Source organism: Nuphar pumila, chromosome 6 (genome assembly GCF_984573655.1).
Source record: "Nuphar pumila chromosome 6, dmNupPumi1.hap1.1, whole genome shotgun sequence".
Classification (NCBI taxonomy): Eukaryota; Viridiplantae; Streptophyta; class Magnoliopsida; order Nymphaeales; family Nymphaeaceae; genus Nuphar; species Nuphar pumila.
In genome coordinates this window covers 75635837-75707925 of record NC_143254.1, presented here as the reverse complement: position 1 = coordinate 75707925, position 72089 = coordinate 75635837, and the positions used below count along the sequence as shown (strand labels likewise).

The 72089-nt window shown below is 38.9% G+C and overlaps 2 protein-coding genes across 2 annotated transcripts; both read left to right on the top strand.

Moving 5' to 3' along the window:
* The first annotated feature begins 18200 nt into the window (after positions 1–18200).
* Positions 18201–49154, top strand: LOC149834934 (putative protein phosphatase 2C 80). The gene is made up of 4 exons (XM_090011613.1): positions 18201–19032; positions 20316–20640; positions 20816–20962; positions 48507–49154. The coding sequence occupies exons 1-4, from the start codon at positions 18347–18349 to the stop codon at positions 48798–48800; spliced, it is 1452 nt and encodes a 483-aa protein (XP_089867739.1). The 5' UTR covers positions 18201–18346; the 3' UTR covers positions 48801–49154.
* A 1704-nt stretch (positions 49155–50858) lies between these two features.
* On the top strand, positions 50859–53001 carry LOC149834933 (ferritin-3, chloroplastic-like). Its single transcript, XM_090011612.1, has 8 exons — positions 50859–51229; positions 51343–51426; positions 51514–51574; positions 51688–51775; positions 51884–51945; positions 52287–52352; positions 52441–52504; positions 52604–53001. Exons 1-8 carry the CDS (start codon positions 50925–50927, stop codon positions 52645–52647), a joined length of 774 nt encoding a protein of 257 aa, XP_089867738.1. The 5' UTR covers positions 50859–50924; the 3' UTR covers positions 52648–53001.
* Positions 53002–72089: the final 19088 nt, after the last annotated feature.

Below are 72089 nucleotides of genomic sequence, written 5' to 3'. Positions count from 1 at the left end.
CAGATAGAAGTAGCAGTAAAATGTAGAGTCCTGATTCAACTGGGACTCTGAAAAAGAGTCCTTATCCGACTAGGACTCTGAGATTTTAACCAAAATGAAAGATTTTGATAAATTTTGTTAAAAACAAATAAAAATAGATATGAGAGACATAGTCCTAGTCAGACTGAAACTCTGTGATAGAGTCCTAGTTTGACTGAAATTCTAAGATTTTGGCTCTTTTGAAAGTCAGATGAGAAGGTTTTGAAAATAAGTGAAAACATGAATAAAGGATGAAATTAGGATAGAGTCCTGATTCGATTAGGACTCTGGGAAAGAATCCTAATTCGATTGGGACTTTAAGATTTTAGCCAAAATGAAAAGAATGGGCAAGGAATATGACTACATCTGGTTTAGAATTAAAATAGAATTTTGAAAAAGGTTTAAAGAGTAAAAAGATAGAGTCCTGACCCAACTAGGACTCTGAAAAGTTGAGAAATTAGAGGAATGAAGGAATCCAGAAGCGACATCATCTAGATGGGTCTCATCTAAGAACTTAGATCAATTAAAATTTGATTTTAAAATGAATCCAGATCGTTTTGTAAAGAAAATATTTTGAAATAAAAGAATATAAGATCTTGGGGGTTAACAAATGGCAAAATGTTGATTTTAAAACCCAGGTATTTGGAATTGCATTTGAAAGAAAGGTTTTAAAATCGAATCTGGATTAGATGTTTAGAAAAAACAGAGTGTTGGATCTCGAAAATAAGATAAAATGCAATGAAATGATATGAAATGATATGAAATGATGAGAAATGATAAGAAATGACATGAAATGTCATGTGAATTACAAACCCTGGATAAATAATTTCAGGTATTGGACCCCGACCGATAGTTGTACCAGTTAAAAAAGTGATAAAATTGAATAAAATGATTCAAGAAAAGGTTTTTGTCCCTACAGGGCTAAGAGTGACACTGAAAACTGGGGTTTTAACTGATTTGAACTAGAATAAACTAAGTTTTAGGGTTTTAGAACTCAAAGGAACTGACAAGACACTGGCTCAACTAAACTCATAGACTGAACGATCGAGTAATGATATCATTTCTTAGAGAAATGGTGAGAAATGATCACTATAGTGAAGTGGGTTACGAATAAGAACTGGGTTTAAGATGGAACAAAGATCAGTAATACTGAGATGCACTAAAACTGAAGCTCAAACACTCAATTGTCTGGATTTAGCTCATTTTTAGCTGGAATGGGCTAAAATAGACTCTTAGACTATGGAAAATGGATTTGAACTGGAACCACGCTACTTGAACTCCTGGTGAGCTCGGATTAGACTCAAAGGAATAGAGTCGACTAGGTTTAAGTAACCCAGGAATAATTAACTGAGATTCAGGTTAGAAATGAGCTCATTTCTCAGGAAATGAACCCATTTTGGCAGAAATGGTCAGAAATGAACATGATCTGCTCATCATGAGCTCAGGTGAGCTAGAAATGACTGACATTTTAATTGTTCTGAGCTTAAAAATGAGCTTGGTCGACTCTGACTGATAAGGATCTAAGGTGAGCTAGGGGCAAAATGGGAATTTTACTAACAGAATGAGGGTGAAATGACACCTAAAAGGGAATCGACCTAGGGTTAGACTCGTACACTGACCTACAAGTTTGACATCTATGGCAGGGGGTGTCTGGAAGTGAATGAGAAAAATTTGGGGTGTTTACACCTTTCCAATAGGGGCTTCATTCGTCAAGCAAAATATTGATCGAAGAGCGACAATGGAATTGCATTGGCAATTTAGAGTTGATCTCCATTTGAACGCTCATTTATACACACTATATGTAATATAAGCAGGAGCCTGTGCTTTATAATGTGGCAGCGTAAATGAGTGCATATTTAATGTTCAGCGGAGGAAACCAAACTAAATAACTTGCAGAAAGCAAATACATATATATTTGTAGAAAGCAGGAGCCTTGGCATCGTTCGACGCGATAATAATCTTAAATGCGTAATTTAAATTATAAAAAGTAGGAGACTTGGCATCGTTCGACATGATGGCAATCTTAAAAGCATAATTTAAATTGCAGAAAGCAGGAGCCTTGGCATCGTTCGACGCGACAACAATCTTGAAAGCATAAGCAAATATATATACGTAATATACAGAAAGCAGAAGCCTTGACATCGTTCGACAAGATGACAATCTCAAAATCATATATATTGCCTTAAGCAGGAGCTTTTATCATAAAATATCCAACAATAATCGTAAGGAGACGTGCATGAACATTGAAGTGTCTTAGAGGGCATAAACCAAGGACTAGGGTCAAATACTACTTCAAAATATATACACTATATATCACAATATAATTCAACAAATACTTGAGAGATAGTGATCAACGAATCAAACTTACCCTTCGATCGGTGAAGAACGGCTCTGAAACGCTCTATTTGCTTTGAACCTTTCTTTGAGAGGTCAAACTAGGTCAAATGAGTTCGGCCTATTTGAGAAAGAGGAAGAGCATGTCAAGCTACTAAACCCAAGTGGTTTGAATAAAACTAGGTTCGGTCTAAGTCAATTGGGTCAGGCTGGTTTAGACTTATCCTAAGTAGGCTAGGTCTAGGTCAAGTGAATCAAACCTAGGTTCAGGACCAAAGAGGACTTTGACTTTGATTTGACCTAGCTAGGCTCAAGCCAAGTCAAGTAGGTTTGGACCAGGTTAGGTAGGTTCAGACCAGGTCAGGCAGGCTCAGACCAGGTTTGTAGGCGAAGACCAAGTAGGCTAGGTAGGAGAGGTTTTAGAGAGAGAAGAAGAGCAAGAGAGGGGGGGGGTCAAAAATATGAGAAGAGAGAGAGAGGAGGAAGTTATTTATAGTCAAGGAAACTTGCAAGGCAAGTTTTCTTTTTTCCATTCTGCCTCTGGCTTTCCAGATGAGGACTGGAGGTTCCTTTTGTGTGGTCCCACATGAAATATTTCATGGGATATTTTATGGGTCCCATAAGATATTTTCTAAGGAATATTTTTGTGGGTCTTACCAACATTTTTGTGGGTCCCATAAAAATTTTGGGTTTTCAGTGGTTTTTTCCAAAAAAAAAAAATCTAAGTACGTCATTCTCTTTATATCTATGTAACTAAGAAGGTTAGCTTGTACAAATCTTCTAATTTTACTCAGTGAGGAAGTTATGACTCTCTAACTGTTTGAGCATAAATTCACAAAGATACAAATATCCTAAGTATAATTGGTTCGTAGAAATCTATTCAATTAGCATTTTGGGTCCATATGCTATTTTTACTTAAAAATGCCTCATGAATTTATTCAGAACTTTTGCTGAAAAATTATGGGTATTGTATACAAAACTCAGCTCAAATCGCACTTGCAGATACTCACAATTTGGCTCGCTCAGGCGTGTGGCCACTGTAGTGCTCGCGAAGATAGAATTGTTGTTGTGCTCACATGCACATTACATGATAGCACATTTAGATGCTAAAGCATACAGCGCACACAGGCATACGCGTGTGATTACAAAGAGATGTTGTTCTGCTGGCGTACTCTGTTGATGTACTTGAATACGCTCACAGTTGACAGCTGCTGGAGTTGATCCGTTATACATGCACAGTCGCAACTTGAGGTGTGATGTTGAATGCGAGATCTGTGCTCAATTTAACACAATTGGAAGATCTATAAATTCTGAATAAGAGATCAAATATTAAATGTGTTTGATGCACTTAGCTTGAGCTGATTAAGTGATGATTAAGCAAGTTGCTTGAATCGCCAAAAATGATGAGGATCTAGACTGTGTAGTCGGCTTGCTAAGAGCTTCTTGTGTGTTCCGAGTATTGTTTGGATCTTCCACAGTTAAACAAAACATTATCAATTGCTATCCTACAAAAGAAATGGAATTTGTTTGATATTGCACTCATCTGTCAATTGATCTTAGGCGTTAATGAGCAGTGAGCTCATCACCACGCCTGCAACTCAATTCAAATCATGCTGAAGAGATTGTTTGCTAAGTAATCCTCTAGCTGACTAAATTATGTGCATCCATGATCTATGAATCTCAAAACTAGATGTAGATCTCTAATGTAATGAAGTGGAATGGAAAAGTGATTGGATGATCCTATACTAGTAAGTGGATGACTAGCAAGGCCTAATTCCTCTTGATGAGGCCATCTCTATAGCTGGAGCCCAAATAGAAACTTTATTGAACTAAAGACTCAAAGTTACAAACTGACTCAATTACAAAAATGTTAAATTCTTATTGATCACAAAAGACCATTATTTATAACTTGTTCGGCAATGGCACCAAAACTAGTTTGGGCAGCCCATGCTTCAATTCCTCCTAGCGTTGATCTTTAAATCTCTGTTGAAACCATCATGGTGGAACGAGGATGTCAAATTAGCTATTAATGTTAAAAGAGAATGTTATAGAAATCTAAGTAAAAATCGTGATAATGAGAATTTGGAGAAGTATATGATAGCAAAGAAGGAAGCTAAAAAAGTAGTTTGGAACGCGAGGGATAAGGTATATAAGGAGGTTTGTGACGAGTTGGATACCAAAGAGGGCGAGAAGGATATTTATAGGCTTGCAAAGATGAGAGATAGGAAATCGAGGGATCTGGGTATGGTTAGATGTATCAAAGATGAAACACAAAGGGTTTTAGTCAAAGATGAGGAGATTAAGGAGAGATGGAAAGATTATTTTGATAAGCTATTTAATGCAAGTTATGCTCAGGATCTTGGGGACTTTTCCATTCCTTTTCATGAGATGAATCGTGACTTCATGCGCAAGATTCAAAAGAAAAAAATTGCAGAGGCTTTGAAGAAAATGAAATCAAGAAGGGCAGTTGGCCCAGATGGTATACCTATCGAGGCTTGGAAATGCTTGGGAGAGAAAGGTTTAGAATGGTTGACAAATCTTTTTAACAAGATTTGGCGGACAAATAAGATGCCTAATGAGTGGAGGAAGAGTACTTTGGTGTCTCTATATAAGAATAAGGGTGATATACAAGATTGCACAAACTATCGTGGTATAAAACCCATGAGTTATACTATGAAACTTTGAGAGAGGGTGATTGAGTATAGGTTGAGGAAGGTTGTCATGATATAGGATAATCAATTTGGTTTTATGCCCAGAAGATCAACTATGGAAGTTATACATCTTCTTAGACAACTTATTGAGAGATATAGAGAGATGAACAAAGATTTGCGTATGGTTTTTATTGATTTGGAGAAGGCATACGATAGAGTACCTAGGGATGTTCTCTGGTGGACAATGATGAAGAAAGATGTTTCTCTCAAGTACATTAGTATAATTAAAGATATGTACGAAAGAGTAGTAACCAATGTCCGTATTTGTGGAGGGGTGACAACCATTTTTTCTATAACGGTTGGGTTACATCAAGGATTTGCATTAAGCCATTTCCTATTTGCTATAGTGATGGATGAGCTTACGAGATCAATTCAAGAAAATGTGTCGTGGTGTATGTTGTTTGCTGATGATATTGTTTTGATTGATGAGTCTAGAGCTGGGGTTAATGCTAAGTTAGTATTATGGAGACAGACATTGGAAGCAAGAGGTTTTAAGTTGAGTAAGAGTAAGACAGAATACATGGAATGTCGATTTAGTAAGCAACGAAGTAGTGATGGGAGTGTAGTGAAGCTTGGTGAGCAAGAAATATCGGTGGATGATTCTTTCAAATATTTGAGATCTATTATTCAAAAGTATGGAGAAATTGATGGAGATGTAAATCATAGGATAAAGGTTGGGTGGATGAAATGGAAGAGTGCAACTGGAGTGTTGTGCGATCGTAGAATGCCATTGCGGTTGAAGGGAAAGCTTTATAGGACGACTATTAGGCCCGCTTTACTATATATTACGGAATGTTGGGCTGCCAAGAGACATTATATTAAAAAAATGAGTGTAGTTGAGATGTGTATGCTGAGATGGATGTGTAGAAATACAATAAAAAGATAAGATTCGGAACGAGGAGATACATAAGAAGGTCGACGTTGCACCCATTGAAAATAAGATAAGAGAGAATCGTTTACGGTGGTTTGGACATATTCGATGAAGGCCTAATGATGCTCCAGTTAGAAGGATGGAGAAATGGGAAAATATATTAGTTAAAAGAGGTCGGGGTAGGCCTAGGAAGACATGAATGGAGGTGATAAGAAAGGATATGAATGCTTTGAACCTCACCGAGGACATGGCATTGGATAGAAATGAATGGAGGAGAAGGATTCATGTGGAAGACCCAGAATGATTTTCTTTGTTGGTTCGTATCACCGACCTCAATTGTTTTGGGATGAAGGCGTAGTTGTTGTTGTTGTTGTTATTGTATTAATCGCATGCTTAACTCTTTCCTCTAACCCGGCTGAACCAAATTGTCTTGAACTGACTAACTAAACCTGTCCAACCGTTCTTAACCCATTCAACTTGATTTGGCTTGTTCTTTATTTGCATTTCCATTGAAGCTCATATCACATGTGGCCGAAACTTGAACTTAGATACTAAGTTCTCTCTCACAAAGTTGTGGGTAGACCGTGTCTATCAAAACATCCACTTTCTTGCTGGATAAAGTGTCAAAGACTCTCATAGAATTAGGGGTTGATTTGCTTCCTAAAACATAGTATTGGCCAATCGGTTCTTGAATGTCTTCAATTTTCTAATGGTCTAATTCTTCCATAGTCTCTCCTTCTTCTGACTCATATTCATCTTCATTATTGGTCACTATCAAGCACTTTAGAGATTTGCATTTGTGATTCGACATCCAATTGCTCTTGCAATTGAAATATAAGCCTTTGTTTCACAATTCTTCCATCTCCTCCCTAGAGATGTGTTCCACTTTAGGGTTATTAGAACCCCGAAACTTAACGCCTTTATTTGGTGTAGGTCTTGGTATGAACTTAGAATTTTGATTGACATTCATGGAGCTTTTGCGAAACCCATGCATTCTTTTGTGTTTTTCTTCAATGATGTGCACTTGAAGATAGCAATCCTCAAGTGTTTGTGGATTTTGAGCCAATAGCTCATGATGGATGTCATTTTTTAATCCACCAATGAATGTGTTCAAAAGAGCATCATCATTCCATTCTCTACAAAGAGAGCATAAATCCTCAAATTATGCTTGGTACTCTTGTGCAGATCCAATTTGGTGAAGTTATTTCATATCTACTCCATGATTGATGTATAGAGTTGGACCAAATCTTTTGAGAAGCTCATTCTCAAGTATGTCCCAAGTAGGATAGCCATGTCGTTGGTCAAACCAATGAAACCAACGAAGAGCTTCACCTTCAAAGCTCATAATGGTGCATCAAACCATGTGTTTGAATCTCACATTGTGGCTTTTGACGAATTATTGTGCCTTATACAACCATTCTATTGGATTTTTCTCGAAAAAAGTTGAAAATGTTAGCTTGACTAATCTCGGAAAATTTGTCTCATAGTGATTTTCAAAATGACTATAGGCTCGGCCACTGTGCTCAAAATCGAGTGTGTGCTCAAGTCCTTATGTATCATCATAGTAGGCGAACTCATCTTCAAATTGATCATCTTTTGGAGAGAGTGCATCAACTCTTCACCCATGTGTAAAGACATTCGGCCCGAATGCACTGTGGTTAGGTGGTGCCCTATCGCGTGTGAGGTGTGCTTGATCTACCCAACGAAATCCACTGCACACATCGCGTGTTGTTGTGCCATGCGTGGTGTTCATCTATTCACCCACAAAAGTGGTGCCGCATGTGTTGCGCATCAACGTGCCCCGCACGTCACTTGCATAGTCTTGCTAAGAACAATACCCACGCTCCATCTCGCCTTACACATCACAGGATGTCGTGCGCACACATTATTGCCTAACGCGTTGGCACGCGTCAGCATGGCGCATATGTGCGTTGCCGCCTAGCGCATCACGCGCAGGTGGACAACACTACATTGCGTTAGCACTGGGTGTGTCACACACTAAGGCGTCTGTCTAGTTGTCATTATCATTTGCGCATAGTGACACAAGCCTTGCACATCACATGCTTGACTTCCGGAAGGCCCCGTTGCAGGATCACATTCACCAACAGGTTATGCATCAAATATGCGCATATCCGAGAGGATCTTCTGTTGTTGCAGTTGCTTTCCAACTACACAGAAATGCAGCCTCATTTTTACCATTATCTCAGAGAAATTCTGTTGTAACACGGTGTTTTTGCTATCAAACTGCTCCAATTTGCTTTCAATGGACACGGTTCAGGCATCGTTCTCATCTAGACGTTCTTTCATTCATTATTGAAACTGCTCCAACACAACCTCCTTGAGCGGTGTCGCTTTCGGTGGCATGGATCTAATACCAATTATTGTGTGGGTCCTAGAAGGATCTCACCGTGGAAGTTGTACCGCTGAAGTTTTACAAGCTTTAGTGCTCAGTTGCATTAGAGCACTAGCGCACACAGGCGCACAACGTAAGGTATGATTGGTGCACATAGGAGCAGAGGTGCACATAGGTGTAGGGAGGTTCTCTGCGCTCGTAGATGCGTGAAGTTCATGGCACACGCAAGTGCGTGTAGTGCTTGTTTACACTGGAGAGACATTGTTCGCTCAACTAGATGCGAAAGATGTGCATGCTCCACCAGGCTTGCGCGCAGTTGTAGAATCCACTGCGGTCCGAGTCTGTAGCTTGATCGATTCCTGTAATCAGGTTACGATCTACAGTAATGAAGACACTGATCTAATATTACTCAAGGAGAAATTATGTGTTTATGCACTTAGCTCTTATCAAATTATCAGTATAATGAGTGATTGCTCAATGATACTGGATGTGTTTGCATTAGCATCAGCCACATGTTTGAAAGCATTCAGTAGTATCTTTGCTTGAGCATTTTGAGTTCAATCGAAGGATCTATGATTCACTCTTGCAGGAATGGATGCATGAATCCGAAGATCGAAGTTCTAAGCTGAAACTGAAAATGAAAGTAAATGCACTCGGTTGAGATCAAGAATCAAGAATCAACAATCAAGAGCTCGATCTTTGCTCTTGAATGTGTCGCTTGCTATTTAAAGTTCAATAGGGATTCTGAAATTTCTGAAGTCCCTTGACGTCCGTGTTTTGCCGGTAGACGAGTGAAAAGAGAAAAGGCGATGAGTGAAATCTCCACAAGTATCCAAAGATTGCTTGTAAAGCCCAATCCTCATTCACGAGGCCGATCTCCTTCAATTGGAGCCAAAAGAAAATTCAACTTTATTTCTTAAGAAATCTCAGACTACAACCAGATTACATAATGAGCAATTTTACAAAACATGCCCTATTTATAGGGTTGACTGGTGCCAATGCTCTGGGTGGCCCACAATTCAAAACACGTTGTCATCGTGCTTATCCTTGCTGCTGAAACCGCTTTGCCCCGCTGCTGCACCCTGCCTGCTCAACTGATAACCGAACCCTATATACCTGGTGTCTTGCTTGCCGTGCCTTGTGAACTGATCACTGACCCTGCTTGACCTCTAATGTCCCAACTGTTGTGCCTTTGTGCTTACACGACTCGGCTAGCCCCTCTGTGCTGCGTGCTCTTCTAGTCTCTCCTACCTCAAAGTTTGAGGTTTCACTTGGGTTCGCACCACTAGAGCTTGTGGTTTTGATACCAGTTAGTGGGTTCATGCCCAGGTCACTGCAGAGCTCCATATCAATATTGACTTGATCCCTAAGGGCTCGTGCGACAAAAGGATATTCCAAGAGTAGGCTGGTACTATTCAAAGTGGTATGTGCAACACTACGGTGGCAGGGATTCCTACACTCGCAACGATAAGGATTCAACTTACCAAGCTAGGATCACCGACCAAACCACACGCAAGCCATAGGTTGTCACAGAAGTGGGTCTGACGTGCACGAGCCTACAAGCACAAATACACAGCCATGCAAGGCTGGAGTACAAGCCACAAATGACCAAGCAGGGGTGCATAAACCCTATAGTACAACACAATTAAAAATGGCCGCTAAAAATATCAAAGAAACACACACAAGGGATCTGAATTGATCGAGGAAAATGGGTCCACTAAATCGATCCTAGGTCTGTGTCGGTCGTGCATAGGTGCACCCTGTTGCGAATGGGCATTGCTTTGGCTGCTCTTGAACGGTGCCCTGTGTGTGCCCTCTATGCATGTGCGCGTTGTTGCACGCGAACGGCTGCAGCACACCTCCTATGCGTTGACCTTGCGCACCGCCTATGCACAAGGGAAGTTCACAGCCTCCTACTGTAGGTGGCCTACGGTCCCTGTGCATACGTAGTGGCTTGTGCACCTACTGTATAAAACAAAGCTAATGTGACTCGGTAGCTCGTTTCATCGATATCCACCAAAAAAATCTACCGGTAGCTAAAAGATACGCTCCATTGATCTGAAGAGACAATACGGAGACGAAGCTGGAGGTGCCTGTACTTTGCTGGAAAACATCGAAGGTTGCTGGAGAATTTATAGAGAAATGAGGGTAACAAAAATTCGCACGGAAGTAATATAGGAGCTAACAAAGGCATACTCAAATCACAACACAAGGGTTTACATAGTTCGGTCAACACGACCTACATCCATGGGGTACAAAGAGAATAATCCACTATAATAAGAGTAGAGAGTACAATGTAGAGAGTACAATGTCCAATAGCTTGCCCAAAGCTAAAGAGAATAACAACAAAGGAATCACAAGAATAGATGAATACAAGATTACCTCCCGGGTGCACAACCCGAGTCAAAACCCACACCACAACCAACACCTCTCTCTGAGGATCAATGTATGGTGACGAACCTTCTTCCTTCCTTTTCTTCTCTCTACTCTCTCTCTCTTACTTCTTCTCTCTCTGCACACTGCACACAGCCACTCTGCTCTTCTCCCCTATTTATAGATGACATAGAGTCTTCTAGATGTGAGCCTTCAAGACTCATTCTAGAAACCGAAGGGGTTTTGACCCTTCAACTTTTTGCATTAATGAAAAGTGGGTGACTGTTCCACTTCCCCACACCATTAATGAGGGATAGGACTGAACCCAACAATCTCTCCCTCCAGCCTAAGGGGATACTCCAATTCAACTAATCAACTGGAGTCCATGTCGGCTAGCTGCTGACATGTATTTTGTTTCTCCATCGATAAAACCTTTATCAGCATATCTGCACCATTATCATTTGTGGAGATCTTTGCAAGATAAACTAAATTTTTCTCAAACACATCTCGGATCCAATGGTATCTGATATCTATATGCTTTGACTTTGAGTGAAAACTCAGATTCATGGCGAGATGAATGGCACTCTGATTGTCGCAGTACACCAAGTACTTATCTTATTCTAAACCCAACTCCTTAAAGAATTGTTTCATCCATAGCATCTCTTTGCAAGCTTATGTAAGAGCAATGTACTTTGCCTCAGTAGTAGACAAAGCAATACACCTTTGCAATTTTGACTGACATGATACAGCTCCCCCTACAAAAGTGAGTACAAAACCTGATGTGGACTTTCTTATATCAATATTTTCAGTTATATATGCATCTGTGTAACCTATCAAGACAGGTGGTCCACCTCCAAAGCTTAAACAAACTTTGAAGCTCCCTCTAAGATATCTAAAGATCCACTTTACTACTGCCCAATGCTCTTTTTCTGGATTTGCAAGAAATCTGCTAGCAACACCTACTGCATATGCGATGTCTGGTCTCGTACATACCATCGCGTACATCAAGCTTTCGACTGCTGAAGCATAAGGAACTTTCTTCATTTTCTCCTTCTCCTCGTCACTTGATGGACTCTGCTCTGAGTTCAACTTAAAGTGACCTGCAAAAGAAGAACCAACTGGCTTTGCAGTGTTCATACTGAACCTGTCCAACACCTTTTCAATGTACTTTTCCTGTGATAACCATATCTTCTTGGTTTTTCTATCACAAGAGATCTCCATGCCCAATATTTCCTTTGCTGGCCCTATGTCCTTCATTGCAAAGGTCGTACTTAGTTCCTTCTTGAGCCTGTCAATTATAGACATATCTTTTACAAGGATAAGCATATCATCAACATATAACAAGAGATTAACAAAATTCTCATCGAACTATTTTATGTAGACACAATGATCTGAAACCGATCTTTTGTATCCATTTTCAGTCATAAATGAATCAAAATTTTTGTACCATTGTCTTGGAGCTTGCTTCAGCCCATGCAAGCTCCTTTTCAACCTGCAGACAAGATTTTCTTTACCTTTGACTTTAAAGCCTTCTGGTTGCTCCATGTATATCTCCTCTTCCAAATCACTATGAAGGAAAGCAATCTTCACATCTAGCTGCTCAATCTCCAAGTCCAGGCTAGCAGCAATACTTACAGCAACACGAATAGAAGACATTTTAACAACATGAGAGAAAATCTCTTTAAAGTCAATACCTTGCTTTTGACCAAAGCCTTTCACAACCAATCTGACTTTGTACTTTGGTTGAGAACCTTGTTCTTGAGTCTTCAACCTGAAAACTCACTTGTTCTTCAAGGCCTTTCTGCCTTCTAGTAGTTCCACCAAGTCATAAGTGTGGTTCTTATGCAATGCATCTATCTCATCATGCATAGCTATTAGCCACTGCTCTTTCTGCTCACACTCTTGTGCTTTCTGGTAACTCTCTGGTTCACCTGCATCAATAAGCATCACATACTCATGTGGAGAATACCTTCTGGAAGATTGTGACTCTCTGAAAGATCTTCTCAGTTGGGGTTCTAGAGGAAGTTGTTCTCCAACTTCTTCCTGCTTAACATGGACTGCAGGTAAATCAACATCAGTCTCTGCATCATCTTCCTGCACTGCACTTCCTTCAACTTGTGTCATTGGAGGAATAACTGGATCCAAGTGGATAGATTCATCTGCAGAAGTCTGAATTGACACCTCTTTCTTGATATCTTCAAGTGTCTGGTCTTTAAAGATAACCACGTCCTTGGATCTGAATACCTTCTGCTTCTCTGGATCCCATAGCCTGTAGCCGAATTTAGCATCACCATATCCCAGAAAAATGCATTGTCTTGTCTTATCATCAAGCTTGGACCTCTCTTCCTTGGGGATATGTGTAAATGTCCTGCATCCAAATACCCTCAGGTGCTTGTAGGACACATTCTTTCCAGACCGCACCCTATCTGCAACATCATTTGCTAAGGCATGAGCAGGAGACAAGTTGATCACATCAACTGTTGTCCTTAAAGCCTCGCCCCAAAATTTCTTTGGCAGCTTGGACTGTGCAAGCATACACCTGATTCTCTCTGCAATTATACGGTTCATCCTTTCTGCAATTGCATTGTGCTGAGGGGTACCTGGAACTGTCAACTCATGGCGAATTTCATGAATTTTACAATATTCATGGAATGGACCTGTGTACTCGCCACCATTATCTGACCTAATGCATTTCAGCTGTTTTCCTATTTTCCTTTCAACTATAGCATAAAATTGCTTGAATATATTAAGAACCTGATCATTGGTTTTTAGAGGATATGCCCAAACCTTCCTGGAGAAGTCATCTATAAAAGTAACAAAATAAAGTGCACCACTGAAAGTTTTCACATCAGTAAAACCATTAACAGTTTTTGTTCTCAGAAGACCACAAACATCAGTATAAACTCGCTCTAGAATGTAAGATTTTCTATGGAAGGCATTTCTAACAAAAGATACTCTAAGTTGCTTACCAACTAAGCAATAAACACACGGGTTTAGATGTGTACCTTTTAACTCTAGAAGTTGCTCTCTCTTAGCAAGAATCTCTCACTCATGTGGCCTAATCGACCGTGCCACAAATCGATAGAAGAGTCTTCAATTGTATTCAATTGTTCCTTGCATATCTTTCCTTGCATCTTGTAAAGAGTATAACATCTCTTTCCTCTGACCTGAACCAATGACCCGCTACTGAGTTTCCACTGTCCTTGGCTAAAAATACTACTTCTGCACTCTTCATCAAGCTTTCCTAGTGAAAGCAAATTCAACCTCAAGTCTGAAACATGTCTGATATCTTTAAGCACCAACATGTACCCAAGATCGGTCTGAAGATGAATATCTCTAATTCTTATAATTTTTGATGTTTCTGTGTTTTCTATTCGAATAACACCAAAATTACTGGTCTTGTATGTACTAAAATACTCTCTCCGTGGTGTGGCATGGTATGAGGCTCATATGTCTATGACCCAATCTGTATCCTGGTACACACAGGTACATGGATCATTAGTAGTAGACAAAATCACAATCTCACCTTCAACTGTGGCTGTGATATCTTCTTTAGTTTCTGATGATTTTGTCTCTTTCTCCTTTTTATGATTTTTCTTTGGCTCTTTGCACTGATTCTGGAAGTGTCATTTCTTTTCACAATTTTAGCAAGTGATGTCCTTCTTCGACCTAGACTTGCTCATATATCTGCGGTCATTTTTCCTGTCCTTTGACCGACCCCTACCTTTGGATGAACTCACCATCAATCCTTCACTAGAATCCTCATTCAGGGATGGTCTTCTCCTAATTTTATTTGAAATGAGCGTACTTGTGACCTCTTCCATATCCAATATTTTTTTTCCATAAATTATTGTTGTCACAAGATGCTCATAAGATGGTGACAATGAGATTAATAACAATAAAGTTTTATCCTCATCTTCAAGTTTAACATCCAGACTAAACAGACCAACAATAATCTTATTAAACATACTATGATGGTCAAGAATGGGAGTACCTTTCTTCATATGAAGACTATAAAGTTATTTCTTGAGGTATAACTTGTTGGACAAATTCTTGGTCATATAGAGGTTCTCTCGCCGCAACCATAACCCGCCGCTGTCTTCTATCACGTTATACATGACTTCATATGATAGACACAACTCAATCGTACCAGCGACCCTCAAGTCAAGATCATCCCATTGATCATCGGTCATGATCTTTGGCTTATTCACCTTCCCAACAAGAGCCTTGTGCAACCCTTGCTGTGCAAGTAGAGCCTTCACCCTTCTTTGCCATAAAGAAAAGTTTCATTTGCCATCAAACATCTCCACTTCAAACTTGAAGCTAACTGACTTGGAAGACATGACTTTTCACGAACCTGGCTCTGATACCACTTATAGATAAATGAGGATAACAAAAATTTGCGCGGAAGTAATATAAGAGCTAACAAAGGCACAATTAAATCACAACACAAGGGTTTACATGGTTCGGTCAACACGACTTATATCCACGGGGCACAGAGAGAATAATTCACTATAATAAGAGTAGAGAGTACAATGTAGAGAGTATAACGTCCAATAGCTTGCCCAAAGCTAAAGAGAATAATAACAAAGAAATCACAGGAAGAGATGAATACAAGATTACCTCCTGGGTGCACAACCCGAGTTAAAACCCACACCACAACCAACACCTCTATCTGAGGATCAATGCGTGGTGACAAACCTTCTTTCTTCCTCTTCTTCTCTCTATTTCTTTTATTTTTTCTCTCTCTCTACACACTGCACACAACCACTCTGCTTTTCTCTCCAATTTATAGATGACATAGAGTCATCTAGATGTGAGCCTTCTAGAATCATTCCAGAAACCGAATGTGTTTTGACCCTCCAACTTCCTGCATTAATGGGAAGTGGGTGGCTATTCCACTTCTCCACACCATTAATGAGGGATAAGGTTGAACCCAACAGAATTGACCAAAAAACGAAGCATGAACCACTGCTACCGCGGGTGATGTTTCTGCTGTAACAAGAATGCCTCTGTGACAGAGTGGGTACTTTCGCTCCTTGTTGTTGGAAAACTAGACGGTCGTCAATAGGTCTTAGGTGATATTAACTCTCGGCATGGCTACAAAGATCTCACATTCCCAGCGGAGGTATATTTTCACTCATAAAGTCGGCCAGAATTCACAGCGGAGGTATATTTTCACATTCTCATAATTGATAAAATGGACCGATCTTCCAAGGAGCTTAACTTCCTGAATACAACAACAACAACAACTACGCCTTCATCCCAAAACAATTGGAGTCAGCGATATAAACCAAAAAAGAAATTCATTTTGGGTCTTCCACATGAATCCTTTTCCTCCAATCATTTCTATCCAATGCCATGTCCTCGGTGAGGTTCAAAGCATTCATATCCTTTCCTATCATCTCCATCCAAGTCTTCCTAGGCCTACCCCGACCTCTTTTAACTAATATATTTTTCCATTTCTCCAACCTTCTAACTGGAGCATCATTAGGCCTTCGTCGAATATGTCCAAACCACCGTAAACGATTCTCTCACATCTTATTTTCAATGGGTGCAAGACCTACCTTCTTACGTATCTCCTCGTTCCGAATCTTATCTTTTATTGTATTTCCACAGATCCATCTAAGCATCCGCATTTCAGCTACACTCATTTTTTGAATATGATGTCTCTTGGCAGCCCAACATTCCTTATCATATAGTAAAGCGGGTCTAATAGTCGTCCTATAAAACTTTCCCTTCAACCGTAATAGCATTCTACGATCGCACAACACTCCAGTCGCACTTTTCCATTTCATCCACCCAACCTTTATCCTATGATTTACATCTCTTAGTAAATTTGGTAGTACTGAGAATGTGGATCGCCCAGAAAGTGTCTGATTTTATCGTATGCACTCAGATCGATAAAAAAAATCCGTCGAAATAGTAAAATAGCTAACACAACCTGATTTTTTTTACAGAAACTGTCAGGAGCATTCATCCACTCAAATCGCGTAATTAGAACCGTGCAAACCATGAGAATTCACTACAGATCAATTTTAATATATTGAACTACTCAACTCATTCAACAACGCATCTCAATCTATACGATTCATACATCTAGAACTCAGATTATGTGTTTAGGAGAATTCTCACCAGATCCATTGTAGAAAACATTGAATGATGAGCTTCTCAGTGAGAGATTGTTGATCAGCCTGCTTCCTTAAGCAATTGGACGCTGTAGACACCGGAGCACAATCAAAATCACCAGGCGTGCGCCTATTCTACCGATAAACGTCGATCACACGTTTACGCCGACCCATGCTATGCCGGATTCCAGTGTCACTGTAGCCAAATTTGGAGAAGAATTCTCCTAGTTTTAGAGACCATACAAAAGAAGAAGAAGAGAGCAGAAATACGGGAATTCAAATTCTGATTTTCAAAGATGTTCAACAAAACAAAATCGAAAACTATTTATGTAAGGTGAGAAGAGGTTTTCCAATCTCGAATACCGCAAAAACTGGAAACCCCTAGTGGTTTCCGACAGTCTACTCCCGTGAGGGTGCAAGGCTGACTCAGCCAAGGGTGGCTGTCGGCCCAGGTAGCGGCGCACATGGCTGCTCCAGCTGTGCGGGTGCCGCTGTGTCATCATCTGCTGTGGCGTGTGGTGTGGAGCTGACTGCGCGCATGCTGGTCTGAGTGTGCGCACAGTCAGCTCGAGCTCGTCTGACCGAGCTGGGCTGGACTGTGCTGACTGCATGAGCTCGATGGCAGGTGCCGCGTGATGGGCATATAATGCAAAGGCGTAGCTAGGGGTGGGGGGGCAGGACTGGGATCCTGCCTCCCGAAACAGTTAAAAAAAATTTATTTTTTTTAAAAGCCCAGTCCTGATTCCATATGAAATAGATTTTTATCTATTTTTGTAGCCCAACCCCGTCATTTTTATTAATAATTATAGCCATTTTTTTATTTTATCTCAACTTTTTTTCATGGGCGATGCCCCAACTATCACACAATTTTTTTTTTGCTACACCCCTGTTCCCCCCCCACCCCACACACATACACACATGAATCCTAGCTACGCCACTGATGTAATGTGCACTTTATGTTTTTGAGTCGTAGAGATCATGGGCCCCCCTTTTCATCTCTCTCTCTCTTTCTCTCTCTGAGGAACAAAAATTATAAGGGCATAGGTAGGGCAGCTACCTACGTCACTTATTTCCAACAATCTCCTTTTGTCTTTTTTTTATCAGAAGACGACGAAAAAACGAGAATTTTCTACCGACGGAGAATTAGGGTTTAGGGTTTGGCAGAAAAGGAGAAAAAACTTATTCCCTTCAGCCATACTCACCTTGTCATCCCTGTTTTCTTCTCGATTTCTTTCGTCCGCTCTTATCTTCTTGGTACATTCTCTCTCCAGTCTGATTCATCGTCGCGGATTTTCTGGGTTTGTGAATTTTTTATTAGGTTTTGTTTCTTCGAGGTAGTAACTTTCTTTCCTTTTTTCTATCCTGCCGTTGTTGGGTTCACGTTTAAATCTAGTGCTGTTCGTCTCGAGTGCTGGGGTGGGAGAGGTGTTTGTTGCGTGTGTGTGGAAGAGGAGAGATCGAGCTATGATAGATTGCCCATTGTTGAAGGCTGGAGGTTCCCTCTGTTTATGTACAAGGTCTGCGAGGATTTTCCTTGTTTCAGGGTTAATTTTGCTACATGGAGAAGAGTAAGATGCCATTTTCTGGTTGTCCGTTGAGGCTGAAGGTTTCTCTCCAATCGGCGGTTAGGGTCCGGGGAACTCAGAATCCCGTTGGGTTGTTTGGCCGGAGAGGGTGTTCGTGGTCTCTCAACTCGGGGTTGTTTCGGTATCCCCTGTCTACGGGGGTTTCGATTCCCCTGTTGTGTGGTCCTTCTTGTCACAATTACTCTTTTCATACCGACTACCTCTCCCCAGAGTCTGTTAGTCGTAGGTTAGCTGCTGCAAGCACAAACCAGAGGAAGCTCATGGCTTCGATCGGTTCTGCTTTGACGAGGCTTGAATCGCCTCCGATGTCTATATACACATTGAGTTCAGGAAAACCCCGTAGACTATCAACATGCCCATCGGGTACAGGCTATTCACCTGCGATTTCTTATGGAGGCCTTAAGTTGTTTAATTATCATGGGAAAGTTACCGGAAGCCTGAAAAACCAAGAACCGCCCGGAAGGAATCTATTGTGCCATTTTAGCTTGTTCGATATCTCTGGGTCTGAAAGTGTTTTGAATCCATTCTCAAGTCCAGAAGAGCGGAGTTTCAATTCTTCTTGTTCTGCGGCACGTTCAGCTGGGGCAGCACCTGATGTGTCCTTCGATGGAGTTGGGCGCGAGGATCGGATAGATAGCTCTACAGTTGCTCCGGACCAGTATGTTATTTTTTCCCCTTTCGCCCCTCTCAAGAGAGATCCCTTTTCATTCTTATAAAATATTTTTGGTGCTTGGGATGATGATTGGTAACCCTCTTAAGTTACCCGGCTTTTGGATCGGGTGGGTCATGACTTGTGTGAATTGGCTGATTCTTTCTGGATTTTTTTTTAACCTATATGCATCACTGTGTACGATATCTGTTATTTGATGCTAATCGGAACCAAACATAGGTTGACTTGTTTATCTTATAGTGCACACGAGGATCCGACAAGTTTGAGAATATAGCCAAGAAGATAAATTTTTTAGTCATCATGCAACAACGCAATCATAGTTCTTGCTGGAAGTCCAGGGAAATTGGAGGAAATTATGTTAAGCCATGGGATTGGTATTTGCTCCCACGCAATGTTTCTTTTAAATTGTTGCCTGTTGTTGAGCATGTTTTTCCCTAGTGAAATTAGTTCTGGTGGGAATGAGAGTTTGAAAAACTAATTAGCTTCCTGTGGTCATTGGCTATGTTGAACTGGTCAAGATTGGATGTGCATATAAGGCTTTTCTGGAAAGACATGCTTAATTTACCTCTAGACCATGAAGATTAATGCTTGTTATCTGGGTTGTTCTGTATATATGTAAAGATGAAGACACACATCTAATATTTATTATGGACTTTCTTATGGCATGTATCATGAGCTGAGACCAACCAAACCAGGCAAGGAGTGGACAAGCTCGGCTTGTTTGTATGTCCGAGCTAAAAACAGGCTTGAAGTTTGTTTTTCAGAGCCTTCTTTATAGGGTCTAACAAGCTTCTCACAAGCAGACAGACTTCATTTCCCTAGCGTTATCTGGACATGTATTTATCAACTTTTCTATAGCATATATCATGAGCTGGGCAAGCTGAGGGGTACAGGGGGTTAGCTGATCTAGCTCATTTGCATATCCTTACTTGGAATTTGGAAACGGGCTAGAGCTTGCAAGGACCATCTTCCTGACTTCTACCAAGCTTTTCACAAATGAACTTTTGTTGCTCACTAGCTGCTTGGCTCGTCTACCATCTCCACTGGAATACTATTAGTTTATCCATTTCAATGCTATAGGAATGTCCCTGTAGTTTCAACTGCAGGGGGCAAGTCTAGTGATTGTTCGGTGAAGGGTCCTTTTCCATTATTATCCATGTTTGAGGCTGAAAGTGGGTGTGCCTGCAATTCTTAGTAAATAATGTCAATCAATCTTCTGCTTTCAGATGCTTTTTCATTTCAACATTTTCCTTATCTACATTTTATTTCAGTAAGATTTTAGGTGATAGAACTCTGAAGCTTCTGTCAGGATCATGTTACCTTCCACACCCAGCCAAGGAAGAAACAGGTGGAGAGGATGCCCATTTCATATGCATTGGTGAGCAAGCTATTGGTGTTGCAGATGGTGTTGGTGGTTGGGCTAGGTTAGGGATCAATGCTGGCCATTATGCTAGGGAATTGATGTCCCATTCTGTGACAGCAATCCAGGAGGAACCCAAGGGTTCGATTGATCCAGCAAGGGTGCTAGAGAAGGCTTACTCAAGCACCAAAGCTAGAGGGTCCTCCACAGCTTGCATAATAGCTCTCACAGATCAGGTTTGTTTTCATATTTAAGTGGCCACTGCCTATTTCACACGAAGATGATAGCTCAAGCCTTGTTCTTATTAGCTTTGTACTGGCCCATGAAGCCTACATGTCTCCCTTGTAATGCCACCTGTTTATCAGTTTCTTTCGCTTGATCTGAAATTCTGAACCAAAATCTTGCTTGCAGGGTATACATGCTGTGAATCTTGGTGATAGTGGATTTATAGTTGTCAGAGATGGGTGCACCATCTTCCGTTCACCTGTTCAACAACATGATTTCAATTTCACATATCAGCTGGAGAGTGGGAATGGGGACCTCCCAAGTTCTGCTCAGGTATGTCAATTGCTGTCATGTTTATTTTCTTATCGACCTGGTTTTGCTAACTGTTCAGGATGTAAAACCTCTCATTAGCAAGATATTTTAACAACCTGGCAGAATGAAATTTTTGGTATCTCAACCGTTAGGTAGTTTAGTAGAGAAGTTAACGTCGAGCAGAGGAGTCGGGTCAAAAGTGGGTCATTGTTTGACATATTAAAGGAAAATAAATTGTGGAGTTCATTTCATCTAGGGGTTCTTGGTGGTCCCAGGATTGCTGGACCATCAACATCAACATCCATGATAGGTGTTTTTTCTGTTCAGTTAACTTATTCAGTTAACTTTAAGAATAACAACCTGAATCTTGGTGGAGGGCATACACATTGAGGATTCCTTGCGTCACAAAAAGCTAGTAGATAAGGAAGGAGAATGAAGTAGAGGCTATGTCACATGGGTGCGGGGATTCGGCACTTCCAAAAAACCCGGGTGCGGGGGATGCGGCAGGGGCAAAAATGTGTATATATATATATATATATATATATATATATATATATATATATATATATATATATATATATATATATATATAAGGGGGGTCCGGGGGTTCCCCCCGACGTGGGTGTGGGGGTGCTGACTCACATAATGAGCCCACCTGGCTGTGAGGTAAAACTCCGGGTTGAGGACATGACCATCCAGCCTCACGAGCCTCAAAGCAATGGCAGCCTCAGTGGGATTTGATCCGGATTCTTCAACTTGAGAAAACAAACACATTTTTGTATTGCGTGAATGCGCTACTTATGTGGCCTCCCACCTTTTCACAAAGGTGTCCACATTGGCCTCTGAGCCTTTCGAAAGTCTTGATGCCCCTGCGGGAAGAGGCACCTATTTTCTTCACAAGGTTAAGGATGCCCTTGGAGACCCCTTGAAGTTCCGAACCCCTTGCTTTGAGGCTTGATCGAGATGTTGAAACAGTTCCGAAAACCTGGATTCATGGGGCTCTGATTCGAGCTTGAGTCCACGACCCAGGTCCGTTTGGGGTGTATAAAATCCAACGAAATGGGTAAAAACCAAGGGGGCATCCGATTCATATTCAACCGAACAACCTGGCCTGATCTCACATTTTTCAAGAACGAGGAGCCCCGGCCAACTGTTTGTCACGAGAGGAGGGAAGGAGAAGGGCGGTGGAGGCAGGCTAGGTGTCAGCACCTGCTCTGCTGATATGTGCCCTGCACCTGGGGATCCACATTCCATCGTACGAGTATCCTGTAGATGATATGACCCATCATTGCAGCTTTCCATAGGGTTGGGTTTTCGGGTGTCCATAGTTTCATGACCCTCGTCGATCACCATGTTCGTTCCTGATTGCACGGTGAGCTCTTGGCGACGATTATCAGGCGTATAGCAGTGGTTTTTGGAAGGGATGGTCGGGCTTGCCATGGCGGGAAATTTGGGACAGAATCCTCTCTGAAGTAGGGTCTGGCCTCAATTTCGGCAGGTGCCGACTATAGTACTCTGCTGCGACAGGGATGCTGATCTGCGGGCCTGTGGTTGGGCTTGGACGAGACGGAAGAGAAGGAGGCTATTAGCGATGGTGGTTCCGGTATCACTGTGAGATCTTGACCAACGTCCACCCATTAGGCTCCAGTTCTGTCATTCTTTCAAGGATCTTCGGTCTCGACCCACACCAGTTGCCGGTATGGGATATAGATCCACACATGATACATAAATGAATGATATTCTCATACGCCACCACCTATGTCTAGGGTCGGCTTGATTCGATCGTGATTTTGACCTCCGACGAGGGAATAAAATCCAGTGGAACTTTCATTCACACCCTAGCGAACTGTCGTTGTTCCTTCATTTTGGTGAAGGAGTCCGCTCCTAGGTAAGAGTAGGTTGTAGCTCATCAGTGATTGACTGAGTTTCTAACGTTTTTGGATTTTGTTTACTAAGAATCCTTGCTTGGATATGAACTTAATATCTATTTTTTTATAAATATCCAGGAGGTTTTCTGTTTAATCAATGGTCACTTTGTGTTTCAAAGGGATGGAATTTATGCTTTTGTCTTTTGTATGCATTATGTTCCAATGCTGGACTTCCTTTTTTTGAAAGCATCACATTTTCTTGTTGATTAAATTAGGATAATTATTTTCATGGGTTTTAGATCAGTTGTACCACGTTAAGGTTTTTCCTTTTGATGGAAGTTATATTCCCCCCAAGATTTTTTTTTAAAATTCTGCAGCCCATTTTATAGGGCAATTTTTTAAAAAAAAATCCAAAAAAAAGGACCAAAATGACCCTGGGTGCGATCAATGCACCCAGGGTCGGGTTGACCGCACCCGGTGCCGCACTCGCACCCTGCTAGCCAAATCCCTGTGACATAGAGTAGAGATGGTTGAAACATGACTTAGTTTATTTTCAATGAAGTTTATTTAGAGATTTCTCTAAGCTTCGTTCTTGATTTGTGTTTTTGTTCTCTGAGAGAACGTGTTTCTCCCTCTCCTCCACATTTTCATCAGCAACAATCCACTCAGAGGAGTCAATATTCTCCCTCTACCCTTCTGCTGGCTTTATCTGACCCAAAGCCTAGCTAGATCGAGAACAAATTTATCTCTTTTCCATCTTTTCCTTACGCCAAAGCCTTCTCTATGCTGAATTTGTAGAAACTGTCCCTCCCTGGGGTCAAATTTCTATTAGAGGCATTAGGGCATCGCTTTTGACCAGCCATTGCTTTGGGACGACATAGCAAAGCCCCAAGCACTTCACAACTCAGCTTGACATGCATCAACTGCGACAATCTGCACCCTAGGATTTCTCTTCTAATCATTCTAAGTAGATCACATCGGTATTAAGTTCTTTGATTCATATACTTCTAAATTATTTTTTGAATCATTAGAATCTGACCCTCAATGATCCCGATCTGACTTTCAGAAGATAGACCTCGTTCTACCTGTTATTAGGAAGGATCGACACAAGCCAACATCCGAGTCCGATTTTCCCAAATTCATCCTGGTCCTATGTCAGTCCTAAAAAATCCCCCAAAATCACCGTCAATAGAGCCTGTCCTAAATTGAAGCCAATTTACAGATCGGATAAATCAGATCTCGATCTGTAAATATCGCTGTTTTACCGAAACCTGTCAGATCAAGCAAATCTTGACGATCTAACTCCTTTTACGCTTCAAAAAATTTCCTAGGCATGACCTTAGATATATAAATCCTGAAAATTTTATTCTAGGAACGTACATCTATTAGCTTTCAAACCCAATTTACAAATCTCAAAAATTTATTCGGATCGCTGAGATATGGTTGGATCTTTGAAACTTGTTAGAACCCAGAAAGCCAAACTGAACCTATAACCAAGGTTGTAAGTACCGTATCAGTCGAGCCCAAAGTAACACCGTATCGTATCTTAAGCGTATCATAATTTTTTAATAAAAAATTCTAAAAAACATCTAGAAAAATCAGAAAAAATTAGCAAAAACTCTAAAAAAGATCACAACACATGAAACAAACCATGCAACTAATGACTGACAATATAAATAAAAGGTAACTACATAATTTAAACAAAATTAAAGCCTTAATAATATTAAATTCACATCCAAGTCATACTAAAATGTCACAAGTCATAATTAAACTATAGAGAGTTCATGATAACTAGAGACATGAACTGCTAATCTTCATTTTTTATATTCTAAACTATAGATCCTATTTTTTTATAGGTCAAGAACTGGGGCAAGTGCCTTTTCATATTCATGCATTTTGTTGGCAAGCGAGTCTTCTTCATCATCTTTAGAATCTTGAACAATGATTAGAAGTCCTTTGCATTTTTGCAAAATTCTTCTTCTTTGAATTTCTCCTAGTTCAAGAATAACATTAGCAGGAAAAATGTCTGGAATAGATGGATAATCACATGGACATACATCTTAACGAAGACCTGTGATATGTTGCTTAAATCTATGCAGCCTATCTCTAATAATAGCACCACAAAGCAAACATTTCAAATTCAATGGTGACCCTAGTCGTGGTACATCGTCAATACTTCTGCAGTATTGCCATGCAGGATCATCTCTATGAAATGAATGTGAAGACGATATCAAATGATCTAAAATAAAACATAACCAATTAAAAAACTCAATAAGAAGCAAAGAATAGAGATTACTTGCGAAAGCAAAGAATATAGATTTTTTACCTTAACTCACTTTCTTGAGTGAAAAAATATGTGAAAATACGCTCTTGAGAAAATCGCAAAAGCCCTCGTGTGCACGAATTAGCCCCCAAATCGATCTCACTTAACCTAGGGTGAGTGGGTTCCCTTCCAACATCCTCTAGACATATGGAGAACTCGGCCCTTAAGAGGTTTTTTAAACCCAAAACAAAAAAAATTGACTTTCTGCAGGCAATACAATATGATACAAGGGTGTATAGTATGATACACCTGATACGGATACGAGTGTGTATCGTATCGTAAAATCCAAAAGTAACGATATATGGTACGATACAGACAACCTTGCCTATAACACCCTGGCCTATCCTAGAACTAAATTAGTTCCGACCTTTTAAAGACCCTGAAAAAATTCAAAAGAAATATTTTTGCGTGCCTAATACCCCAAACTAGACGACCAAGTCATGACTGAAGATTGTCAGAAAATGGATCTAGTTCTTCGTAATGTGAATCTTGCATCATTCTTTGAAAAAGTCATGACTGAAGCACAACTCCCAATGCTCGATGCGGGTGCCCTGAAATGCAATAAGAGCTTGATTCAATTGTGGGCAGAATGAGTGCTGAACTGACCTTGCCAATTTTTGCTTCTAACGATCATCCAAATCCGTTAGTGAAGGGCATCATCCATTCATCATCTGACTCGCAAAGCCCATCTCCGTTATTGTTCGTGAGTAACCCCGCTTGTAAGCAGGTTGTGACGGCCGCGTCTTAGCGTTTTCATAGAGCGACCACACATCTTGTTTTCACGCACTCTTGCATTGTCATAATGCTCTGCGGCATGTGTGTCCTTGCATTGTCGCTATGCCCTATGCTCATGTGTCCCTTGTCGCTATGCCCAATTCTCATAGTTGCCAAACTGGTGACTCTGGCTTGGATCACCCAACCCTTGACTCGAGAGTCACTGGGTTGACTCAGTGACTCAGACCAGTTAGGACTCTATATTTTATAGTGTAAGCGCATGAATAAAACATGAAAATAACTAAACTTCAAGGTGTAATATGTCAAGAGTTAACTACAAAAACATATTACTATACATGATCATTATCATTTTTCATTGAACAGTACTAGATTCTTCAAAACAAGTGCCTTTGTATAAGAATTGTGCATTAAAATCAGAAAATTTATGGTAAAAGTTTATAATAAGCATTAGGATCGCTAACCTGAATCAGTGACCTATTTGGGGTCTGATACGAGTTGTCTCGGGCGATTCCCTAGTTGACTTGCCGGGTTTGCCAACTATGTCGGCAGCTTAGGGCAGTGCATTATTAGCCAGCATATGAGGTAGGCCCATGAAAGCAAATAGTTCCAGCTGGCAAGAACAAAAAGGGTTTCAAATAGTTCGGCATTCTTTTCATTAATTATAAGTCAGGTTGGTCACAAATCACAGGTGGAGATTATCTCATTTTAGATCCATGCTTGTAATGGCAAGTGGTGAACCCCTTTTGCCCGAATTGTCTAGATCTAGATCATTTGATCAGGGGAAGACTGTACACCTTTGCTGCTCCTTCTCTCTAACAGGGCTCATATTTTCCATACCTAAAAGAGTGGAAAAAGACGTCTTGGTTTGTGAGAGAGCAAGAGATCTCCATGTTTCGGAAGATCGACCTATTTGGCATGAATTTGAAGAGAGCCTTTGATGTTGTTGACCTTGATTTGGATTTAGGCTTCTTGATTCTGATAATTGGACTAGGATTTATCCTCTTTCAGTGCCATAGAAAATGGGCTTACCCTTGGATGTTAGGAGGCTGCTTCTCCTCGAAGTGAGGCAAACCCCTCTTCTTCCTACCATCTCTCTTCTTTCTCTCCCTTCTTGTTAAGACAAAGCACACAAGCTAGAGTCCTAACACTAAGGCATAAAAAATGGAATTTGAGGAGTGATGGACATTGTGTGTGTTCTTCTAGTATGGGTTTCTTTTGTCATCTCCAGCAATGATAAAAGAGGTGATTGTTTCAAACTGTGCAGGGGTCTTGAGCAAGGGATTCCACTATCCCCTTTTTGCCCTTCGATATAACGGGTGAAGGATTTAGCAGACTACTATCGAAGGCAGTCTAGTTGGGTGTGATTAGTGGGATGAACCATCGGGGTTACAGGAGCCTGACACATCTCATTTTTGCTAATGATCTCTTAATCATGGGTAAAGTTGAGGGGAAAGATGTGGAAGACTTTGCTGTTATTAAGGTGTTCACAGTTTCCTTGGAAACATTCATGAACACTGGAAAATGTAAGATGCTGATATACAACTCTGATGAAAGTTTGAAGCACATGGCTCTTTCTCTCTTGGAATCTGCCCTTGGAGACCTACCCCTCAGCCAGCTTGGTATGATGCTCGTAAAGGGGATCTCTTGAGAGGCAAGATGGGCAGTGGTAGGGGATCCTGGAGCTAAGAGGCTGCAAGCCTTAAATGTTCACCATCTGTCAATAGCTGGCAGGTTAGTTTTGTTTAAGCATGTCTTATCCTCTGTTCCATCCTATTTGATGGCAGTATTTGAGAAGAGACTAAATATAATGTTCAGAGAATTCCTTTGGAAGGGATCGAGGAAGAATGGGGGATTTTGTAAAGAAGTATGCGGAATTACAAGAACAAAGTGCAAAAGCATAAGCAAAACTCCATGACGGGACAATACAATGGGACAATAGAAAGTGCGTACAAAGGGCAACACCAACAAGTAAAAGAATAGGATTTTATTAATAACATGCTTAAAAGCATTGAAAGTAATAGGAGGAACACCTCCCCTATTTATATACAACAACTTAAATGGGAGGCCATTGAGAGCTCCCTTCATAGTCATTGGGGAGCTCCCAACGGCTCTATGAAGTGGGGCCCCAATGGCATGGAAATAAAAAAAAGGAAAATAAAAAATATTTATTTTTAATAAACAAGTATAATTACATGCAAAAAGACAAAAATGCCCTTGTTGGGCAAACAAATACAATACAAATTATATATATATATATACATGAGTATATATATACAAACATATATATTTTAACTTCCTCTCAAACTTATGGGGAAATGACCGAAAGTTTGCTAAGGAGAAAAATAAAGCGAGGACTACAGAAAACTTTGGTGAAGAAATCCGCCAACTGTTACTCCAATATGACATATAATAACGTAATAGTTTCTCTCAGATATTCATCACGTACATAGTGACAATCCATTTCAATATGTTTAGTTTGCTCATGGAAGGTTGTTCACAATCTAGATTACACTCTTATTGTTGCAATACATTTTTGAGGGTGTTGAGACGATTATTTCTATATCATTGAGAAGACTTTTAAGTCACACAAGCTCTATTGTTGTCGTAGCCATTGCACGATATTCAGCTTCAGTTAAGGATAATGATATTTTTTGTTGCTTCTTGCATCTTCATAAAAGCATATAGTCACCTAACAATACACAAAAGCAGGTAGTGGAGACTATCATTGGAATTTTCACCCCAATCAGTATCAGTATAAGCATGTAAATCTAATGAAGATGGGGATAAAAAACCCCCTTTTGTTATAGTATTCTTGATGTATCTAACAATTTGCAACACAACACTCATGTGCACAGTGGTTGGAGCGTGTTGAACCGACGGAGTGAACTGCATGAGCTATGTCTGGCCGAGTGATGAATAAGTAATTTAGTGACCAAACTGTTGGCAGTAAGGTGTAAGATCTTCAAGTAGAGTCTTTTCAGCCTTAATTTAGCATTAATCATTTCTTGGGTTTCTATCTTCTTATCATCTGTAATGTCAGACTTGGTACAAATATCAACAATAAGTTTCATTTGAGAAAGAATATATGCTACGGGAGAGTACGTAACTTCAATTCTTAAGAAATATCTTAAAAAATCGAAATCAGACACATCAATTTTTTTTTTAAATATTTTTTAATATCACTAATTCTTTGTTTGTCACTTCTGGTGATAATCATATCATCTCCATAAAGTAGAAGAATAACCGTAGAACCTATTGGTGTGAGTTTATGAAATAGATTTTTAAAAGGTATTATTGAATAAAAACGTTTTATACGAGCCAGACACCAAATAATAAAAACCGGCTCTGCACGAGTGGTAGAGTTCGGGTAGTCTCAGGAAACGAGAGAAACACATTGTATTCCACAGAAAACTAAGCTACTCTTTATTGCCTTGAAAAATAAAAGAATTAATTAATTAATTAACTAAGAGTGCGACCCTCTGCGGATGGCTTAAATAAATAAAAATAATTAAGTGACCTTATTACAAACCCAATAAATTAAATAAAATAAATCCTAAGCTAAAAATAAAAGAGAAGGTCTTCAGTGCTCTGAGCTTCTAGTCCCTTCTTTGAATCGATGTATGTTCTTCTTGCTTATTTGATGCGTAAATGACTCCTTAAGGGGCTTGAAAGGCCTTTTGAGGGGACTTTTTGGGGACCTCAAAGGCTCTTCTAGGGTACTTTTGAGGGCTCACCGCATGTCCAACCGCTTCCTTACAAAACAAAAATCACAACAACAACAACAACAACAACAACAACAACAACTACTACGCCTTCATCCCAAAACAATTGGGGTCGGCGATATGAACCAACAAAGAAAATCATTATGGGTCTTCCACATGAATCCTTTTCCTCCATTCATTTCTATCCAATGCCATGTCCTTGGTGAGGTTCAAAGCATTCATATCCTTTCTTATCACCTCCATCCATGTCTTCCTAGGCCTACCCCGACCTCTTTTAACTAATATATTTTCCCATTTCTCCATCCTTCTAACTGGAGCATCATTAGGCCTTCGTCGAATATGTCCAAACCACCGTAAACGATTCTCTCTCATCTTATTTTCAATGGGTGCAACGCCTACCTTCTTACGTATCTCCTCGTTACAAAACAAAAATCACAAAAAAAAAACAAAAACAAAGAAAATTATGCTAGAATCTAAGGTTAGTTTTATGCCAAATCAAGAAAAACAAGAATCTAACAACCTAATCTAACATGTAATCCTAAATCACTAAAAGATAAATTAGCAAAGCAAACTAACACTATGTAACCAATTGTGAAACAAACTAAACTAAAAAAAAACAACAACTATGACAATTAAACTAACTAGTGAAACTAACACCCTAAAGAAAAAATTAATCAAGTACATAATAAAAATTCGTAAGTCTAAATTACTTTAATCTAACTAATTAAGCAATGAACAAAACATTAACAATCTAACTCAGGAAATCGAGAACTATAAACTAATTCATAAAAGCTACAATTAAATTACACTAGAACAAAACTGACAAAATTATTTTTACTAAGTAACTACTCTTGGATTAAGTAATTTGAATCTAAAGAAAACTAACTGATTAAATTGAATCTAAATAAAACTAAAAACCGAACACACATATGCTCGACTAGAGTTAGTGTCAAACACGTAGAGTCGTGTTTGACGTTAATTCCTCAATTTTACAATGTGGATCGACTGTACGTGTACGGTATTAACACAAATTAATGTAACTTGACTAAAAAAAATAAAAAAATTACTTTAAGTTAATCTAACAATTAATTATGAAGACTAATACTAAACTAATCTTGACTTAACAACTAACACAAATCACTCACAAGATAAAAAAATAAAACGGATTCAGACTTAGCGTCAATCACGCTGAGTGTGGTTGACGCTAAATGCGTGATGTAGTCATAGCGTTTCACGTTGTGCTGGCTCAAACTTGAAACTGGAACAGCGTGAAACACTGTTCGGTTGGAGCTTGAAACGTTGCAGCTCGCAGCCATGTGCATAGGGATGGCAGTGGACCGGGGGACAACGGGGCCCTGCCCCGCCTCGCCCTGTTTGGATCGGGGATGAAGGGTATGAAACGAGGATGGAGGCGGGGATGAAGGTTAAAATCTATCCCCGTGCGAGGATGGAGGCAGGGATGGACTTATGCTTTCCCCGCCCCGCCCTGTCCCCATCCCAATCTCTGCCTTGCCCTGCCTCGCCCCATCCCCAATCCTTTAAGGGATGACTATAGACCGAGGGGAAACGGGGCCCCGCCCCGCCTCGCCCCCGTTTGGACTGGGGATGGAGGACTTGAAACGGGGATGGAGGCGGGGATGGAGGTTCGGATTTTGAGACGGGGCAGGGGTGGAGACCTTGTCCCCTGCCCCGCCCCGGTCCACTGCCATCCCTACGTGTGCAGCTCCTGTCCTGCTGTAAAAATTTTTTTTTTCTTAAAAACTGTATTCAACAGGCCATGAAGCGCATGTGTTGATCCAATCGTGCTGTCGATGTTGCACGTGATCTCAATTAACAACTAAACTAGAACAAAAAAAAAGACACCTAGTAATAGCATAAACACTATAATCTACAGATTAACTATGGTAGCTGATTATGTTTTTTTTTTATATGTTATCTAAATAACCAACGAAAAAAAAATTATGACGGAGAAACACAACACTAGTTTCTACGATGCATATGGCCTATTCTATAATGCGAAAACAAAACAAAGACAAATCAGGTTATATTTTATGCTATGGAGATGCAACAACTTAAATATAATGCATGCAATGATTCTAAATACTACGGAGAAGGGGGAGAAGAAACGTACCTCACGATCCGTTTTCGATGGAGTGGTTGAGAAAAATAAATGACTTTTCCACTTGTTGTAGACACCTTTCTGATGAAAGAGGGACGAAAATACCGGCGAAGATAAGGACTAGAAGAAGAGGATGAAGAGAGGAAGAAAAGGGAAGAAACCGGTATATATATATATTTATATATATATAGAAGAGGGAATAGAGAGGCAGAGGGGGCGTCAACTCCAAGAAGGAAAAACGTCCCCCTTTGTTTTAAAACAACTATTTATAGCTAGTGGTTAGGTCTAATTAGGCTTTTAGAAGACTTTTCAAAAAGGGTCCAAGGATTTTTCAACAATTTCAAAAGTTTTCTCTTTCTAAAAATATTTTCTAAAAACTTAATTAATTTTAAAAAAATACTCAAAAGCGATTCAATTTGCTAAAATTACAATTTGATAAAAAATCAATGAAACTCTTAACAAACCAATATTTTTAATCATTTATCGCACGTAATCATGCATGTAAATATATAAAATTATGCATGATCACTTGTACTTTTAACAAAGAGAGCAGTGTCAGTATAGCAAGAATGAAAACCCAGATGAGTCATTACATTACTAAATTTATCATGCCAAGCTTTAGGAGCTTGTTTTAGAACATATAAAGCTTTTTTAAGTTTAAGGATTTTACCTTTTTCAATACAAAACCCCACCGGTGGATCCATGCATACCACTTCATTTAATTCACCATTTAGAAAAACATTTTTCACATCTAGTTGGTATATGGGTTATTTTTGAATAGATGCAACGACTACGAGTGTCCTAACACTAGTCATTCTAGCTACTGGGACATGTTTCTTCATAATCAATTTCATATTCTTGAGAGTACCCTTTGGCCACTAACCTAGCTTTATATCGTTCTAGAGTCCCATCACTCTTGGTTTAACCTTAAAAATCCATCAACATCCTATAAATTTCTTTCCTATGGGTAATGAAATTATTTTTCATGTTTTAGCTTTTTCAGAAACTTTAAGTTCTATATCTATTGTTTCAACTCATTGTGGAAGATTTTTGACTTCATTATAATGTGACGGTTCATGATAGAAATGTAAAGCTATTAGGCATGACCTATATTTTGGTGTCAATGACCTACTTGGTGGATTGGAGATACGATTGGATCTTCTAAGACACGTTTCTTCTAACAACGAATTTTGTGAATATTTTTTTAAAGCATTTAATGGATACCTTTGCTCACGTCGGGTATATATTTGTATGGGTTTATCAACAATATCATTATTTCTTATAGATGATTCCACATTATCATCAATTGAATGCACATTATTATCACCATTTTCATTATCATTTAAGGTATTATCCCCAATGTCATTCAAAGAATCATCACAAGAAGTCGACTCTTGTGGCAAAAGATCAAATAAAAAAGTATAATCAACTTCATTGTTTTTCTTGGTACTCAAAACCATTTTCATTTTTCAAAAAATGTTACATCTTTAGAAACATATAGTTTGTTACTCTTATAGTCAAAACATCTATATCTTTTGGAGACAATTTATCTCTTTTATGAAAGAGTACAAAACACTTACAAAAAAAAATTCGCAACCGCTTGAAATTGGGTGTTCTTTCAAATGATTTTTCATAAGGAGATGCATTTTGCAAGGATGATGAGACCATTCTATTTATCAAATATGTTAATGTTAGAGTAGCCTTGGCCCAAAAACCTATTAGAATATCTTTAGAAATAAGTAGTGTCTTAGTGGTTTATATAGTATGTCTATCTTTTCTTTCGACTAATTTATTTTGTTGGAGAGTTCTAGGACATGACTTTTGATGACAAATCCCGTTTTGTTCAAGATAATTTTGAAACTCATTTGATAAGTATTCACCACCTGAATCAGATCTAAGAATAAAAATATTGTTTTGAAATTGATTTTTGACAAGCATATAAAATTTTTTAAAGAAAGAGAACACATCATATTTGAAATTAATGAAGTAGATCTATACATATCTAGTGAAATCATCGATAAAGGTAATATAATATAAATATCCTCATTTTGATATGACGGGAGAAGGTCCCCAAACATTCGCATGCACTAATTAAAAAAGGTCTCTTAGAGACAAAAGTTCTATTCGGAAAATGAATGGATTTCATCTTTCCAAAGATACAATCTTTGCAAACTAATTTTTTTTCATTACAATTTTTTTTTCAAAAGGAAGTATATACATCTTTGAGAAGCTTGAGTGTCCAAGTCTTTTATGCTAAGTTTCAATATCCTTATCTTGGACATAATTATAAAAAGAATGGAGAAAGATTTAGATGATTCATAAAGTAGAGATTTGCGGTAGGCCAGTGACAGTCAACATAAAAATTTAGTCACACCCTATGAATATGAACCAATATGAGAATTTTGTTGGGGCGTTCCTTACTGAGCGATGCGCTGTACTCTATAGGCTCGGAGGCAGTGATAAATGGGCAAGGGTTGCTAGGTTGTCTCCCAGAAACGACGCGTCACACCGGTGCTCGGGTGTGGTGTCAAATAGGCAAGGGTTCCCTCACTTTGTTGGACAGGTGGGGGTAAAGAAGATAGTTTAAGACCATAAAATTAGGTTAGCCACTTGGAACATAGGGTCTTTAACTGGTAAGTTTGTAGAGTTAGTAGATGTTATGTGTAGGAGAAAGATGGATATTTTATGTCTACAAGAAACCAAATGGGTAGGTGAGAAAGCAAAAGTGATAGAACCTTGGGGATATAAGATTTGGTATACAGGAATAAATAGGAATATGAATGGAGTTGGGATTGTTATTAATCGTGAGTTTATAGATAATGTAGTTGAGGTCCGTATGAAGGGTGATAGGATTTTATTTATTAAATTAGTATTAGGTATGAATATTATTAATATTATTAGTGTTTATGCACCTCAAGTAGGTTTAGATGATTCCATTAAGCGTCAATTTTGGGAAGATTTAGATGGAGTAATACAAGGGATATCTTATGGAGAAAAGCTTTTCATCGGCGGTGACCTTAATGGACATGTAGGCATTAGTAGGGATGGATTTGAGAGTATCCATGGAGGCTATGGTATAAGAGAAAAAAACGAAAGTGGAGAAAGGATTTTAGATTTTGGTTTGTCCTATGATATGATCTTAGCAAACACTTGGTTTAGGAAGAGGGAGTCTCACCTAGTAACATTTAAAAGTAGGGTTAATACGAGTCAGATAGATTTTTTCCTACTTAGAAAGAGAGATAGGGGTTGTTGCATCGATTGTAGGATTATACTGGGAGAAAGTATAGCTATACAACATAGAGTCTTAATTTTAGATTTTAGAATTAGAAAATGCCGCAAAAGGGATAAACATAGGATATATCCTAAAATTAAGTGGTGGGCACTGAAAGGAGCTAAACAATGAATGTTTGTAGAGCAGGTAGTTAAGGAAGCTGATTGGTGTCTCGAGGAGGACTCATAATCAATGTGGAATAAGATAGCGGGTGACATGAGAAAGGTGGCTGTTTTCGTCGCAAAAATTTTTCTCTTCCCTGCGGGAGAGAGGGAAAACCTTCCCGTGAGTCAAACTTGACTAGAGTTTTTGAAAATTGTTTTGAAATACTCGCCTCTCTTTTTGAAAATAACAGGAAAATCCATAGGATGGGGCTCGACCTATCGGTACGAGGTTCGACCGTTTCTGCCGCCTTTAACAGGGGTAATCGAACCTAGGATCAAATGTGTGTTTGACTTAGTTAAATCATCAAAATCGTATTCTATCCTAAATGCACAGAGAATTCAGGCATGTGCTATGAAATTTTGTAAAATGCAGATTGGAAAATATGATGTGTGCTCAGAAAATGTTTTGGAATGAAAAATATTTCTAAGGAAAATTGGAAATCAATTTCTCAGAAAAACTCTTATAAAAGGGGGTTTGAAAATCATAATAAAATTTCTGAGGATGTGAGAAAAATCCTAGGAAAATGGAAAGAATTCTTGAGGAAAGGTAAACATCGAAAGAGAAGATGTTTCAACAACAACAACAACAACTACGCCTTCATCCCAAAACAATTGGGGTCAGCGATATGAACCAAAAAAGAAATTCATTTTGGGTCTTCCACATGAATCCTTTTCCTCCAATCATTTCTATCCAACGCCATGTCCTCGGTGAGGTTCAAAGCATTCATATCCGTTCCTATCATCTCCATCCAAGTCTTCCTAGGCCTACCCCGACCTCTTTTAACTAATATATTTTCCCATTTCTCCAACCTTCTAACTGGAGCATCATTAGGCCTTCGCCGAATATGTCCAAACCACCGTAAACGATTCTCTCGCATCTTATTTTCAATGGGTGCAACACCTACCTTCTTACGTATCTCTTCGTTCCGAATCTTATCTTTTATTGTATTTCCACACATCCATCTAAGCATCCGCATCTCAGCTACACTCATTTTTTGAATATGATGTCTCTTGGCAGCCCAACATTCCGTACCATATAGTAAAGCGGGTCTAATAGTCGTCCTATAAAACTTTCCCTTCAACCGCAATGGCATTCTACGATCGCACAACACTCCAGTAGCACTTTTCCATTTCATCCACCCAACCTTTATCCTATGATTTACATCTCCATCAATTTCTCCATACTTTTGAATGATGGATCCCAAATATTTGAAATAATCATTCACCGGTATATCTTGCTCACCAAGCTTCACTACACTCCCATCACTACTTCGTTGCTTACTAAACCGACATTCCATATATTCAGTCTTACTCTTACTCAACTTAAAACCTCTAGCTTCCAATGTCTGTCTCCATAATTCTAACTTAGCATTAACCCCAGCTCTAGACTCATCAATCAAAACAATATCATCAGCAAACAACATACACCACGGTACATTTTCTTGAATTGATCTCGTAAGCTCATCCATCACTATCGCAAATAGGAAAGGGCTTAAAGCAGATCCTTGATGTAACCCAACCGTTATCGAAAAATCGGTTGTCACCCCTCCACAAGTGCGGACATTGGTTACTACTCCTTCATACATATCTTTAATTATACTAATGTACTTGAGAGAAACACCTTTCTTCATCATTGTCCACCAGAGAACGTCCCTAGGTACTCTATCGTATGCCTTCTCTAAATCAATAAAAACCATATGCAAATCTTTGTTCCTCTCTCTATATCTTTCAATAAGTTGTCTAAGAAGATGTATAGCTTCCATAGTTGATCTTCCAGGCATAAAACCAAATTGATTCTCCGATATCATGACAACCTTCCTCAACCTAGACTCAATCACCCTCTCCCAAAGTTTCATAGTATGACTCATGAGTTTTATACCACGATAGTTTGTGCAATCTTGTATATCACCCTTATTCTTATATAAAGGCACCAAAGTACTCTTCCTCCACTCATTAGGCATCTTATTTGTTCGCCAAATCAAGTTAAAAAGATTTGTCAACCATTCTAAACCTTTCTCTCCCAAGCATTTCCAAGCCTCGATAGGTATACCATCTGGGCCAACTGCCCTTCTTGATTTCATTTTCTTCAAAGCCTCTGCAATTTCTTTCTTTTGAATCTTGCGCATGAAGTCACGATTTATCTCATGAAAAGGAATTGAGAAGTCTCCAAGATCTTGAGCATGACTATCATTAAATAGCTTATCAAAATAATCTTTCCATCTCTCTTTAATCTCCTCATCTTTGACTAAAACCCTTTGCGTTTCATCTTTGATACATCTAACCATACCCAAATCCTTCGATTTCCTATCTCTCATCTTTGCAAGCCTATAAATATCCTTCTCGCCTTCTTTGGTATCCAACTTGTCATAAACCTCCTTATATACCTTAGCCCTCGCGTTTCGAACAACTTTTTTAGCTTCCTTCTTTGCTATCATATACTTCTCCAAATTCTCATTATCACGACTCTTACTTAGATTTCTATAACACTCTCTTTTAACCTTAATAGCTAATTTGACATCCTCGTTCCACCATGATGTATCACCTAGTGGTGCACCGCCTTTAGACTCACCCAATACCTCCTTAGCTACTTTTCTCATACCACCCGCTATCTTATTCCACATTGATTCTGAATCCTCCTCGAGACACCAATCAACTTCCTTAACTACCTGCTCTACAAACATTCCTTGTTTAGCTCCTTTCAGTGCCCACCACTTAATTCTATGATCTATCCTATGTCTATCCCTTTTGCGGCATTGTCTAATTCTAAGATCTAAAATTAAGACTCTATGTTGTGTAGCTACACTTTCTCCTGGTATAACCTTACAATCGATGCAACAACCCCTATCTCTCTTTTTAAGTAGGAAAAAATCTATCTGACTCGTATTAACCCCACTTTTAAATGTTACTAGGTGAGACTCCCTCTTCCTAAACCAAGTGTTTGCTAAGATCATATCATAGGACAAACAAAAATCTAAAATCCTTTCTCCACTTTCATTTCTTTCTCCTATACCATAGCCTCCATGGATATTCTCAAATCCATCCCTACTAATGCCTACATGTCCATTAAGGTCACCGCCGATGAAAAGCTTTTCTCCATAAGATGTCTCTTGTACTACTCCATCTAAATCTTCCCAAAATTGATGCTTAATGGAATCATCTAAACCTACTTGAGGTGCATAAACACTAATAATATTAATAATATTCGTACCTAATACTAATTTAATAAGTAAAATTCTATCACCCTTCCTACGGACCTCAACTACATTATCTATAAACTGACGACTCATAACAATCCCTGCTCCATTCCTATTCCTATTTATTCCTGTATACCAAATCTTATATCCCCAAGGTTCTATCACTTTAGCTTTCTCACCTACCCATTTGGTCTCTTGAAGACATAAAATATCAATCTTTCTCCTACACATAACATCTACTAACTCTACCAACTTACCAGTTAAAGACCCTATGTTCCAAGTGGCTAACCTAATTTTATGGTCTTGGACTAACTTCTTTACCCCCACCCGTCCAACAAAGTGAGGGAACCCTTGCCTATTTGACACCACACCCGGGCGCCGGTGTGACGCGTCGCTTCTGGGCGACGACCTAGCAACCCTTGCACATTTATCACTGCCTCCGGGCCTAGAGAGTACAGCGCGTCGCTCAGTAGGGAACGCCCCAACGAAATTCTCATATTGGTTCATTTTCATAGGATATGACAAAGTTTTTATGCTGGCTGTCACAGGCCTACCGCAACCCTCCTCCTTTATCCGGGCTTGGGACCGGCAGTGTATAACTACACAGGCAGAGAAGATGTTTGTCAGGAAAATTTCGGCTTTTGAAAACTTTGCTTTGAAAAATGATTGAAAATTCATAGGAAAACTCTTTGGAGAAGAGAAATCAAAACTCAGGAAATTGAAATTCTGAAAATCTTAGCCTCGAAATATTTGAAAATCGCTTTTGAGTTTTTGAGAATGATGAAAAAAAACTCCTTTTGAATAATTGAAAATGAATTTTAAGAAAAGAATATTTTCCAAGAAAATCGCAGGAAAACATAACTTGAGAAAATCTGACTTTGAAAAATTTTCAGTCTCTTGAAGAATTGATTTCCTTATAATGAAATTTTCTTGAAAAAAGTGTGAAAATGCAGGTAATTTCATGATGCAAATGATTTGAATGGATGAATGCACTTTGATAAAGATGTCCAGAAAATCTTCTGAAGAATTTGTGGGAAAAGGTTTATTAAACCAAAATAAACTCTTCACATATTCTGACTGTGGCCATGAACATGTTTAAAATTTAATTGATTTAATTCACAATATTTTGTAAAATTGAAAAGATGTGCATTTTGAAGATAGCCTAAGGGTGTAGGCTCTGTGTGACTAGTAGAAAGATGCTGAATCTGTGTCTCGTCCATATTTCGATTAGGGCCGTAAATATGGACTCCACCGAGTTCATCAACTCCCTAAGAGTTGGTGTACGTGCCATTCGTGTACATCCATAGTGGTTTTCAAAATAAAATGCATGAATTATGATATTACAGAAATTCAAACTATATGACATGCATCCTAATCTAAGCGGGAAAATAAATCTCTTATTCCAGAATTACATTTGATTGTTACATAGATGACATAAAGCAAACTGAGAAAATAGAAAAAAAATAAAAATAAAAAGAATGGGCCTCTTCCAAACTTTTCCTGCAAAAATACAACATGCAAAGAGAGATTGAAAAGACAATTATGCCTAGATTACAATAGAAATGTACATATTAATGAAAATATAATGTCTAAAGTATATATGGAATACTTATGAAAATGCCTAGATGCTAAGCTTAAGCCAAATGAGACATATATATATATATATATACCTAAATGCTTAGACTTATACTAAAGGAAATATGTATATAGAAACATATCTACTTGAGTACACATGAAAATGTATCTACATAAAGAAATGTATACAGAAAGATAGGGTATGATGGAAAGGTAGTTACAGATATGCATATGGACTATTAGCCAGCTTATTCAATAAATATTACAGACCATATAATGTAGCCTTGACAATACCATAACTATAATGTCTTCATGCTATGACACTTATGATCTTACTCAGGCTCACATCACAATTTACATTCTCTCACACTCGTCATACCTTCAAATGGCCACTTACAGCCTATCCACACCACAACTATTTACAGTATTCATAATACATGAGTGACTGCAACTTGGATTTACTAAGCAAATCAGTGTCTTCAATTATGAAAGCTGATAAATGCCCATCAAACATTTCACTAGCTAATATTAACTCATGCAAAAGTATCTGAATACACATGGAGTGAGTACCAATCAGGTGTTGGCATCTTGAGACTTCATAGTTATTCGAAACAAAGACTGTGGGTAATAGCTTTATTGAACAATCCGACTCCAAAAGAACCTTAATGCATGAAATATACAAAAGGGAGGAGCAAATGAAACATGCAATATATATATATATATATATATTGATGAAAGTGATGTTCCTGTTAGTAATCACTGCTTTAAAGTGGTCAATCAAATGATCATTTGCAACTTATCTGTCATGCTGATGTTCATAAATAAATAAAAACCTCACCCTTCTGAGATGGTCGATTTCTTGGACAAATGTCCCTCTGGTTTTCCTGCAAACTGCGACATCTCTACTAATGTTTTAAGCATAGTATTGCAACACCATCATCAGAAACCTAACAGTGAATTTTGCATGTAGGATGGCTCACAGTAAGAATAGGCAGAATTGCATTTGCTTGTGATAAGAAATGACTCCTTCAAGGGATCCACGGTACTCACAAATAGATCTGCTGCTGAAAGCTGAGAAGGTTAACCTTCTTTCTTATTACTCAAAGAAAGTTTATCCAGATAAGTATTCCTATTGATTGGGGACATAAGGAGTGAAATGCATGAAATATTGGGTAAAATACAGTGAAACGAGAGGTCATGAGGGTTAGGATTACTCGGGTTAATGAGGCAAGCATTATTTCATGAAGCAAATTAGTGATGAGAGATATTACACAGGAAATTGCAGCAAAAGGCACAGAATATTACTGGTGATGTTAAATACACTATGACATGGCTACTGATATGTTATCGAATCAGAAGAGGACACAACAAATTAAGAGATCCCACAGATATGTTAAACAACAAAATGATATCAGACACCACGAAAGAATAAACGCAATAAATAGAATTTGCAGAATGTTAATAAGGAATGTCGATAAAGAAACATAACAAAGTTGAACTACCATAAATCTAAAAGAGGGAGATGCAAGCAGTAAAAAAAATGCGATACAGGATATTGAAGATGAACTAAAATGATATGCGTAGGTCACCAGAGTTAATGAGTATACTGAAGGTGATGGGATTCAACTGAACCCCAGAAAACCATGATATCTCTACCCTTGCAGAGACTGTGTGATGCATATAAAGTGAAGAAAAGGGGGTTACAGAGCCTCTCTTTCCACACTCAATAAAAATATACTGTCATGGGTGAATCTATGGTGTTGGATGATGGTTCAGAGCAGAAAAAATAAATAAATGCTATAATGATAAAAAAAAACGCATGAATGTATTGATGGACCAAAAACATATGAATAGCGTGATAAATAAAAAATACACATGTTAAGGTAATGGATATGAACAATGCACAAGTGCAGAGTATCCGAAAATAAAATGTAGGATGAAATTACACTGGATGACGTAAATGAATATGCCTAAGATGATGCAGAACGAAATATGACAATTCATCTACAACTAATATATGATGGAATGAAAACACATAGAATGCAGAAAATAAAAAAATATGTAAAGCGATTATGAGAAAGATGTAACCCAGCAAAGGGTCAAATCGTTGTTGCAAGATGCTAATCAGTGCTGCTATGTGTAGACTGATATTGCATATGGTGCGTTAATGGATAGGGGATCGACAATCCAAGGAAAAGGAAGAAAGGAGATATGAATCAAAGGAAGAATAATGATCCTTACCTTGGCTCGACAGAAGCTGAGAGGAGGGAAGTGTTCTTTCTAGAATGCTACCGTTGCAGTAGTTGTCTTGAGTCGATCAAGGAGGGGGAAAATCAGGGGAAAAAGAGAGGGAAGAAGAAGAAGATAGAGGAGGGGAGAGGAGAGAGAGAAGCCGGTGGGGGGATTGGATTAGAGGGAGTCGGGGGAAATCCTCTGCTGGTAGAGAGGAAGAGAGGCAATAAAAGGGGAATTCCAGAGATGGGAGAAAAATCGAGTTCCCTTCTGCCCCCCTTTGCTGGCGATCAAAGGGTTTCCTTTTAAAGATTTTCAGCAGACTTCTCAAAAAAATCGGAGATTCTTGAAGCTTCGTAACAAGTTTTTGAAATCATTTGAGACTTTCCAACAAACTTTTTGAAAATTTTCGAAATATAGTCAATCTTGGAGGGGGATGATTTCTTTATTTGATTTTTTTTTTGAGTTCCTTTACCTAAAACTTAGGTAAAGTGAACTTTTAGGGATAGGGCTCGGCTGTGGCACCATTTGGGGGCTGAAAAAGTGAAAAAAAATGGGTAAAACGGGTTTTCTCTCATTTTTTTTAAGGTGGTGCCACCTCAGTCGGATTTGAAAAACCTTTTGAAATAATAAAAAGAAAAATTTTTTATTTGTTTTTTTTTTCTTTACAGGACGCTGTAGTGGGGCGCCACCTATGCGTGGGCCCACTTTCTTATTTTGTAAAATAAATAAAGACTGAAAATTAGAGAGAAGGATTTATAAATTTGTGCCATCTCAGGGTGGGCCCCGCTTGGAATCACCATTGAAACAAGAGAAATACCTGGGAATTTGAGTGCGACGCCACTTCAGGGTGGGTCCCATGTCATTTCGTTATTTGAAATAAAAAGCAAAATCAAAATAAATAAATTCTTTTTGGGATTTTTATAATAGGCTATTTAGAAAATACGAAGTAAAATTTGGCTTGATTTCAAAAATTTAGAAGGAGAATGGTCCTTCAGGGCAATATATATATAAAAAAAATGCAGAGATTTTGTAAAGAAATTCAAAGTCTTTTTGCAAAAGTTTGAAATAAAATCTTCTAAATTTAAAGTTGTGTCCCCTGCTTTCCAATTGACGAAATTTGAAAATCAATATCAAAACTATCCAGATTGTTTTCCTGAGAAAACTTTTGTAATTCGGAGTCCTGGGGGTTAAGATGAGAGAAACTGACAATTTTGAAAAACCCAGGGATTTGAAATCAATTTTAAAAGAGTTAAAATTCGAATATGAATTGATGATTTTAAAAATCAAGAATTCTGGATCTCGAAATGACATGCTGTGCAGTGAAATGATATGAAATGCTCATGCGATGATATGCAAAGACATGTTTCATGAAATGCCATTCTGAATCAGGAATTGGAAATTCTAGTTTCTTGTCAAGAGTATGATTTTGAAAATTTGCAGTTTGAAGATGTTTCTGAGCCTAAATAAAGAAATTTTGAGAATTGAGAATGAATTTCTGCAAGGTCTCATCTTAGAAAATGACCATTTTGCCTTCCTGATGATCTCAGAGAATAGATCATGATCACTGGTGGAAGTGTCGGGAGGTGAGTGAAAATTTGGGGTGTTTACAGTGGCTAAGGAGGTACTGGGTGAGTCTAAAGGCGGTGCACCGCTAGGTAAGGATACATCATGGTGGAACGAGGATGTCAAATTAGCTATTAAGGTTAAAAGAGAGTGTTATAGAAATCTAAGAGTCATGATAATGAAAATTTGAAGAAGTATATGATAGCAAAGAAGGAAGCTAAAAAAGTAGTTCGAAACGCGAGGGATAAGGTATATAAGGAGGTTTATGAAAAAGTTGGATACCAAAGAGGGCGAGAAGGATATTTATAGGCTTGAAAACATGAGAGATAGGAAATTGAGGGATTTGGGTATGGTTAGATGTATCAAAGATGAAACGCAAAGGGTTTTAGTCAAAGATGAGGAGATTAAGAAGAGATGGAAAGATTATTTTGATAAGCTATTTAATGAAAGTCATGCTCAGGATCTTGGAGACTTCTCCATTCCTCTTCATGAGATGAATCGTGACTTCATGCGCAAGATTCAAAAAAAAGAAATTGCAGAGGCTTTGAAGAAAATGAAATCAAGAAGGACAGTTGGCTCAAATGGTATACCTATCGAGGCTTGAAAATGCTTGGGTGAGAAAGGTTTAGAATAGTTGACAAATCTTTTTAACAAGATTTGGCGGACAAATAAGATGCCTAATGAGTGGAGGAAGAGTACTTTGGTGTCTCTATATAAGAATAAGGGTGATATACAAGATTGCACAAACTATCGTGGTATAAAACCCATGAGTTATACTATGAAACTTTGAGAGAGGGTGATTGAGTATAGGTTGAGGAAGGTTGTCATGATATCGGAGAATCAATTTGGTTTTATGCTCGGAAGATCAACTATAGAAGTTATACATCTTCTTAGACAACTTATTGAGAGATATAGAGATATGAACAAAGATTTGCGTATGGTTTTTATTGATTTGGAGAAGGCATACGATAGAGTACCTAGGGATGTTCTCTGGTGGACAATGATGAAGAAAGATGTTTCTCTCAAGTACATTAGTATAATTAAAGATATGTACGAAAGAGTAGTAACCAATGTCCGTACTTGTGGAGGGGTGACAACCATTTTTTCTATAACGGTTGGGTTACATCAAGGATTTGCATTAAGCCATTTCCTATTTGCTATAGTGATGGATGAGCTTACGAGATCAATTCAAGAAAATGTGCCGTGGTGTATGTTGTTTGCTGTGATGATATTGTTTTGATTGATGAGTCTAGAGCTGGGGTTAATGCTTAGTTAGAATTATGGAGACATACATTAGAAGCAAGTGGTTTTAAATTGAGTAAGAGTAAGACAAAATAGATGGAATGTCGGTTTAGTAAGCAACGAAGTAGTGATGAGAGTGTAGTGAAGCTTGGTGAGCAAGAAATACCGGTAGATGACTGTTTCAAATATTTGGGATCTATCATTCAAAAGTACGGAGAAATTGATGGAGATGTAAATCATAGGATAAAGGTTGGGTGGATGAAATGAAAAAGTGCAACTGAAGTGTTGTGCGATCGTAGAATGCCATTGCGGTTGAAGAAAAAGTTTTATAGGACGATAATTAGGCCTGCTTTGCTATATGGTACGGAATGTTGGGCTGCCAAGAGACATCATATTCAAAAAATGAGTGTAGCTGAGATGCGTATGCTTAGATAAATGTGTGGAAATACAATAAAAGATAAGATTCGAAACGAGGAGATACGTAAGAAGGTAGGCGTTGCATCCATTGAAAATAAGATGAGAGAGAATCGTTTACGGTGGTTTGGACATATTCGGCGAAGGCCTAATGATGCTTCAGTTAAAAGGATGGAGAAATGAGAAAATATATTAGTTAAAAGAGGTCCGGGTAGGCCTAAGAAGACTTGGATGGAGATGATAGGAAAGGATATGAATGCTTTGAACCTCACCGAGGACATGACATTGGATAGAAATGATTGGAGGAGAAGGATTCATGTGGAAAACCCATAATGATTTTCTTTTTTGGTTCATATCGCCGACCCCAATTGTTTTGGGATGAAGGCGTAGTTGTTGTATGAAGTAGAGATTTCCCCTACTTGTTGTCTTTCCTAATCTGCTTCTCGGACTGGAGATCCTGCATAGAGTAACCTTTCGATGAGAAGGGGATTTCACATCCATGATTGAAAATTTATGAAACAGAAAGAAGGTTTAAATTTAGTTGAGGAGCTGCCTTCATTTTTGGCACAAAAAAACTTTGAGAGAAATTTAAGGTTCCAATATTTTTAATTTACCAAGATATTTCATCGGCAGTTGAAACATAAGAATTTTTTGAGTTAGTGCATAAATCAGATAGACCATTCTCATGAGGTGTCATATGAAAGGAGACCCCTGAATCAAAGATCCAAAAAGACATTTAAAAGAGAAGATGAGGCTATCGCGGCACCTGATGTAGATGGAGATTTGAGTAACATTTGAAGTATCTTCGATAATTGAGCAAACATTTGAAGTATCTTCGATAATTGAGCAAGTGAAAATAAATCTTTTCCTTTCATTGGTTCTTTCTTGGTATGGTTTCTTCAATGAAAGCCACTTTGTTCTTTGGGGTGTTATATAACTTGGGCAAATTTGGTTGTATATGACCCAGACAATGATGACAAATAACTTTCTTGTAGCCACCATTATAATTATTTTGCCTCTCAAAGCGTGGAGTCTTGTAAGTTTTAATATGATTGTCGAGTTTGGGCACGGGTAACACTTCATCTCTTCTTTTTATCATACCAATATGAGTTTCCTCTTGACATATTTTGGCAACGATATCCTTCAAGGGAAGAGACTTAGATCTATGAAGAGAAGATTTAACTTGTTCGTATTCGGGCCTAAGCCCATGTAAGAATTGAAAAAAATGCTCTTTTTTCATTTGCTCTTTTCTTAGTTCTACATCTTCATTAGCGACCCACTTGGGTTTAAAAAGAGATAATTCATCCATAAGGGACTAAGAATACTAAAGTAATCACGAACACTCATGTTCTCTTATTTTATGGTACATATTTTTTCTTAAAGAAAGAATTGCCTGCAAGATGTTTTTGTGTATACATACCTTTCATAAAAAACCATGCTTCATTTGCCTTTCGAAACTTAACGATGTTGACACATATTTTGAGTTCAACATTGTTCATAAACTATGCAAGAATTTTTATATGTTTACTTTCCCAATCTTCTATCTTGGATTGATGGTCTTCAATGGTTTTTATGCGAGCATTTTCTTCTAAAGTTTTTTTTGTCCTCCTTGGTGAGTTTAAGTTGAGGTTTTAGAATAGAGCCCATCACATATCCCCAAAGCTTCTTGCCTTTGAGGTTACATCATGTAATTGGTACCATTCAACTTAAAGAAAGATCAATGTTTTGCTCATTCTCCATTTTGTCTTAGTAGAGGAGAGAAGAAGCATTATGGAAGAACATGGAAGAGCCCCCCACTTGAGTTATCGCAAGCACATCCGTTCCCAAATCATGATATTTCAATGGTCACTCTTCAAGCGACCAAGCACACTATGGTTATGATATCATGTAATGAAGTATGCAGAATTACAAGAACAAAATGCAAAAGCACAAAACAAGTCAAGAGTGGATAAATACAAAGGCACAATACAAGCACAAAAGTGCATAAGCAAAAGTCCACGGTTGGACAATACAAAGTGTGTAGGAAGGGCAACACCAACAAGTAAAATAATAGGATTTTATTAACATGCTCAAAAGCATTGAAAGTAATAGGGATAACACCTCCCCTATTTATATATAACTCAAAGGAGAGGCCATTGGGAGCTTCCTTCGTAGAGTCATTTGGGAGCTCCCAAAGACTCCATGGAGTGGGGCTTCCAATGACATGAAAAAAAGAAGAAAGAAACAATACAATATATATATATATATATATATATATATATATATATATATATATATATTAACAGGGTTACCCTTCATTTCTTGACAAACCACACAGCCCAGACATGGTGAGGGGCTGGGTGTGAAGGACCTGTGAAAAATGATCATCGCGCTTATTCTAAAATGGTGGTTGCGTTCAGAAATGCTTGGTTCGTGAGTATTATGAGGAACAAGTATGGGGTTTTGGACTGCTGTGGACATGGATCAAAGACTTGTTGGTAGAGGGTTGGATTTGGTATTTGGGAGTTTTCCAAGACATGATCACGGTTAAATAGGGTTAAATAGGCAATGTTTATCTTGCTAGATTTTAGCAAGATCCCTGGCTGCTGGATATACCTTTGTTTTTTTTCCTGGGCTTTTTGGCAAACCAGGGTGAAAAGGGACTGTTGGTATGACTTGGGGTTGGAGCTGTCTGAAGATATTGCAATCCCAGCACCGTACGAGTGTATCGGATGTGATTATTTGGAGATACTTTAAATCAGGACAATACTGGGTAGCCTCCTGCTATATGGCATTATTGGGTGCACAGTGATGTCCCCAAGTTCTGGTATCTTCGTTTAGATTATTTTGCAAGACAGAGCAGTATGAGAGGGCAGAACTTATTCCGTCCTGCTACTTTTTGCAGACATGGCGCTTGATTAGGCTTTACCCATCCAATAGATGGGGGTATGCGGGCTCTGCATGGATTGGCCGTCCCAGGCTTAGTGTTGTTGTAATGGTTTGTTTTGGCTTGTTTCTGTGAATGTTTTTTCTTTTCTTGTTTCTGTGACATCTTGTCACTTTTTCTTTTTTCTTTATCCTCTAAAAGGAAAACTGATTTGAGTATCTACAGCTTCTTCTACCAACTTTTTCTGACACATTTTGGACATGGGTTTGAATAGGTATTCACCCTTTCAGTTGCCCCAGGAGACGTGGTGGTTGCTGGCACGGATGGGCTGTTTGATAACTTGTACAACAATGAGGTGACGACAGTTGTTGTTCATGCCATTAGAGCTGGGTTAGGGCCTCAAGTGACTGCACAGAAGATAGCAGCCCTTGCAAGGCAACGAGCACAGGACCAGAACCGGCAAACCCCGTTTTCCACTGCAGCTCAGGAAGCTGGATACAGGTATTATGGAGGGAAGCTGGATGACATCACCGTTGTTGTTTCTTACATAACAAGCTCGAGTACGTGAAAGGGTGCCTTCCTTCCCAGTACAGTTCTCTGGAGGCCTGAGGCTGGGTCGAAATTTCACGGGTTCTTGATGGCAGGCAGCTAAATCGATCTATATATTGATTCATGCTTTCAGTTCAGTTGGCTTAGAGACATTGGAAATCCTCTTTGGCCTATTAAACGCTCGCTAGTGTCTCTTGGGTGTGAATGAGGGCACATAGCTTTTGATTAAGAATAAAAAATAACAAAGGAGAAAATGATAAAGAAAGAAATGTACCATTCACTAATACTTGCCATAACCGCCAAACTTGTCCTTTGGGATTGCCCTTCTCAGTAAATCCTGATTAATCAGGACAAAAATTGATCAATTTCAACCTGCAAACTCTACATCATGATTAGTCCATAAAATCATAATTTGTGATCAAGTTGCCAAATTGTAAACAATGCTTTAATTGATTTTTGAAAATGTAAATGAATAAAACCTGATCCAGCTGTGATGTTATAATTGATAGCATGATAATATCTTTGTCAAATTTGAGGGCCGTTCTAATAAAATTTTATAAAAAACTAGTGGCAATCTGTGGGATTTACAAACCTTTTTTTCTGTGATTGATGGAGAAGTCAGCCTCACATTTATTCACTGATAATTGAAAATAAAAAGTCGCCACCAACAGTTGATAGATGATCATGCACATTAATGTTTCAGGAGAAAAAAAAGTTTGAACGATAGTGCAGTTCGCACCTTTAATGAAATAATCAAATACTCATATTCATCATCCACTCCACTGATTTTTATACAGCAAGAGCCCCAATTCTTTTCTTAGAAGATGATGTTCTATTTTCATTCCTTGTCATTAAAATGCGATTCCAACCTGTTAAAAAAATGGTACTTTTGTTATAAGCAAAATATTTTATGCTAATGGAAGGGTTTTAGGGTTTTCATCAAAATAAATTTTTTTTCTCAAGACCCATTGTAGGAGGTGACTACGCTATATCTTAAACGGCAGTATGGTCATCATCATCAAATGAAGGACCGTTTAAATAAGTAAAAAAGTTTTTAAAAATTACGAAGGGCAAGGCAGGCGAGGATGGCAGAAGAGGTAAACCTCTCACCTTAAATTTGGGCCATCTTTTTCAGGCTCCGACCCGGAATAGGTTACACTTTAGATCAAACTTCAATGTGTCCATCATCCATAGGATGCGGTGGGATTCAGATAGGGATCAACGCTTTATGTTGGATTCAGGTTCAATCCATTCTTAATATTTTTACAGGTTTCGTTTCAAATCTTCTTTCATATGAGATCAGCCACACATTTAGCAAATGTCAAATCTTGATTCAGTGTCGCCTCCTTAATCTAGTGTGGATCCGGATTCAGATTGGGACCTACTGTTTCAAAGGTTGGGCTCGTATTCGAATCAACCATGACGCAGCTGTAATTTTACCAGTTTTCACCCTTTTAGCGACGGACCTCGGAGACACTTGGATAAGACGAAATGATGTACACTGACTGAACCATGGGATGGGACGATTATCAACCCGATCTGAATAATTGAGAGAGTCCAACTCAAGACAGGTGGGCAGCTACAGGGACTCGGAAAAAATATCGAGCATCTGCCAAGTGTGAATGCAAAAGATGCCCAGTGATGAATTGTGAAATTTGAGCTAGGCATCAGGAAAACCACAAAAAAAACTGTCCATTTATTACGGTGGAGAGAAATAGTTAAATTGCACAAAAGAGAACTAAAATACAAATAGCATAACAATTACCAATTCCTTTACATTTGATTCTTAGACTTTCTTTGGTTTATTATTGTATGAGGTGCAAAAATTCAAGAGAAAAAAATGGGAAGAAAAAAAAAAAAAAAAAAGGAGCCGTTGAGCAGTTGGATATTTTGTGAGGGAGGGAGAAAGGGAGCAGAAGCGTCCACACAGAGCACGAGCCTTCCACGTTCCACCTCTTCCCCTTCTGATCCTAGCCGTCCACGTGTTATCAAACGGACGGTCGATTTCCCAAAAAAGGAGATGGATACGATTGACCTCCCTCTATATAGTGGCTTCTTCACTCTAGGTTTTCCCATCCCTCCTGTCACTGCGCCTTCTTCGTTCATCTCTTGAGTATCCTCTCATCGTCCCTCTTGGCAAACCATGCTCCTAAGAGCTCCAGTTTTCGTTCCTTCTCTGAAGATCGGAACCCATTCTCGTGGGTATCAGTCTTCTTCTTCTTCTACCCCTTGTTTGGGACTTCTTTGCGAGCGGAGCGGCAGAGATGGGAGGCGGCTCGTGGTTTCTGCCTCAAAGAAAGGCGGTGATGAGGCCCTGACTGGGATCGTATTCCAACCCTTTGTGGAGGTGCAGAGCGAGCTTTACCTCGTCCCCACCTCGCCCAACCAATCTCTCGCTCGCCAGAGATTCTCTGACCCTTGCGAGGCCGCCATCAACGAGCAGATCAAGTGGGTTCTTTACCTTTTTCTCATAAAATGTTTGTTGTGGTTGTTTTTTATGCTTGCTTTGGGAGTTTGGTTTCGGGGATTTGATAGATCGATATGTTGGTGGTGTTTTGCAGCGTGGAGTACAACGTCTCGTATGTATACCACGCGTTGTTCGCATACTTTGATAGGGATAACGTTTCCCTCAAAGGATTCGCCAAGTAATTTTCTAAACTATTTCTATTTTATGGGTTTTCTATTGTCAATGGGTGGTTTCTTTCTTACAGTTGTATGTGGTCGATTTTCAGGTTTTTTAAGGAATCCAGTGATGAAGAAAGGGAGCACGCAGAGAAACTAATGGAATACCAGGTGTTCTTTCTTGGTTCTTGAGAGATCTGGATCTTTGATTTCATTCTTTTTTGTTGGTTGCTTCGGATTCTTTGCTTTCCTCTTTGTAAATTACTGTGTTTTTGTATCTTTAGAACAAACGTGGGGGAAGGGTCAAGTTGCAGACGATACAGAGTCCGTCAACGGAATTCGATCATCCTGAAAAAGGGGATGCACTGCACGGTATTAAATCTTGTTCTGTGTTATGGGTTTTTATTGTTTTTATGTTTCTTCTAGATTTAGAATGGCCCATAAAGAGTTAGTGAACTGAATATCCCTCTGTTTCTGCAGCCATGGAACTCGCTCTGTCTCTGGAGAAATTAGTTAACGAGAAACTTCTCAACCTGCATGATGTAATGCCCAAAAGAAATCCCCCATCTTTTACATTTTTCGGTTGGATCATTCTGGTTTACTTTTTTCATTTGTATGAGAAAGTGGATCTGATTTGTATAAGCAGCCGAACATAAAAAGTTAAGCTGTGAGAAAGTGAATCTCATTTGCCTTTGCAAATGCGAGTCACTTTCTAATTTACTTGAGATTCAAAATCATGAGATCCCATTTGATTCTGAATCTCAAGCAAACTAGAAAATGATTCTGAATCATGTTTTTTGAAAGGAGCAGCCGAATGTGTACCCTTTATGTTTTTGTTGTAGGATCCTTTTATTTATTATTATTATTATTTTTTAATACAAAGGTGGCATCAAGAGCCAATGATGCGCAGCTGGCTGACTTTATTGAGAGCGGGTTTTTGGGAGAGCAGGTATTATTTTCTTTAACTTTGTCCCACAAATTCTAGTTCTTCCCGGCTCTCTATTTACCTATAGCTCATTGAGGCCTGCAACCTGTAGGTGGAAGCTATAAAGAAGATATCAGAGTATGTGTCTCAGCTCAGGAGGGTTGGTAAAGGACATGGTGAGAAGCAAATATTCTAATTAAATGAGTTACAGTTCAGTTTATGCTTGTGTATTTATTCTACCGATTTTAACTTTTTACTTGTTTTATTTCTTGCAGGGGTGTGGCACTTCGATCAGATGCTCTTCCATGAGGGAGCATGATATGATAGTTCGATGGTTGAAGAGATGTGATGGGGGATGGAAACGGGAGTCGTTGGAGGTCGACGAATTGGGAGGGCTTGTGTAGTCAGTAGTGCATCAGTAGTAGCTCTGCTGCAGCGGCAGGCCGGCAAGCTCACAATTTGGAGTGTTATGCTCTTTTTACTTTTGTCTTTCCTCATTGTAATGGGTCACCCTTTTTTTATCTTGACTACTTGGGGTTTGGGTCATAAAAAGCATAAACTTTCCGCTTTTTGCCTGTTTCGTTGCTTAGTTAATGGGTTGGGTAAGTTCAGAACTTTTTAATGTTTAGTCTTTTGGGATATTCATTGTTAAAAAGCGTTTTCACCTTTTTCAGCTTTGTATTATGCATCCATTTTATCTGTGTTTTTATGTGTGTGAATCAGTGCCATTAAGGGAAGATTGCTGGATTGTTATGTTATCTTCGCCATGGAAATGGGCGAGTTAGGAAATTACCTTTTTGAGGACTTCTTTCTGTCAGCCTAACCAGAACACGTTTGGGCCTCGCACCACCTTCTGTTTGCATGTTTGCATGTGAGTGGTGGTCCATACAATACAAGCCATATGCTCTCACGGATCATCTTTCAAATGGATGGTAGAGATTGTCTGCTGAACCATTTTACTTTGCAGACAACTGGACAAAAATTGTCTTCATACTCGGTAAATTGTTGCACCATGCTCAGTTAATTCTCTAATCTCTTTCTTGTTTTGTTTTCATGTGACTGCTCCAATGCTCTCTCTCTCTCACACGCACGCGCGTGCATTTTCACTAGTGTTAATCTCTTTCTTGTTTTGTTTTCATGTGACTGCTCCAATGCTCTCTCTCTCTCACACGCCGGCGCGTGCATTTTCACTAGTGTGTCTAGTGTGTCATAGGACAAAAGGCAAAGCAGGTTATATGTCCCCCCGAACAGAGGGCCGGTACTCCATCTCATGTTCGGGTGTTCCCAAAGAGCGCCACGTATAAGATGCAGACCGATATGTATTCTTATGTTTGTCCGCATCATATTGCATCGTAATTTGGTACCGTCGCAAAGACTTAAGTACCCTTTACCGCTATTCTTTTCTTTGAATGGACATAAATGCCCGTTATCTAGAAAACTGAATCGGCGGTTCGTGAAAAGGACAAAACTGTCCTTCATCGTTATCGTGTCAAAATGTTTCGCAAAGTTTGCGTACGTAGCAAGTTGTATGTTGTAGGATTTAAATAGTTCAAAATAATCCATTCTCGCCCTAAGCAGAAAATTCTATCGGAGCATACTTTGTCTGTGTATAACGGAGCATCTTTTTCTTTGTTCTAGAGCATCCGTTTTTGTCTTATGCGCAATCGCAACATTGTTGTCACCTTCTGTTGCATATTAGTTGTTACTGTTGCTTACTCTACAGTTGAAATATCTAAAATCCTATCGTTTCGGTGAGTTTCGTGTAAGGTTTCGTTATTCAATCTGAAACTTGCTTCTTATACCACGATTTGTAAGTTTGATAAATCTTACAACAATGTGTACTTATGAACCCAAATATTGCGACGATTTGTAATCATGATGATCGTTTAATGTGTTGTGCAGGTTAGCAATGTCTGCGGCTCATCAAAGAAGAGATGCCCCATCGTTCTATGGTTTGTGTATTAGAGAAATGATCCGCCAGTCTCATCTATCTAAGGTTTTTGAGAGGTACCAAAATATACTTAAAGATTGAGAACGATGAAGACATGACGAAAGCCTTGGAATTGTATTATGCTGAGGATTATCCCTCAGATATCGAGGCTGCGGACCAAAGAAAGAATGCTGAAGAACTAAAGATGCAGAAGAAGGATGACCAAGAGAAAAAATGCAAAGCAAAGAAATAAGAAGAAGAATGAAAAGAAAAAGAGAAGAAAGAAGGTAGAGCAGATGGAAAGAAAAAAAAAGAATGAGGAGAGGGAAAGAAAATTTAACATTGTAGTGGACGAGACTAAGGCGAAATTGGAGATGATGTACTTGGAGCATAAAGCAAGGCCAAACAAGGCAAAGCTACTGAAGGAGGCGGAGGAGAGGCGAAGGCAAATGAATAAGGATGAGGAAGAGAAGAAACAGAATAAGCCTCAGGATGAGGAAGAAAAGAAAAGGCGAATGGGGGACAAGGAGTTTGATGAAGGTAAGAAAATGCAAAGGCAGAAGAAGGAGAATGAGAAAAAGAAGGAAAGACACAAAAGGAGAAGAGGATGAGGAACAAAAAGAAAGAAGACTTGGAAGAGAAAGAAAGGCGGCGGAAGGAAGTGGAGGAGGAAGAAAAAGAAAGAGAAAAAAAAAAGCAGGAGGAGGAAGTGCAGGAAAGAAAGAAACAATATTTGGAAGAGAAAGAAAGACGACAGAAGGAGGACGAGAAAAAGGAGAGAGAAAGGAAGGAGAATGAGAAGTAGAAAAAGGAGAGAGAAAGGAAGGAGAAGGAGGACGAGAAAAAGAAGGAGAGAGAAAGGAAGGAGAAGGAGAGCGTGAAAAAGGAGAGAGAAATGGAGAGGTTGAAGCCGGTAGAGAAGGAAAGGGAAATGCAGTGAGAGGCAGTGGACCAACCTGAAAGGCCTAGGTTGGAGGGAGAACAAGAGAAAAGAACGACCAAGGTAAATAAGTCCGTCCTGTCTGTGAAGATTTAATAATATGTTTAGCGATTTTGGTATAGCGATTACTGTGTTAGGTATTAATATGTTTTGCGATTAATGTGATAGTTTGTGTGCAACTAATATTATTTATAGCGTTTAGTAGAATATTATTTATAAGTACAAATGAAACTAATTTACAATTGATAGGAATAATATGTTATTGTGTGTTACAGGGAGGTCATAGGAGAAGTAGAGCACCAAGTGAAAAGTTCGGAGGTCAGTGTCAATGACCTGTAGTTTTGTCATGGTATGGTCAGCTGAGTGCATATCAGAAGGACCGATTATGAAATATGCACTTCGGTGGCCTTTTAAACCAGCAATATTTTGAAACTTGCTGGAATACCATGACCCACCTGGTAAATAAGTGGAATGATAATACGAACACATTCCAGTTTGATACTTTTGAGATCACCATGACTCTAGAAGATGGCGAGGATCACTGGCCTTAAGTGCGATGGCAGTGCTGTCCTATTACAACATTCAAACTATAACGCAAGGAAAAACTGCACGGCTCTTTTAGGAATGTCGATAGACAAATGGAGTCAATGTATTTCTGGTGGAATCAAGTCCACATCAATGAAAGTCTCATTTTTTCGTAATAAATGGGAAGGCCGCTCCGCTACTTGTGCATCTGAAACAACTGACCAAGAGTTGCGCGACTTCATTCTTTATTTTTTTGGTCTTACATTATTTTTTGATTGTTCTGGTTCGAGAATAAGTTCCATGTGGCTGCAGTACCTAGCAGACTTAGACGAAGTCGACAACTATGTCTGGGGTGTCGCTATGCTCGCACACTTGTACAGTCAACTCTACCGTGCGAGTAATGGTACGAAAATAGTTTGGAGATTTTGGCCATTTGTTCAGGTATTTGTTGATTACATACTTAGTAATTGTAGACTAATCTCATTGAAGGTTGTAGTGTTACTAATAATATTGTTTTTGTTAGGCTTGAGCGTGAGAACATATTGTCCCATTGCGTCCACGTTGTGGCCTTGCGATTTGTGGTTTTCCAAAGATCGATCGCTAGGCTAGAATAAACGTCTCAGTTCATAATGCTAAGTCCATTTTAGATGGGCTGCAACTAAATGAGGTAAAGACTCTAAAATTGTTTACAATTGTGTCAGCATTTATCATTGAGTATTATAAATCATTGTAATGTTTAACATTCTTAAGTAATCATCGCTGCAGGATTGTCTTCCGTAGTATATATCGTTGTCGCCATATCATGCTTAAGTAAATTATAATATATTTGTCCCTCGTTATTAAAAAGAATTACCAATGTACAGGTTTTGTGGAGACCTTATGGAGATGGGGAAGACGATGACCAATACGTTGTTGCAGAGGCTGCTAGATTGTCTGACCGCGATTTGTGGTTGTTTTGCAATTATAAAGCCGAGTTGCAGCATGATAGTCGAGTTCTCCTACAATCTGGTTTGGGGCAGTCTATCTCAAATAAGCCTTTGGAAGTGAGAAGGAAGACAAATAGTGGTGGGGGCAAGAACGTGAATTGGCACGATCGCTATAGGGACGAATTATTAATTTGGAACTCAGGTGGTGTCCGTGCCGTATCGTATGATTCTAAAGGACGACAATTTGACCCTTTCTATTCGAAAGGTATTGGGAACCAATGCGGCGAAATTAGAAGATTAAGAAAATTGTGAACCCATGCCTCCCAACTGTCCCCTCTCATGTTGCAACCCAGCTTCTACAACCAAAACGTCGTCTCTTTCTGATTACAACAACGATTCCCTCAGTAACAAAGCACGATGAAGTGCAAACACTTGCTAAAAAAGAGAATAAGAAATTAAGGATAAAAGTAAGCAATATGTGGATATAATTGAACTCAGTGGTAGAGATGATAACCAATTTTTTTAGTAAGATGAACGCAACCAAGAGGCCACCCAGGGTAGACAGTCCACAAATAAAAAGAGAGAGACAAGTCTATGATATTTCATCTGATTCGTCAAGTGCCTCGGAATAAACCCTAGTATTCTTTTTTATCATGATGGGTATTTGTTGTAAATATATAATTAATTGTCGTAACGTGACATTCTTTTATTGTTTAATTCTTTATTATTACATCTAACAGACACGTTTCGTCTGTGGATCTCGTAAATAAACAAACTTTAATAAAAAATAGATGTCTGTTGTTCAGAAATCGTGGCATTGCCTAACCTCCTTGATTGATTGAAAATCATAATATAAGTCGCAATTTAACTCGTCATTTTTGAATAACGGTCGCAATAGATGTCGGATTGGCATGAGTAATATTGTTCACAAATCGCAATATAACTCGTTAGTTTTTAATGAAAATCGCAGAAAACATGCGAATGATTAAGGTCGTCATCGTTATGATAGAGCATTTCTGCCCAACAATCGCTGTATTTGTCTCCGCCTCGATAGAAAATCGCAAAAAGGATTTGCGATGTATGCCGTGAACAATAATTTAACGAGTTCTGATGTCGTAAATGATAACAGTCAATAGCGATAAAAAAAGTTTGATGCTAAAAAATTGCTACTGATGATCATAAGTAAATTGCAATTGCGCAATAGGATGCCGGCCAACCAAAATCGGTACGATATGGTTTCCGATCAGAAATCGCTCATTTGCAGGGACACCTTCAATGCAAACCGTGAAATAGGATTGCAATTCATGAGGTCAATAACGTAAATGACAATGGCTTGTAATAATCGGCCTTTGTAAATAGTGTAAGTCAACATCGACTTGCGGTGTTAAATGATACTAGTATAAAGCGATAATGAACGTTTGTTGTTAAAAAACCTATAAGAAAAGTATGTGGCATGAATATATCGATGTATCCATATTTGATAATCAATTCAATAATCGTCAACAATTATTCATACCTGAAAAACAGGTTTGTTCGGGTCGGGTCAATCTCCCACTCAACTATTGTTATAATATGAAGTCGAAACGACGATTTTTTAATTATTTTAAATGCAATCATTTAATTTGCGGGCAGTTATCGAAAAAGGGTAGCATGTGAAACGACGATTTTTTAATTATTTAAAACGCAATCATTTAATTTGCGATCGGTTATCGAAAAAGGGCAGTATGTGAAAAGACGTATTTTTATTTATTTAAAATACAATCATTTAATTTGCGGGCGGTTTTCGAAAAATGGCGGCATGTTAAAGGTCGTTTCTTTTATATTTGACTGACGACGTCGATTCCGTATTTGCGTTGCAAAGGTGGCATCGATATCTTCGTTTAGGCATGACGCCGAAGAAGAGGACGGTGGAAGCAATACGACCAGGCATGGCGCCAAAGAAGAGGACGATGAGAGCAGTACGACCAGGCATGACGCCAAAGGAGAGGACAATGAGAGCAATACGACCAGGCATGGCGTCAAAGGAGAGGACGATGGGAGCAATACGACCAGGCACGACGTCGAAGAAGAAGACAACCACTTCCACAGTACCAACACTAGCGCTTAAGACATATATTTTTTGAACCTCCTGACCGGTTTAGTCAACATTTGCCTTTTCATGTCGTATTTCGACTTGTGTTGTTTACTGTAGAAAATAATTTCAATGTCGAATTCTAAATACTATGCTCATGGTGCACTCAGTGCAACATCCACAGACAAGGGTGGGCGGCAACGCCCTAACGAGTTCGTAGATGACATCGAGCAGATGCAAGATGAATTTGCAGACGGGAACGCTATCAGTAATTTTGTACGTATGTAACGACTATCATTTTCTAGGTCATCGGTTTGTATGTTTTGAAGTTCGTAAATTTTTGCAACTAGACAATATGTGATTTTGTCAATTATATTCAAAGCAACGCAACGAGCAATACAGTACGTATCATCACCCCTTATTTCATGGTATGTCTGGTCTGCCATTGTTTTATTTGTTTTTATGACATACTCACTTTTCTTGGTGGTTAAACCTTACTATTTCGTGCAACAGATGTACGTTCGGTGAAAGCCATACACCAGTGGATTCCTAGATGCACTACCTTGTTGGAACAACGATGATGAGTGCGTAGACTTTTCAAATTTTGAAAAGGTAACTGAATAAACCTCTTCTCCAAGGTTTAGTCGTTACATCCTCATCACGATATATCTATGGAATTATAAATTATTATATCGATTCATAAATTTTACTTCCTACACTCTGGCAAAATCCCGAACATTAGGTCTTATACGGATGAATTTTCTGAAAAAACAACTATGGTGCTACAACTCATTAAACTGCCACAGTGGTGTAGAACGTGACGTTATGCATTTGGTAAGCTTCTGCCCATAGGTGAATCATAGCTATTTGAGGTGGACCAGACTGTACTATATTTTCCCTTTATCACAGGCGAGATTCCTAAACGACCTTGTGGGTGTCGACATTGCCGAGTGGATGTTGATCTATGCTGACGATGCTCCTTTACAAAGTAATGGGGTCGATTGTGGCATATTCGTAATGAAGCATATTGAAGCAATATACAAAGGAGAAGAACCTTTTTTCGACACTGTATGAGCTTTGTATCCGCTGTTATTGGGGATTCCTGTTATATATTGGTTTTACATTACACATTTTGTTGCAGGAAGATATACCAGAATTACGCGAGGAAATATGCGGAAATTTGATTAAGTTTAAAAAGAACAGCAGACAAAATATGTAATGTGAAACATATCGATTGCTCTGTCTGTATAACCTAATGAGTTCCGCCATCACCGTTCTCGCCCTCCTCCTCGACACCAACTTCGGCGGTGCAGTCACAACATGGTGAGGAGCGATCGACAGAGGTGGAGTTGGCTGACGTGGAGCTGCCGGTGGTGCAGTCGCAGACATTTAATTTATGGTCATCAGCGATGGCTAGGGACGCGGTCGGCGCGCTGAGGGTGGCCAGCAGGAGCTCCACTGCATCCTCTTCCTCTCCCTTGCGAGGAGGAGGTTTCAGAAGAGCGGTCGTTCCGGTGACAGTGGTTCATCTCGACAGAATCTGAATCGTCTGGTTTCTGGTATCAACACAATCAGAGAGGCAGAGACAGACAGACTGGAGATATGTAAGAGAAGGACCTCCGGTAGGCAAATTTTGTAAGACTACAAATTTTGTAAATCTGTCTCCGTTGAAATATAATTTGAACATTACAAAACACGCTTGTAAATCGTTGTACTGCTTCATTTACGAAAACTAAATCGTATTGAGAAATAGTTTTGTGTTGTATGCGCTTAACCAATGCTAGTAATGCTGCTCTTCAGTAATTAAAAATACTGTACAACGAAAGATATTTTGTTGCTGTTTCGAAATTGTTGTATAACTCGCATTACGTGAACGAAAAGCGCAGAAATAGATTTCCGCGATTTGTGGTCCACAAAGGCACGTAATGTTCGCTTTGAACAAATGACGAAGTATTTATCGATAAGAAATGTTTGTTCTCAGAAATCGCTGTATTGCTGAACTTACGAGAATGAAAATCGTAATATATATGCCCCATTGTGAACGAATGTAGTGCATAGCCAGATGAGAGTGACTCGGGATGACCCAATGTTGAGGTGTAAGTCCGTAATGTACACCTAAGGCGATTTGTTGGGACGCGTGTGGATGAAGTTGTGGATTTATATAAGACCAAAAAATATTTCTACAATCAAACCCACACGCTACGTGCTACCGTGATTTGAACTACCAGGTACAATCACATTGATTAGTTCTGAGAATAGCTCTCTGACATGACATTGTTCAATTTCTTTAATGCGGAGTGTATTTTATTTGAGATTTGCTCTTTGTTTATTAAAACTGTCATATTTATTTGAAAACTGACAGAGGGTGATAGGACGTTTCATTAATATTTGAATGACACATCACACAGGTTAAAGATGTGTTTCACTTTGCTTCGCGAATAAGGAACCGACAAACCGACAATTCCTGCAAAAATGACTTGTTCTTGAATCGAGTGTATAGGCGGCTTCGACGCAATTGAGGTATCCATCTAGACTTTTTTCACATGTCTGCAATATCATAATTAAAGGAAACGTCATTTAAAATTCAAAAAATTTCAAATTCTTACACAAGATTTCATCGTAGTAGCAGTGAAGATGACGTTAGACCACCATTTCTGAACAACAAACCTGTCTCATAGCTGTGTACTATTTCTAATTACGAAAGCGACATTAATGACTCGTGTTCACTGCATTCATCTCGAATCTCTTCTGCGATTTTCATTCTGTGCGTGTCAGCAATAAAGCGATGTTTAAATATCAAACATTTCATAACGATGTTGACTATTATCATTTCGAACATTAGAAGCCTTTGTTCATTGCATACATGGCAATCTAATTCTGCGACTGTCAATCATGCGGGTTGAGCACACATCTTTTACCAATTACAAGCTTTCATTATTTGTGCATGCTTACCGTATTAATCCTATGTTTTCCTTGCGATTTACATTAAATGACGACGAAGAATATTGCGATTTCAGAACGACAACCGTTCCTTATCGTTGTTGAGTATTATTATTTTTTAGGCGAACATATACATTTTGCTGTAAGATATGCGCCCATGATAAAGGTCAATAGCGGTAAGATTTGTTTGCTGATCAGGAATCACTCTTTTGCTGAGACACTTTAAATGCAAACCGCGAAAAAGGATTGCGATTCATGCAGTCAACAACGGCTTCTAATATTCGATCGATATATTATAGATCACACAGAAGTTGGTTGTATCATCTCTAAAGTCTACTTAAAATAGACGAACATGAAATTACTCTTGTGTGGTGGGCACCATTGGTCGTTGCCTTTTAGATCCTCGTGGCGGCTCCATTTGTTTCTCCTCCGCAATTAGAAAGCACGTCAATTTTTTGCAAGAGTTCTTCGCGGAATTCAGGTATATCAACCTGCAAAAACAGATTGTAATGTGGAACCAATAGACATGCATTTAATCCCCAATAACAGAGGCCAATAAATGGCATACATCGTCGAAACAGGGTTCTGCACCATTGTATATTGCTTCAATGTACTTTATTACAAATACGCCGCAATCAACGCCATTATTTTGTAAAGGGGCATGGTATGCCATGCGATAGATCCACTCGCTAACGTCGACTCCTAAAATGGCTTTGACGAAACCGATCTGAGAATAATGCTGCCAAAAGTAAATTCATGACCCCAGTACACGACACGATACTCGTATAGATGGAATCTTACGAGATGAGAAATGCCAAACCGTAAACCACTGTCAACTTCCAATGAATTGTAACACCATAGTTGTTTTTCATGTAAATCCATCATGTATAAGACCCAATGCTTTTCAGATTGCCAGAGTATAGAAATCAATATCTGCAAATGGATCGTAAAAATGCTGTTAGCACTGTTATGCTGTAACCTTGCACTCTAGGTTTGTTTACTTACTTTTTTACTTGACAAAAGGTCTCTGCAATGATTACCGTTAACCCAATAAGGTAGGTCGTCTTTAAATCCACTGGAGTATGGCAAACAACGTAAGATAGTCTGCAAACCAAAACATTATTAACAACAATGTTAACATACGAATCAACTGGACTAAATCAATAACCAAAAGCAACATAAAATACAATCGATATACCATGAAATAGGGGCTGACGATGCTTATAGTCTTGCTTGGTGCGTTGCTTTTAATATAATTGATGAAATCAGATATAGTCTGTTTGCAGCAAAAATGGTGTTGTTAACGTACGTACACATGGATTACGTATATAGACAACTCTTACTAGTTTCATACGAACAAAATTACTGATCATGTTGCATTATGTGAATTCATTGTGCATTCGTTTGATGTCCTCCAGGAGTGATTGACTAAGTTTTCGCCCAACTTCGTTGATGGATGTTCTACTGAAATGAATAAGGACATTGCAATGAACAATATTGAAATTACATTATAGAGTACACAACACAAATCGCAAAAACGGCATGAAAGAGACGGATTTTGATGAAAATGGAGACGTTGTGTAGACAATATACGCATGATTCGCCCTTGTTGGTCGTGTAGCTGTCTTCGTCTGCCTCACTGACGACAATTTTCTATGTAGCTGGTTACATGTTCGAGGGAGGAACTCCAGGTTTATAAAAGAACCGTCAGTTTGACTGTTGCTGGTTCACGAAGTAAAAGATAATCACACCGTCCAGTACTTGTGCGACTATTTATGAGCCAAAAGATCTACTTTTCAACCACTGTGATGAATGAATAATGTATGATAAATAAAAAATTTATGGTTATCGCTTGGAACTGCGTAAGTCGACTTCGTATTCACTGTATAGCGAGTTGTGGTTATCGCGGGAAAGCGATTTGTGCTGTCAGCTGGACAACGATTTGTTGTCATCGCTGGATAGTTTGTGCTGTGAGCCGGTCAGTGATTTGTAGCTTTTGCAGGAAGTCGATTCATGACATCACTGAATGTCGATTTGTGGTTATCGTTGAATAGCGATTTGTGGCATTGCAACATAGTGATTTGCGAGTATTGTTGGAATGTCAATCCAAGCGGGTTAAGAAGGTTTTTTCAAGTAAGCTTTATTGGGCCATTGATCAAGGTTGCGATTCATCTTATGATCTGAGTAAGCTTTCACCTGCGTTGTTCAGGTAGGTGGTTGCACAATGTTGGACTTGTGTAATGATAATGAAAAGAAATCATTTTATGATCTGAGTTTTTTTGGTTGTTTTAAACAAGTTCTTTATTTATTGAATTGCGATTTACATCCAATAAATAGAACGTGTCCCAACATAGCTGCCAATCTACTACCAAGAAAGTGTCATGTTCACAAGTTATGAGTGCCCTTCTTTATTTATCGTCATTTGCGCTTTAATCATTGTGTAAATCGGAATACCTGTAAAGCACAAACCTCTTCCCAACATTGAAATAGAAAATATAAGACACTGCATTAAGTTTCACAAGAAATGCAAACCTCCTCCCAACATTGATTACATACCAAAAGACTTGTAAAGCGCAAATGACGATAAATAAAATAATAATCTATTTTACAAGATGTTTATACTTTAAGGCGATTTATCATGTAGACCCAACATTTTTTTTCGATAGGGCTTAAGCAATTATTAGTTACGAGGGGCGAACATGCACCATTAAAAAATTGTCAAGAAGAACAAGTACAAAGAAAAAGAAGGGCACTCATAGCTTGTGAACATGACACTATCTTGGAAGTAGATTGGCAGCTATGTTGGGACACATTCTATTTATTGGATGTAAATCGCAATTCAATAAATAAAGAAATTGTTTAAATCAACCAAAAAACTCAGATCATAAAATGCTTTCTTTTTATTATCATTACACAAGTCCAACATTGTGCAACCACCTACCTGAAAAACGCAGGTGAAAGCTTACTCAGATCATAAAACGAATCGCAACCTTGATCAATGGCCCAAAAAAGCTTACTGGAACAACCCTTCTCACCCCGCTTGGATTGACATTCCAACAATACCCGCAAATCACTATACTGCGATGCCACAAATCGCTATTCAACGATAACCACAAATCGCCATACAGTGATGTCATGAATCAACTTCCTGCAGAAGCCACAAATCTCTATCTATCGATTTAAGCAAATCCAACCACGGATCGCAAGTCGTCACTGACAGATCACTATAAACTCTTAACAAATCCGACAATGTGGAAATCAGGTCATGCAAAGAGGCATGACAACTAAATTAATATCCCACACGAGATTCCTGTGTCTCGTACCTATCTGTTGAATGCATCAGAGCCTGTCATGAAATAGAAAATATAAAACACTGCATTAAGTTTCACAAGAAATGTAAACCTCCTCCCAACATTGATTACATACCAAAAGACTTGTAAAACTGAAGCTATCGTTGCCGGAAATCTGGTCGGGAGGAATGAAGGTTTCAATATTTGGTGTTACTTCTGTAGGGTATTGCTGCATGTTGGACATTACATGAGTTAGATATTGACAAGCTTCACGTCATGTGAAACAATATAATGTCTTACATACCTGTTCATTCGAAGGACTTTGTTGTTTTTTATTACAGGTTGGTTGTTTCTTAGTCCTTTTCTTGCCAACCAATTCTAGTGCACCCTTTGCCCTCCGACGACTGCGATCAGAGGCAGGTTTTTTTTTGATACCCTTTGCTTCATAAATATGTCCATCATAATCAACAACGTTCACTACTGACTTGTTGAAGATAATGTTTACGCTTCAGCGCAACTTCTCAGGAGTGTCAAGCGAAACATGATTTTCACCTACGCTGTTCGATCCCATTATCTTAGACTGGTATTCATTCGCTGCAACGGACTTAAGGTGAATTAACTCCACGTTTTCAAGTAACTCCATTAAAGCTTTTCTCACACATACATAGTCTTCTTCACTTCTCGCTGCCAAATCAGCAACATGCATAAATGACCTACACAGTTGTTGGTAACGGGAGGCTATGTGGCACTTCTCGTCAACACCAGATTTACTCACATTGTCCATAACAAGCATTTCAATCTTTACACATCTCTTCCATCTTTGCATTACGTAAGACTAAGGTATTTCTTGTATCTTCTCTTGATTGAGTGTCTTTAATGCATGACAACATAAAATACCTTTGAATTCATACATTTTGCACGAACATTCAACTCTTCCGTTGTCAACATTGTACGTGACATGTGCTTCTTGCCTTTCGTGATGCTTTTCGCCCTGCCATAAAATATGATATTTGTGCATATTCTCGGTTTGCACGAGTCCTTCTATTTTGCAATTTATGACATGTAACACCTCTTTCTTGATCCATTCAAATATAGTTAGTGTATACAGAGCTGCATGTCGCATCAATATTTTCATGCCAAAAGTTAGAGGTCGTGTATTGAAGCATTTCACGTCTTGTTCAAGCTCATTCTGTCTTAGACCGTCTACAAATAATTCATATTGTTCCATGAAACGAAACATTGTTAAACATGAATATAAGGTTTTATTCAGCGTGGCATGCATAGATTCATCTCTTTGTGTGCTTATCATACCTGCACAAAAGTATTGTCTTCCATATGCCAATGCCGACTTCTCTTTTTTTGCATATAAATTTTGTAACCAAGGACAGTCTTTAAGGTTGTATGTCTTAATCATTTCCTCCCAATCTGACATAAAGGTGACCTCGTCTACGCTATGAAGTACACACCTTATAAACTTTTTGTCAAACCCTGTCTTTTGATTAAAAATGTATCCTAAGTTCTTTGCTGCATTTTGAAAGATATGCCACAAACATAGGCGATGATGTGTATCTGACCACACATGAAGCATTGTAGCTGCAATTGCGTGATCACCATCTGTAAGTACAACTTCAGGTTGCTTCCCGTTCATTGCCTATGTAAATACTCTGAATAACCACTCAAAGCTTTCTATGGTATGGTCATACAAAAATGCCCCGCCTAATATACAACTCTGTGCGTGATGGTTTACTCCGAGAAACTGCGCAAATGACCACTGTTTAGTATTAATCTTTACTGTAGTATCAAATACAAGCACATCATTGAAACATTCATAATCTACTCTTGACTCTGAATCTGCCCAAAACATATTCACAACATATCCATCTTCATCCACTTGTATTGCACTAAACAAATCATGTTCATTGCTTGATTTATTCTGTAAGTAATCAACCAAAGAACATATTTCTCCATTCTTTATGTTATCTGTCCTCTTCCTTCTCAAGTGGTTTCTTAGATCCAAAGGTGTGAATGACACATTATCGCGACCACCATCTATGTGGGTAAACAAATTGTATGTCTTCCTTGGTGCAATGCCGACGCTATCGGCTATTTCAGCCATTGCAGCATGCGTTACAGTTACTTTACGATGTGACCTTAGTATAGGAGTCATAAATGATGCAGATAAATCATGATTATGATCACTGATTAAAGTACGAACTACAAATTTCCCATTCGGATGTCTTCTCAAAACCATTCTCGCTTGACATCCACATTTTGATTCTGGCATGCTCCTTGTTGAATTTCCCATTGATTTCTTTCAGCCTTGCTTGGAACAAACATATGTCTTTCTAACCAAGATACTCTGTGCATTTTTTGACCAAGAAAACCTTCTCACACTGAAGCCAATTTTTAAGGCATAATCATTGTAAAATTTATATGCAGCTTCCTTATTATTAAACTGCATTCCTTCTACAGGAACAGAGTCAAGTGTAATTCCATGTACATTCACAGTTCCTACACTTTTATTATGTGTACTGACATCAAAATCTACCTCATTATTGAATTGCATTTATTCTACTGGAACATTCAAATCAAGTGTACTTCCATGTACATTCCGGGTGCCTACACTTTTATTATGTGTACTGTCATGGTAATCTACCTCATTATTGAATTGCATTTCTTCTACTGGAACATTCAAGTCAAGAGTGAGTCTAATGCCTGCACCCTTCTTTTCATGTGCATCATTAGTGCAAATGTTCAATTCTCCAGATCTTTCAATTGATTGAGCTACATTATCTTTATTACAACCTGATGATAAGCTCAACAATATTTTAAGCAATATATCAATTTGTGTTGGCAGCAAAATAACAAACAAATCGATATTAACTAACAAAAATATATCTCAAAAAAATGAGAGTATGTTACTAATACAGCGGTTTGAGATACAATGCATATAATGAGTGAATGTAGGATACCTGATGGGGTAGAGGCCCTTCCTAGCATTTGTAAACAAGCATACTTGTCAACAGGTCCCAACGTTTTACAAATATCGATAAGTTTCCAACCATCGTAAGAACAAGATCTACCTGCAATAACCAAACAATGCCTTAATGTTAGACAAGACGACATGCCTTCTTCATCGATAACATGATGAGATGGAAAGCTACTCACGCCACTTTAATGACACTTGTTGGAATGTTTGTGCATCATTGCTTTCTTCCATAATGCCTAACAACAACGAAAAAGAAGAGAAGACACTGGAATGTTTTATAAGCAATATATCAATTTGCATTAGCAAGCGCATACGTTTACTATGATTTAATCAGGATGCATATAACAACGGATACCGATAAGGTTAAGCAAGTCAAAGCAACGATTTAATGAATGACAATATCAAAGCAAGTGCGATTTGATATTTGCTTATACTGAGCATCGAGTTGTCACTTACCATGCCAATAAAAGACACATGTCGTACATGTGTGTTGACGATAACGCTCTCATTATATCCACGAGGCTGTAAAGCGAGTTCAATAGAAATCGCTGACAGAGCAGCGATATGAATGCGAAAATCGCCCCCGCATGCGTGTAACAATGTGTTTATACACGCAAACGTTTTCAAAGTCTGTGTACAAATATCTTAGAAATACATATTACAAAACATATAATATCTTACAAATCGATATACATATCGAATAATATATTGAAAATCGATACGGCAGTTTAGCATAATAACTTACAACTCGACAATACAAAACCATAATATCTAAAAGGTCGATAAATATATCGCACACTAAATTACAAATCGATACGGAAGAAATTGAGCATAATAGCAAACAAATCGATATTAACTAACAAAAATATATCTCACAAAAACGGGAGTATGTTACTAATATACCAGTTTGAGATACAATGCATATAATGAGTGAATGTAGGATACCTGATGGGGTAGAGGCCCTTCCTAGCATTTGTAAACAAGCATTCTTGTCAACAGGTCCCAGCGTCTTACAAATATCGATAAGTTTCCAACCATCGTAAGAACAAGATCTACCTGCAATAACCAAACAATGCCTTAATCTCAGACAAAATGACATGCCTTCTTCATCGATAGCATGATGAGGTGGAAAGCTACTCACGCCGCCTTAATGGCACTGGTTGAAATGTTTGTGCATCATTGCTTTCTTCTATAATGCCTAACGACAACAAAAATGAAGAGAAGACACAGGAATGTTTTGTAACACAAGGCAGGCACGAGAAGGCGACAATGTGTTGTAAAACAAGATAAAAAACAAGGCGGAAACCTCGACTGAAGATTAAGGCAAAGTTTGGGTTGATAATGGGAGCTACTGTTACAGCAGATGACGCAGGAGTTTAATGAATAGGGAACGTCTCCACTTTAAATAGTTAACATCAAACTTTCTGGACGGAGGCCTTTTTTGTCCTTTTCTCAAACCGTAGTTTCCCAACTTTTGAAAACTTTCTGGATGGAGGACTTTTTTGTCCTTTTCTCGAACCGTAGTTTCCCAACTTTTAAATGGAGGATATTTTTGCCATTTCATCGAACCGTCATTTCAGGGTAAGAATAGCAAGAAAGGGTACTTAAGTCTTTGCAACAACACCAGACTACAATGCAAAGTTATGTCAATATACACGAGAATACGAGCCCCATGTGCGTAAATACGTGGCGCTCATTCGACCCCCCGAACACAGACGTGGGATTCAGTGAATCATCGGGGGTGAACATACACCACCCTCTCGACAAAAGGGTTAAAAAAAAAGATTCTTCAACATCACGACCAAAAGGTGTCACAGATTAGACCCTTCTCACAGGGAAGAATCCTCTCTCGATTGATGTCCAAGTATGTTTGCAGTTCGTATGCGGTTCAAACTGTAGGTGAACTTGACAACGACGATGGCCTTGCTTGACTCGATATATATTTGATAGAGTGCATATTTTAGTCAGCATTGCTTGGCTGGATCTTAACCTCACCCGCTATCTATCCTTTCTCGATTGATGTCCAAGTATGTTTGCAGTTCACTTGCGGTTCAAACTATAGGTGAACTTGATAGCGACGATGGCCTTGCTTGACTCGATATATATTTGATAGAGTGCATATTTTAGTCAGCATTGCCTGGTTGGATCTTAACCTCACCCATTGTCTATCCTTTGTCAAAGTGTAGTTTTTGCTGTCGACTTATGACAACTCTATTGTTATCTGATTAAACAAAATGATTTTCTATTATATACTCAATTTTTGGCGAGCGGTATCATTTGCTTATTAGTTTATGAAACTCTGGATGTCCAAGTATGTTTCCCCTATTTTGTTGGTTTGTAGATATAATCAATTCCGATATGATTTCTTAATGGAGATTTGAGTAATCAAGGTTCCCTTCAAATATATTATTTTATGAGCATGGTATATTGCTGCCATTCAACTACTCGTTAACATTAGGTACTAAAAAACAAGGTATAAATAAAGCACCCTTGTTATGAGGCTGGAAGCCAAATCTTTGAAACCCTCTCAACTGTCCTAAATTAAGTTGTCACGGGCCTAGGCCAGTGTGACACAATGGTCCTTTCTTACCGTCGCAAGCTTTTTTGGTCATTCACTTGCCGCTGTAGAAGTTTTGAGTATAAAGAGTGCAAGAGAGCGAAAGATAAGAGGGAGAAAAATTGAAATCACTTGAAGGTCATCACAAAAAAGGGTGAACAAAAAAAACTCAACGCACTTGCATTCATTCACTATTTTGCCCAATAGACACATTACAGTTCAGATCGACGGGCTAACCTTACAGAATATTAATCAACCTGAACCAAAGTACAAGAATGGTATGAAGAAAGTTACAAGTGACTCAACACTTACATCATGACTCAACCAAAGCAAAATAGACTCTAAACGCAACTGTACAAAGTAGATCACATGCTCTCCCCTTCAAATCATGCACCGCCCTCGACGTCATCTGTTTCATGGTAAGCCCTGACTTCATCTGGACAACGGTTCTTCAGTCGGAATATTGGCTCTGATGTTGGTTTCACTATTTCCTCTCACTGCACAAAATACTTTTTCGCTTCGTTCAAGTAATTGACGTTGTGATGAAGAATCTTGCTGAGACATTTCTCGGCCCGTTGTATTATTGGGCCCTCTACAAGATAGGAGCGCGTTGTGACACATTACATTTTGGATGCCCCTCATTCGCATAAAACAGTTTTAGGTTGCACACGTGAAATATCATGTGTACCTTAAAGTCCGAAGGCAGGTCTAGCTTGTACGCCAACTTGCCCACTCTCTTGGTAATGGTGAATAGTCCCTCGTACTTCCTAATCAATCCACGGTGCTGTCCACAGAAGATGCCTGTGCGATCAGGATAAAACTTCACCAACACTTAGTCTCCAACATGGAACTTAGCAGACCGACGATACTTGTTCGCCCACTTCTTCATCCTCTTAGCCGCTTTGTGCAAAAATGCCTTCGCTAGCTTAGTCTACTCGTGCTAGTCTCAAACAAACTGATAGGCAAATGATGACCTTCCCTTTTCCTGTGTGACTAGAGTATGCAGAGTCAGTGGTTGCTGCTCTGTGGATATCTCAAACGGGTTGTGACCTGAAGAGTCACTCTTCTGAAGATTGTAGCAGAATTGGGCCACATCCAGGAGCTTTACCCAGTCTTTCTGATTGACACTAACAAAGTACCAGAGGTACTGCTCTAACAATCCGTTGATGCGCTCTATCTGCCCATCTGTCTGTGAGTGAAAACTTGTTGAAAATAGCAGATCAGAGTTGAGTAGCCGAAACACTTCACATCAGAACTTGCCCATGAAGCGAGCATCGCGATCGATCACAATGCTTCTTGGTACATCCTAGTGCTTCATAACATTCTTGATGAACAGCTCTGCAGTCTTCTCTGCGGGGCACTCCTTTGAGACTGGGATAAAGGTGATGTACTTAGAGAAACGATCCACCACCACCAGGATGAAGCTGAAGCCATCTACTTTTGGCAGACTAATAATGAAGTCCATAAAAATGCTTTTCCAAGGACGTTCTGGAATAGGCAGATGCTCAAGGAGGTCAACAGTCTTTTGGTTAGTCCCCTTGTCTTGCTGGCAGACGAGGCATGTTCGTACATACCCCTCCATATCATCTCTTA

Bases quoted from the DNA above. Each gene is read 5' to 3' on its own strand.
- LOC149834934 (XM_090011613.1), top strand. From the start codon at position 18,347: ATGGAGAAGAGTAAGATGCCATTTTCTGGTTGTCCGTTGAGGCTGAAG. The intron at 19,033-20,315 runs GTATGTTATTTT...ATTTTATTTCAG, and splicing joins TCTACAGTTGCTCCGGACCA to TAAGATTTTAGGTGATAGAA. The intron at 20,963-48,506 runs GTATGTCAATTG...GGGTTTGAATAG, and splicing joins ACCTCCCAAGTTCTGCTCAG to GTATTCACCCTTTCAGTTGC.
- LOC149834933 (XM_090011612.1), top strand. From the start codon at position 50,925: ATGCTCCTAAGAGCTCCAGTTTTCGTTCCTTCTCTGAAGATCGGAACC. The intron at 51,946-52,286 runs GTAATGCCCAAA...TTTAATACAAAG, and splicing joins AACTTCTCAACCTGCATGAT to GTGGCATCAAGAGCCAATGA. The intron at 52,353-52,440 runs GTATTATTTTCT...TGCAACCTGTAG, and splicing joins GCGGGTTTTTGGGAGAGCAG to GTGGAAGCTATAAAGAAGAT.